The sequence below is a fragment of the Quercus suber genome, unplaced genomic scaffold (genome assembly GCF_002906115.3).
Source record: "Quercus suber isolate HL8 unplaced genomic scaffold, Cork oak 2.0 scaffold_556, whole genome shotgun sequence".
Lineage (NCBI taxonomy): Eukaryota > Viridiplantae > Streptophyta > Magnoliopsida > Fagales > Fagaceae > Quercus > Quercus suber.
The window spans coordinates 8,326-80,414 of NW_027070004.1; the positions used below are offsets into that span (position 1 = coordinate 8,326).

The window sequence follows — 72,089 nt, forward strand, 5'->3', positions numbered from 1 at the left end:
AAATAATTTTTTTTACATCCCAAAAAGCAGTGCATACACTTTAAGTCTTCAACTCACATTCAAAATAATATATTTCAACAAAAATATAACATTCATCTAGAAATAAGTTCTTTACACTCCAAAAGAAGTGCATACACTTAAACCCAAATTCAAAATAACAAAGTGTCAAAAAAATAAAATAACATAGTTCAACAAATATATAATATTCTTGGAACTCGCCAAATGCTAAGTATCAATATTGAAAGAATTTGAGCAAACAGTAGACTAATCCTGACTATGACCACGATTATCATTTAGGATCTGTAAAGTTTCAATTTCCAATTATATTTCTTGTAAATTTTTATAATTGCTCACTTTTCTTTTTTAATTTAAAATATATGTTGGATATAAAAGATATTTGACAAATCTAAAATAAAATAGATATTTTTTTTTATATGAGTTAAACGGGTTGTGTTAAGTGGGTCATTTCGGGTTGACACAAATAAATTGGCGTGTCAAACGTGTCTATTGCGGGTTACACGGGTTGACCCGTTTATGACCTGTTTCTTATTGTGTTGCTTTCGAGTTGACCCGTTTATGACCCAAACCCATTAAGGCCCAACCCTAACCCGAAAAAACCCATGTCGGGTTCGTGTCGTGTTCGTGGGTTGGGTCGAACATTGACACCCCTACGTGTGTGTGTGTGTATTTCATAAAAAGATTTAAATTACATAATTATAATATTGTTTTATATAAATGAAGAAGATGTTATTAAAATAGATACATACATATATATATATATATATGTATGTATGTATGTATGTATGTATACCATAATCAGTTAATTGATTTGAACATATACAAGAATATGGGAAAAAAAAATGTAACAATAAGTTTAAATTATTATATAAGTTTAGAATTGTAGATTTTTTTTTCTTTCCAAATATAAGTATATAATGTCTATATTATTGAAACTTGAATTTCAAGGTAATCTTTTGGATACTTATCGTATTTATTGTTTTTTTAGGCTCTACATCTCTAATTTCTAATGTCTATCTTGTTTGTATTTTTAGCAAAAAACTAAAGAGTTTTACATAAATTGAATAAAATTTCATACTTTTTAACCCAAAAATTAAGGAAAAAAAAAGAAAGAATAAATTTTGAGCTCAAAATTGAAAAGACAATCTACAAAAAAGAATTAATATAAGGCTTAATTAGGCCAAAATGGACTGAAACGGACTGAGTGGACCGAAATGGACTGAATTGAACCAAATTGAATTGAAATATTGAAGTGGACCAAATGGACCTAATTGAATTGAATGGACCGAATTGGAACGAAATACTATATTGATGTGGCTAAAGAAGATCTTTTAAATAATGCATCTTAAGAATGTTTTCATTTAAATTTTTAATAGTAAAAAAGAACATTTATACGATATCGTTTACTAACTAAAAAAATTTACAAAGTGACATGATTGGTTAGTGTCACATCAACAACACAATAAACAAATTCCTAATTATTTTTTAGTGATACTACATATTGTTAGTACAAATTTTACTACACACATTTAAGATTTACAAATTTATATAATATCTAACAGTTAAAATGTAGCAGTTATAGTAATCTAACATTTTCCTTATAGTTGTCAAACTTAGAAGGGAAAAAGAACAAGATGAAATATCAATAATTGAGAAGACCTTGATACCAAATATGATGGAACCTCCATGCGTGGGAAGGGGAAATGGATAACTACTTCCATTCTTGAGATATATGAATATAGCACCTGTTAGGGTCATAATTTTATGTAATTGGCTAATCTTGTAATAAAATGCACTTTACTTGTAATTGGTAGATCTAAGCTGGGTTTAATACATTAAGAAATATGTTGTTCAAGCATATCTAATGTTCATTAAATCTCGACAGATACTGCTATCAAGACTAAATGAGAAGCTCCATTTATCGAGAATTATGATTTTCAATTTTCTAGATCTAAAATTCGGCCCAAGTTTGTTTAGGGTTTCTTTTCTAACAACCCTAGATATATATAAGGCTTATTTTAAGAGCCGTCACATGTGGATATATAGACAAAAATAGATTATTTTTCTCTGGGAGAAGCTATTGCATTTGTATGTTATAGGGTTTTGCAACCAAGTACTTCCTGATCTTCATTATTGATGGAGTGAAGAACTTTGTAACGAACAACATTTGTTCAAGTTGCAGGAGTTAGTCATGTATTGGGATTCGTGTAAAGGGTTAGTCACAGATTAAAGATATGTGCATAAAAAAAAAAAAGGCTAGGGTTTTGTAACAAAGTGTTTCTTGATCTTCATTGTTGATGAAGTGAAGAACTTTGCAGCCAATAACATCTGTTCAAGTTGTTGGAATTAGTCACGTATTAGGATCCGTGCAAAGAGCTAGTCACAGATTAAAGATTTGTGTATCAAGGGAAAGAAGGCTTCTACAAGATCAAGTTCAATTGGGTATTAGAGTAAATGTTCAACTGTAGGTTGGTATTTTAGAATAGGCCAAAGTAGTTGTAAGATTCTTTATACTTGTTGTAAGGTTGAAATTTATCAACCATTTTGTTGGCTTTATTCCGTGCCAATTTGCTTGTAATTTAAGCACTTAGTAATCCTGTATTTAGGTGGGATTATTGTAAGGGTAGTGTGTGAGAAGATGTGAAGAAAAGCTCAAGTATGTGCAAGAAGAAGAGTTTCGTGGCTAGGACTCGCGGTTAACTCACGACTGGCAAGCCGCCAAATGCAGGCACATAAGAAGCACATAGGGAAGTTGAAAGGTTGCGCCAGCTATCGCACTATAGGACAAAAGTCCCAGGCTGGGCAGGCCGTTACGTCGCGACTTGAATTCGCGACTTGGACAAGTCGCGAGGCCAAGCCGCCAATCAGCCCTGTTTGGCAAAAACTGACTCTTCGTATTCCAAACACACATCACTATATATAGACCCTTATACCCACTAAATTGTGAGAGCTTCCAGAGAGAATTTTGTGAGAGAAACCTTAGAGAAAAACAAGATTGTCTCATCCCCAATCTTTACCTTAGAGACTCTACAAATTATTCTTCTCTCTATTGTTACATTCTTGAGAGGCCTTTAGCCAAATTCTTATCTCATCACACCCACGTCTGTGAGAAGGTTCATTTGGTGCCAAGAGAAGTAGTTTGAAAGGAACCAATATACATTGGTTGATGCTATGGTATAGTGGCGGAATCCGGGAAGTTAAAGAAGAAATAGGTTTGGTGTAACCTCGTTGGAGCAAGAAACTTAGAGGGCTTAGGTACTTGGGTAGATTAGGCTTGGAGGGTCTTCTGTTGCTCATGTATCCCAACTACATTCTTTAGTGGATTATTTACCGCTTGGAGGGCGGCGGAGATGTTTTACGCCGAGGACTTTGGTTTCCTCTTCGATAACACATCGTGTGTTGTCTGTGTGTTTGCATCTTCCTTCTCTTTATCTTTGCATTATATTTACTGTTGTGGATGTGTTTATATTTGGCTTAGATTGTTTATCAATTCTGTTATAAGCTTGTTATCATGTTCCGCACATTAACTGTATGATATAAAGCTTGAATTGGTATTTTTATAATTTAGAGTCTAAACGTTCAAGGGTGTTTTATACACATATTGAACTTTCAATTGGTATCAGAGCAGATACACTTGTTGTGGTTTTAATACTTGAGTATGATCCTTGACCCCTTGTTGAGATGGATAGGTCTCAATCTCTCAATGTTCCACCATTTTTTTTATCGTAACAATTATGCCTTCTGAAGAGTTAGAATGATGGCATTTCTATGCTCTATTGATGACACCGTGTGGGATGCAGTTGAAATATGTTGGACTAGGCCGGAGGATGCTAAATCTATTTGGGATAAAGCAGCTCTTATGGCAGCCAATGCTAACAGTAAAGCTTTAGATGTTATACTCTGTGGTGTGTCTCCAGATGAATTCCATAGGATATCTCACATGACGGTGGCCAAGGAAGCTTGGGAGATTTTAGAGACAACTTATGAGGGGACTAAGAAGGTGAAGGACACAAAGCTCCAAATGCTTACCACCAAATTCGAAGAGCTTAAGATGGGAGATGATGAGCCATTTGATTCGTTTTATGGAAAGCTCAATGAAATTGTGATTGCAAAGCTTAGTCTTGGTGAGAAGATTAAAGATATTAAAGTGGTAAGAAAAATTTTGAGGTCCTTACCGGAGAGTTTTGGAGCAAAAGTCAAAGTCATAGAGGAAAGCAAGGATTTGGATGAAATTAAAATCCAAGAGCTCATTGGGTCACTTCAAACGTATGAGTTTGGACTGCCTTCCCACAAGACGAGTAAATCGCTTGCTCTTAAAACCATCACTGAAAGAATGGATGATCCTTCCGAAGAAGATGGAGTGGAGAAGGAAGTAGCATATCTTACGAAAAACTTCTACAAATTTCTAAAGATGAAGAGCAGTGGGAAACCATTCAACAGAGGAAAATATTGATCTTCAAGAGGTGATAGGAAAGAGTTTACAAGGAAAAAAGGGAAGGATGTTCAATCTCCTTCGGAAATTGTGTGTTTCGAGTGTAATGGATATGGACACTTCAAAAAGGAATGTCCCAATTATTTGAAGTAAAAAAGAAAGGTCTTTGCTACTACCTTGAGTAATATTGACTCATCAAACTCTGACTCTAAAGATAGCTGTGATGAAAAAGGAAATTACTCCGCATTCATGACGATTGCACATGTGGAGTCATCAGATGATTTGGGTATACTCATGAAGGAGCTTAGGGAACATTCTGATTTGGAGTCTATTGGAATAGTTGAGGAGTCTGAAGATGAGGAAGTTGAAAAAGCAATGGGATTGCAAGAGACTTACAACTCACTCCTTAAGAAGACCGGTGAATATGCTAAAGTGGCTAATGCAGCCATTAAGAAGATGAAGAGGGCTGAGGAAGATTACAAAAGTCTTCTGGCACGATATAAGAAGGCGAAGTGTGAAATTGAGACACTAAATGGTGAGCTGTCGGAAGCTTATACCAAAGTAAGATTTCTTGAGCAAGAGGTGGTGCAAGTTCATGCCAAGATAGAGAGAGTCTCCTCCCAGAAGTTAGAAGATGTTATTTCATCTCAAAAACCTTTNATCTAGTGCTAGTTATGTATGATAGGTCATATTATCTAGTACTAGTTATGTATGCCTTGATTGAATTGATCATTGAAATTTCACATCAGACTAAGGACTATCTCATTTTTGATATCCACACACAATACACAAGTCTATGTTCAATGAATGCCATATTCATTTGTGTGATTGTACTTGATTAAATGTGTTTTTACAAGCTCAATCTTTGTTGATCAAACACAAAAAGATTTTTGAGTGTTTTAGTTTGTTTTTGGAAAGTGTTTTTGTTTCTACAAAAATGTCAAAGATTTCAAAAACACTGTTGCCCTGTTTTGGCGACTTAGTCGCGGGTAAGTCTAGTTGCATGCTCCAGTCGCGAAGCTCACTCCAAGAGTTGTCGCCGGTCATTGGCGAGTCAAGGCTGCAGTCGCGAAAAAGACTTAAAATTTTTTCAAAAATTTGAGTTTTTGTGGTTTTCGCAGCTTAATGTGGCGACTTGTTCGCGGGTGGAAGGTCCAGTCGCGAGGGGCACACAGAGATTTTCGCGGCTCAGCTCGCGACTCTCTCGCGGGTAAATCTTCCAGTCACGAAAAACACTTAGACGATTTTTCAAGAATGTTGGTTTCATAGTGTTTCGCGGCTTACCCTAGCGACTTTCTGGCGACTTGATCTAGTCGCAAAAAACGCGTGTTTTGCATTTTAAAGACAGTTTTTAAAACTGTTTTTCAGTTTTTCCCTCGAACTTTAGTGACTGTTCATTGACTTCCCCAAATCACTATTTCAAACACTCAGTGTTCACTCTTGTGATACCTCCATTTTTGCATTTTTTTTCTTCTCAAATCTTCAAGAAAAAGGTATGGGTTTTCTATCCTTTACTTTAGATTTCCTGTTCTAAGTTTTTTTTTTCTTGAATCTGTGTGTTTTGAAAATGGATTGTGTTTGGGGGTTTCGTTTTGGGTTGTTCATTATAGTGAATGTCATCTGATTGACTGTTATTGTTGTTGTGAACTTTTTGGTCTTTTAGTTGGGTTTGTTGAATGAGTTTTTGTTGCCAATGACTTATTCAGCGTGGCTTCACATGATGTTTTGACTTATCTGAGTGCATATCACTTTCATGATATTGTGTTGAAGTACTTGTTATCTGTGACACTTTGCTACTCATGTTTGACAGAGTGTGCTGTAATGCTTATTACTCTCTGTGTGTTTGGCAATGCTTATTCTGTCACTCTATTGACTTAGTTCTGGTTCTGTGATTCTATGTCTTCTAAATCTGTTTGGTCTTTGTACTATCATCTCTTGACTAGATCTAATAAAATGAGTGTGTTGTGGATTTGGTACTTTGCTGTGTATTTGCTCTTTTACAGATGTCTCGACGATCCTCCAAAGGAAAAGAGGTCATGACAGGATAGGAAACATTACCTGTTGCAAAACGAACATGTTCTTCATCACAGCCATCTACTGAACTCAATAGTGAGTTATTCAGAACTCCTCAGCACCTACAGGCTTACTTAAGCATTTTTGACCGGGTAACTTCTATAGTGGAATGGGAGGTCAGATTTGACACTTTGGAAACCACTTTTGTCCCTTGGATCTTCGAGGCAAAAGATTGGGCAGAATTATTTGGAAACTTTATTGATCCAATGATGGAACTAGTGAAGGAGTGTTTCGCGAACACAGTTGATCTTGAAACTAAACTACACTGTATGGTAAGAGGAACAGAGTTCATCATTAGTTCGGACACCATAGCTGAACTTCTTAGAATCACTAGACCTAAGAATGCCGACCTAACTCCTTATGATGATCGCACTCCAGTGATTCAGGACATTCTCCAAGTTCTTGGTCCTGGCCATGAACTTATCATGTTTACCAACCTCTATCCGTTGACCAACACGGTGTATATCAACCTTGGAAGGGCTCAATTTCTATGTGATCTCATCACAGGCACCATCATTGACATCTGTGCCCATATTTTTTATATCATAAGAAAGATAGCGACTCGAACAGTAGCACGAGGGTGCCTTCCATTTTGCAATCTCATTATGAAATTCATTTTAAGTGAAGGTGTTACTCCTCCATCAGTTGGGAAAGTAATTGCTCGTCCTCGACTAATCTCTATGTCCACTCTACAAGCTAGTAGAAGTCATTCATCCAAAACTCCAAAAAGTGCACATTTCTTTCCTACTACTCCTTCTACTCCTGAGCCAGATTCACATGTACATGCCACCCATGTATCACAGCAACCTAGCACCACATAAGCACAGTCTGCCCCTCAACCTGATAGGTTGGAGATGCTATTTGAGAACCTCCATAAGCGCCTTGAGGAATTGGAAAAGACTCTCAGAAAAGGCCAGAGAGAGCAGTCAGAGAGAATGGTCATCATGCAAGACTAGATCAATGTTTTAGCAGCTCAAGTTGAGTGCATTTTCACTAAGTTACAATAGTGACCCTTTGGCCATTCCGGTCAAAAAGGGAGAGATTTTTGGCCAGCACTTGAGGGGGAGTGCTTATTTGAGGGGGAGATTCATAATCATATGTGCTATTTTAGTTATAATTTTGTTATTTTGGTTTGGATTAAACTCATATCTCTTAAATGTTTTTAACACTTTGGTTTGTTGATGATGTTATTCAGTTAGTTCAACATATGTTTTTTTTTTTTTTGGTTTGTACCCATGTTACTTATGTAAGCTTTAAGGGTTTTGTTTTTATGCACACTTGTAGGCCTTTGTGGTTTGTACCACGCTTTATGCAGCCTTTGTGCTTTGTTAAATCAGTACTTCTAACCTAATGCTATGCATTCCTTTTTAAGTACTATCACTCTTATGCCCGTGTAGCATTTTTCCTAGATGCATATACTTCATGTACTGTGCATTAGTTGAGTGTTGGTTATTCAAGTGATTTGCCTTGTATTTGTCATCTTGAATGTCGGATGTTCATTCCAAGTGTGAATGAACACTGTGATAACTTGTATGAAGTGATTACCTGTTTTTGGTCTTGCCATAGTTTATTGCTTTACTCCATTGTGCTTGATCACATTGTGCTTGTTCTATTTGTTGTACAAGTTTTCTGCATACAATGAACTTATTGTGTTGTTGTGTTTCAGGAGTTACTTGTTCTTATGATTTTAAAGCTTCACAGATTTTAGAGTTAAGTGTGAGTGAGTTTTCCAACTGTTCCCAACTCACGCGTTAAGTCTAGAGTTTGTTTTAGGGTTTTGTCACGGAATAGCTAAAGGGGAGATTGTAAGGTTGAAATTTATCAACCATCTTGTTGGCTTTATTCCGTGCCAATTTGCTTGTAATTTAAGCACTTAGTAACCCTGTATTTAGGTGGGATTATTGTAAGGGTAGTGTGTGAGAAGATGTGAAGAAAAGCTCAAGTATGTGCAAGAAGCAGAGTTTTGCGGCTAAGACTCGCGACTGGCAAGCTGCCAAATGTAGGCACGTAGGAAGCACACAGGGAAGTTGAAGGGTCGCGCTAGCTGTCGCACTAAGGACAAAAGTCCCAGGCTGGCAGGCCGTTACGTCGCGACTTGAACTCGCGACTTGGACAAGCCGCGAGGCCAAGCCGCTAATCTAGCCCTGTTTGGCAAAAACTGACTCTTTGTATTCCAAATACACACCACTATATACAGACCTTATACCCACTAAATTGTAAGAGCTTCTAGAGAGAATTTTGTGAGAGAAACCCTAGAAAAAAACAAGATTGCCTTATCCCCAATCTTTACCTTAGAGACTCTACAAATTCCTCTTCTCTCTTCCTCTCCATTGTTACATTCTTGAGAGGCCTTTAACCAAATCCTTATCTCACCACACCACGTCTGTGAGAAGGTTCATTTGGTGCTAAGGGAAGCAGTTTGGAAGGAACCAATATACATTGGTTGATGCTATGGTATAGTAGCGGAATCCGGGAAGCTAAAGAAGAAATAGGTTCGGCGTAACCTCGTTGGAGCAAGAAGCTTAGAGGGCTTAGGTACCTGGGTAGATTAGGCTTGGAGGGTCTTCTGCTGTTCATGTATCCCAACTACATTCTTTAGTGGATTATTTACCGCTTGGAGGGCGGCGGAGAGATTTTACGCCGAGGACTTCGGTTTCCTCTTCGATAACACATTGTGTGTTGTCCATATGTTTGCATCTTCCTTCTCTTTATCTTTGCCTTCTATTTACTGCTGTGGATGTGTTTATATTTGACTTAGATTGTTTATCAATTCTGTTATAAGCTTGTTATCATGTTCCGCACATTAACTGTTTGATATAAAGCTTGAATTGGTATTTTTATAATTTGGGGTCTAAATGTTTAAGGGTGTTTTATACACATATTGAACTTTCACTTGTAACCACTTAATTGTTGATTAGTAGAATTTTGGGAGTGATGACCTTAAAATTACCCGATAGGGTTTTTGCTTTACGAGAGGTTTTCCCCATTTGTCATTAAATCACCGTGTCAATTTATTTTGCGTTGCATTTAGTTTAATTGGTGATTTGTTGATGTCTTCACGATTAGCATGTTATTGAACTTAATCAATCAACTTAGGTAATTGAATTAATTAACCGAAGTCAAGCTATTTTAACTCAACAGTACCATAAATGGTTGCTCGCCATCATTCATTATGAGCATGCTGCGGCAAGGTTCCTTTTTCTGTATAAAATATATTCTTTTAGCTAAAACTATCATCCTATTGTATTGGAAACTGTATGATATATTCAGAACTATCCAACTATGGATTTCTTACCTGTTTTACACCATGCCTTCAAAATTATAAGAAATGTCATACATGATATATGGAATAGTAACAGTTATTTCTTTCATCATTTTGTCTCTCTCACACACACAAACATAGCTGGCTAGGCATGTACGTAGTAGGCACACACATTAGTACACATACAGAACAAAAATGCACAGAGAGTCGTTAATTACAAGTGAATACTGAATAGTTATGTTAGTTATAATGGCCCTTGTTATGAACATCAACAATGAATCAATGATAGTGTCTCCTTTGTGAACATATAGTGTTGGTCCAACAAACTTGCCATTAACTGATGTTCTTTTGTGCTGCAACGTCTCGTACATGGAGCTTCTTATACCTACGTACAATCAAAAGTTTACACATATATTTTCGACAACTCATAAGTCATTACCAAGCATGCATGTTTTTATACTAATAGGTGCACAACTACATGCATGCAAGCGTGCGTACGTACATGTAACTTTATTCATGACATAAAGAATTAATCAATAAATTAATGAATAACATGATCCTCATAGATGCTTGGTAATGACTCATATATATATATATATGTATGTATGTATGTATGTATGGTTATAGGCCCATCATTGGTAACCCTTGGGCTATAGGTCTGATACCAATTCCCTAATGGGCCTAATCCATGGCGCTCGGGAGATTGGGCCATGAACTGGTTAGTTCTCGGGGTTTGACCTTGCTCGTGGTTTGCTCCGGGTGTATCTCGGTAATGCTTTGGGGGATATCGCCGCCAAGCAACATTCGGTGTCTGTAGTGAGTCCCGAAGGCTAAAATCTCCGTTTCCAAAGTGGGGTCCATGTCTGTTAGGAATAATCTTGAAGGGCCCAACTTGCACAAAAAATAATAAAAGCAATCATTGATGATCCACTAAGGAAGGATATAAATAGGGCAAGAGAGGGAGGAAGAGGGGGTTAGACACGAGAGGGTAAGGAACAAGAAAGCTACAGACCGAGAGAGAGAGAAATCAAGAACAAACAACCCTAGGTAGAAGGAAGATATCTGAATCACAAATACTAACTTTGGTCCGAAGGACCTTCCCATTTTAGGATATTCATACACCCACTACAACGAATAAATTGTGAGCCCAATAAAGGAGTTGGCACATTAACCAAAATTTTGGCACGCACAATTATATATATATTTATATAGAAGATAGTGTGGAAGATTGCTCAAACTGATTAATAAAATTACAAAGCAATATCAATAATATATCAGTAAAACAAGATATGATTAATTTATAAATAAAATAGATAAGTGCAAAAGCGTATAAAATTAAGGATTAAGTAAAACTTATCGTTGAGGCATGAAACTAAATCTGCTGTTCTTAAGAAGCGATTTCGCTGCCATTGGAATGAATTCGTTGGTGCAAATGGCTCAGACGATTGCTCTCCAAAATGCAATGGCAACTCTGTTAATGTGTACTCACAAATAGAGTTTCGAACTTATCACGAATGCCCTTGAGAAATTTTTTGATATAGAAACAAATAAGAAAAATATCAGTGTCATTTCTCTCTCTCTCTTTTTTTTTTGGGAATCAATTATATATATAAACTAGAACATGCACTTGGAATAAATGAGCTTACGGTGGAGAAAGACGAAATTGGAGGAATTTGTTTTTCAATCGGTGCCGCAGGTCAAAGTGTATTTTCTTAAAACTAAGGAAAGATGCGGCATACCTGTTGCTAAGGAAAGAAGAGATAATTGTGGGATTTGTTTGCTGGCAATAGTACCCATGCAACCTAAGGAAGATTCTAGTTGTAGATTGTTTGGGCTTTTTCCAACTAAAAGAATTAATGGGCTTAATTTTTAAAACATACCCAACAATACACAAATACACAAAATTTGTTTTGGAGAAAAAAATTGCAAATTCCATTAAAGAAAAGTTAAATTGGCTTGAGTTGTAGCATTGAAATTTGAAGGAACGTGTTTCATCTATATCAAAATGTTTGTGACATGCTTATTATATTGATTAGGGATAGTAGTGAATTTTCTATTGGGGCCAATATATTGGACAATGAATAGGGTTTGCATTTTCAAAATCTGTTAAATAATTATACACAATATATATATATATATGAGAGAGAGAGAGAGAGAGAGAGAGAGAGAGAGAGAGTCCAATCTTGATGAATCATACAAATATCTAGCCAATAATAAATTTGATTTATTTCTACGTACTGCATAATCACATAGCTTTATTTAATTCCATATACAATGTATACCATATACTATGAGAACAAATAAATTACTTCTTCCACAACAATTTCATTATTTTCCTCCACATATTGTTGTGGAAGCAATAGTGATTGTCATGGTAACAATTCCACAAATTATAATTATAAACAATAATACTATAGACATACTGAACAAGTTAAGAACATGGTGAAAACAAACAAACAGTAAATGAATGGATTGGCCCAATTCATAAATGCTTATGTCTTCCCTATCATTTGATGTAACTACTCATGGGGAATGAACCAACATGATATTTGAAGTTTGCAGCTAACTTCAACAGGGTGGCATGTCTAGTGGTGGTGGTAAAATATGCGCTTTTCGACCTTTCCCATTTTTCACTACAAATGCCATGTCCATGCCCCATGTCATATGCCGATCAAAATGGCAGTGCAAAAACCAAACTCCTATCATCACAAAACATAAACAACAACATCATCACCATTGTAGTATTAAGTGTGAGGGGCAAAGGTTGCATTCGGAGCATTGGATAGAATACAAGATTGACACATGGTCAGATATATATTATATCTAATACTCTAATGTACTGGACACAAGTTAAATCTTAATATCTTGAATACTTAACGAAATCCAAAACAAGTGTTCAATTTTGAACACGTTCACATTTAGTGTTCCAATGCATTGGACACAAATTAAACCTTAAATGGGGGTTATTAAAAAAAATTTTTTTTTTTAGTAGTTTGACAAACCAGGATTGTTGGCCATGAATCTAATGGCAGTCTAGCCATCTAGGGGAACATCAATGGTGTTCATAGGAGGAGGCTCAACAAGATTATATCTCAGTGGGTCCTTATCCTTGTCAAAGTTTCCAAGACCCATTCCAACCACATAGAAACTGTATCCATGGAGATGCATTGGATGATCATTCCCGCACACCAAAGTCGTGCCTTGAAAAACAAGTTCCATAGTCGTGTTATACTTTAGTATCTTAACCTTGGTCCCATGTCTAGGTGTCTCTAGGTACAATGGCAAGTCCTCAGCAGTGAAATTAAATAAATATGGTGGGAAATCTGGAAAATTTGTCCCAAATACTCCAATGACATGACCATAATAAGCTTGTAATATATAGATGTATGGGTCCACAAAGCTTATGTTATTAACACTAGTGGCTAGTCGCATCCCATTAGGCCATGCACGTGAATTGTTAGGACATGGGAATGTGTTGACTGAGATTACAAAAAATAAATGTTTGGTTATCATTATTGGGACATTGACTGGATGATTTTTATAGGCGCGCTAAGCTTTTGAGTCTACTTGTGAAACTAACTGAGGCATTGGTATTATTAAAGTAAGGAAGATTATTAGGTAGGGAAGGAGGTGAAGATGGGGTATAGTTTCCATTGTATTCGAGAATAGCAGTGGTGGTTGTGTTATCATAAGCAACACCAGGTGCAACAGAGTATGCTTTAGTAGCCATGTAATAGTGGTAAGATTTTTGGTTTGCTTTTAGCAAAACATCGATGGTTTGGCTAGGGGATATTGTGACATAACTTGATTCCAATGGCTTGGTGTAACTACCATAAGTTCCCACAACAGTGACATTGTGTTTGGCAATGGCAAAAAAGAGAATATCCATCACAGCAGAGTTGATAAGGCGGAGGAGGTCTTGCCATGATCAACCTTTAGCTTGAATGTGTCTACAAGTAGTAAATCACATTAGTAGACTAACACTTTAGCCAAAAAGAGAAAACAGAAGAAGAGAGTTTATGGACACAACTTTTATATCGTAATCTTTTTTACTACTTAAAAACAGTAATTGTGATCATGATATATGGAATAATATTAAGGTATATGTGAAAGTAATTGTTCACTATTCACAATTGACCATTTGTAACAAAAATTGTGATAAATAGTATAGTTCTAAAAAAAATTGATAAAAAAAGAGAGAGTATCATTTGATAAAAACTTAGTAACTTGACAATTGATTATTGCCTTTCTAAGAAGGATTGTTTTTTTCTTTCTTTCTTAGGGCTAAGACGATGACTTTATTATTCTGACCATCTTTAAGTATTACCGCCACTTGCATCTTATTGGGTTAAAGTTCACCGAGTCTTGGTACTACTGTTTGAACTATGACATTTACCAATTGCAAGTAATTTCCTCAATAAGTCTAAGTATAGTATCAAATGTTATTATTTATCAATTTAAAATATATGGATCATAAATCAATGAGACTTAATCCTTGAAAAAATTTAATCATTTTTCATAAAAAAGTTACTTACATTTAAATTAACTAAGTGGCACTAATACTAAGACGCCTTACTTTTGAGTCAAAAAAACTACTCAATGTAATAAACCCCTCACACATTACAAACATATATTAAATCAAATCCGTGCTAATTTTTGTTGTTGTTTTTTTTACTGAATGATCAACTACTCCATGCTTTAGGTGCTAAAAAAATTTACTAAGAAAAAACCATACTGGGGTTCAAACAATAATGGATAAGAAATATGATGATAAGTATTAGAAAATTTTTAAATAATTAAATTCATATTCTTCCTAACCATTTAAGTTTTTAAGTCAATTTATAATTTATCATTAGCATTCAAAACATGATTAAGGTTTTGTTTGGGAGTACTTTAGGCCAAGGCCAACATAACTTGAATATTCTATTTTATAGATTTATAACTTTGAAATTAATTAAGCCATCTACTTAACCTCAGTGGTGGAGCCAGGATTTTAGTTTAGGGAGGGCAAAGTTACAATATAAGATTGGAAAAAAAATTATTCTAAAAAATATTAGTTTTCATCAATAAAAATAAATGAATAAAGATATCAATTCATATTAAATAAAAATTAATTGAAGACATTAATCAATATATTTATTTACAATTCAAGAAATTAATTAATGTACTCAAAATAAACCGTGAGATTAACTCAATGAAAAAGTGTAATAAATATAACAATATATTTTAAAAGTTGTATAATGACTCATTGGGCCATTGGCTATGGACCTACTGCTTTGAGCAGAAGTGGTGAGAAATTTAAACTTTGTTTGGTAGAAGATTATTTTAATAATAAAAAAGACTTAAGAAATATAGTGAAATAAGAAAAATTAATTTCAATTATTGTGAAAGATAAGTGTAGTGAGTCAATTTTTATGTATCTATTATCTTATATACATAAAACATTTTTAATTTTTTAATAGATAATAGATAATAGTGTTTCTTTTATATGAAAATTTTCACTTCATTGTTAAATTAAAAATAATGGTACAATAAGTATATGAATTAGCAAGAATCATTTCAACATGGCCACATTCATCCCATTGCATGTTAATTTTGGAATGACGCGTGGTGTACTCCTTGATTACTAGCATTGCGAGTGTTGGACATATATTAGCTTAAATTAATTAATTTATTAACCTGAGAGGAATATCATCTAACAAAACCCTCTCTCTAGTCCTAACCCTCACCTAATGAAAATTTGGCTGACTTAAAAAAAAACACTGTTTCTGGGCCAAAAAAATGAGCATATCTTCTAATATGAAGGCAAATAGCACTACTTGGATAGCCACCAACGAGTGTAAAATTTGTAAATCAACTAAAATCCTTCCTCTCTTACTCACTTAGATGTTATGCTTATATCTTTGTAGGGAGACAAACTAGTCTAACTATCCAATAGTAAAGGAGTTTTGCTGGAGGTCAGGGGGGTAGTTACTCCCTCTCGCCCCCCCTTGGCACCACCCTTGCTTAACCTTAATTATAATTTAGGTGAAGAGGTTTGGACCTAAGGACGAATTGATAGAGGTTCAAAAATCAAAATTCCAGTCATTATGCTTATTAATTCATGTATAAAAGGAAATAAGTTAATCAAGAGCAAGCTTAAGCCTGTTTGAAAAACTAATAAACCAAACCCCATTATATGGTCCAGGTCTAGCTTGCTGGTAATAAGACCATGCCTTAATAAAAACTGATCACCGTGTACATTTTAATGTTCAATCCCACTTGGACTAGGATATATAATGTCAAAAACATCGTTTTCTACTTCATTTTTTTCCCTTGGAAGTTGGGACACTGCTTCTATGGGATTAGCAGTGTGTTTATCTTCTTACCAGTACTCTTCAATCTTCCTCCCTTTTCATTCTAGTTAGTAACGTCAATCTTAGAAGCATTTGGTAGAAAATAAAGGACTATAAACATTCTATACATATAAAACTGTAGGAATCCTTGACCTGGTTTTGAGCACGGATAAAGAACACCAGGTTGTCCATTGATAGTGTAAGCATCAGAAACATCAGGGGCTCCTCCAGTATAAATAGTTTCATCATAAATTGCCAATATTTCTTGCTTCCACCACTCTCCTGTATAATCAAAGATTTCCAGTCATTTCAAAAATATTTTTCTGGTCAAATTGTGTAACATTTTCTTTACTTTTAAGTTGCACATACAGCTTGACTCTTCAAATTTGAAAGACAAAAAAAAAGAAAAAAAAAAGAAAGAAAGAAAAAAAGGTCCCAATTATTGAGAAGGCTAATCTTATAATACCAAATATGATTGGAACCTCTGCGTGAGGAAGAGGGAAAGGATATTTGGTTCCCTTCTTGGGATGAATGATTATAGCACCATGAATCGTTGCTCACCATCACTCACTATGAGAATGCCACCATAGGGTCCCTACTTCTGTGGAAAATATAATCTTTTGCCTAACCCTTTCACCCTGTTGTATGGGGCTGTAGAGAGGAAAAATTCCCGACTTATCATAAGCTGACACGTCACACTATTAAGTCCATAAAATATAGCTAATTACAAAGCTTCATGTATTGCTGCTAGGTTTTGTTATCACTACTCAGAATCCAACAGAAATTTGCCAAGTGTCATGCAAAAACCAATCACGCATCAGCGCATGTAAGTGATGACATAATCAATCCAGCACGTGTAAGCGATGACATAAGCGGACCAATCAGGCTGTGACATGTGTTACCAATCAGACTCCGCCACTTGTCGCTCATCCACCCCCAAATTCTGATAAATAGAAGCCTTCCTAAGACATTGAGGAGGACACTAAGCCATTTGAAGCACAAATAGCATCATAGAAGATTCAGAAGTACAGAAGCTCTTCAGGAATCAAGCCTTAAAGCCTTCAAGAACTTTAAGAACTTCAAACTCAAAATTGAAGAACATTCGAAGCAGAATCATCCAAACTATCTGCCTAGATCTCAAAGTTCATCGGAATCAAGCTCAAAAGCCTCCAGAAACCTCAATGAACCATAAATCAATGAAACTCTACGGATTCAAGCCTCTAAAGCACCGAAGAACTTCCACCACAAACCTTCGAAGACGAAGAACGCACCAAGAACACGAAGAACATATGAAGAACACGTAGAACAAAGAATTTCTAACAAGCTTACAGCCAGAGATTCATTGTGATTCTATTTCAAGAGTCTTCAATCCATCCTTCAGCCAAATTGAAGAATATCAAAATTACATTATTACAATTCCAATCAACAAGTCTTTTAAGGAGATCGAATCAGAGGATCATTCTTTTTTTAATTTCAGAGAATTGTACCACACATTCATCAATACAAATTCGCACTTGTGAAACTATTTTACTTGTTTGATTTATTTCAAACTAGAAATTTAGTTGTCTACAGGGGTATTGTGTAATGTATTTAGGGCCATCTAACCAAGGATATCTCGGTTGTTTTACTCCATGTCTATAAAATTGTAAATTAATATTATCATATACAATGCATAGTTAATTAGCAGTTCCTTATATATTTCGATTTCTTCTGTCAAAACAAAAGTGCACGGATCAGAGTGATACAATGAATAGTTATGTCAAAACTTCCCTGGTTATGGACATCAACAAAGATAGTATCTCCTTGGTGAACATGTAGTGCTGGTCCTGGAAACTGGCCATTTACTGTCAAGATGTTCTTTGTGCTGCACAGTCTCGTGTATGGAGTTGCTTTTACCTACAATCCAAAGTTTACACACATAGATGCTATAACTCATAACAAAGCATGTGTACATATTAATAGGTATACAACTACGTACATGCATGCAGTGTGTACGTACAGATATCTCTATTCAAGTTGTAGAAAATCAAACAATTGCATTTCAAGAAATGAAAAGTGAAATTTTATCGTATTAGTTACTTACCGCAAAAGTATGATGAACATAAGCTTGGCAATGAATGGCACCGACAATTAAGACTAGCCAACTCAAAAAATTTAGGTTCAACCACATTTTTTTTTAGGAGCGGGTGATGGAAACCCTTTTTTTTTTCCTTTCATTCTTGTAGTTTTTTAGTGAATTCCTTAGGTACCGTTTATATAGACACGAGGCTAACAGGAAACGTGATTTACTTTACTGGTGAAGGTGTCATGGGACCATTTAGATGCTTAACTAATTGTACTCTTTAACTTCAAAAATTTTAGGAGTAGAACTAATTCTATATCAGTTTTCACAGCTATATTTGATATGACTTATTGTGAATGATGGGAAAAAAAATGGTTGATCAATGTGAAAGTAATAAATAACCCGTTACAGTTTGCCATATGTAAAGATAGTTGTGAAAATAAGTATGAAATTTATTGTAGTTTTAGAATAATGTTCAGAGAAGCAAACATTATCTTTTCAGTTTTAATTTATCAAATAGGATATGACTTATAGCCGTCTTTTCTTCTCAATTGTTTATTTATTTTTATTTTTTTAGTTTAACTTGAGATAAGTGCTACATTTAAAACATTTTAACAACAAATTATGAGTGATTAGTTGTTATTGTCACCAGGAAAAAAAAAAAAGGGAGAGAGTGAGGGTAAGCATGTTTGGCCTGGTTTATAAGTCGGTCTATTTGATTATTTGACTTATGTATAGATTTTTAAATTTTCTTTTAATTATATAAATAATTTTTAAAGTATTATAAACTAATAAACCTAATAACTTCATTCAAACACAAAATCATATTTTAAAAATTCAGTATTCATTTGCACGTATATACAATATGGAATATGCTTGAATTATTTTTAAAAAATGAGTTGATGAAGAAATAATTATGAGTATGTACTATAACAATGTGAGGTAAGAATTTTAGTTAAATTTCCTAAGGACTGAAATGCTAAACACAAAGGAAGCAATTTTGTTTTTGTTCAAAATGAAAATTAATGAATATATTCTTGTTTATCTAGAAAACAGATAGAACATACCAAATGATTCACTTCTGATTTTTGAGTAACAAAACTTTTCCACGTTCCAAATGACTTCTAACTTTTGAGCAACATTTCATGAAGAGCATGACAATGTCAATCCATAAGCTAGAAGCAAAGTTATAATATTAATTAGTTTGCCAATTCTAAAATCAACTTGAAATTAAAGCAAGATATTTCTATTAAAAAAATTTCTTCTAGAAGAGGCGATAACATTAAAAAAAAAAAAAAAAAAATACTCGTTGTGTTGTTGTCAACAGTATTGTATATCTTTAACTTGATCTTGAAGAAAATGAAAATCTCATGGGAAAATACAAGTCATCATCAACCTGAACCGTTACCCTATATATCATTGTTCAATTATTTTTGGGGCTAAGGACCTAGATAAATTGAAAACTAGAAAAGTTTAAGTTATACAATAAATTAAAAGAAATGCTTAATCCACAACATTTTTATAATATTTTCACAATAAATTCTAAGTGACAGGCTGTTACTGGTTGTTATTATTGAGATAAAAAAGTAATCTCAGTAGTATGTTCAAATATAAATCGAATAGTGTTACCTTTAATTTATAGATATTATAATGGGCTATAAAACTAGGATGGGAAACTTTTTTTTTTTTTTTTTTGAGAAGCAAGTTACTGAATATTATTAAGGTAGGCTACTAAGGTTAGCCTGAACAACAAATGATAGATCTGGTGGTACATTTTCCATCCAGATTTGCATATGATTGAGGGATTTTGAGTTCCTTGCTAGAGAGTGAGCTAACTTATTATCCGAACGGCGTACAAGAGAAGTTTTAAAAGCTGAAAAGAAACTACTAAGGTACACAATGTCTTGCACTAAATGTCCATAGGGTGTGAAGTTCTTGCCTTTTGCAAGCAAAGCTCAGTGTAAAATTTCAGAATCCCTTTCTAGTATGAGATGGTCAAAACTCAGCTCCACAGCAAGTTGAAGGGCTCTCCGTGCTGCAAGAACCTCAACCTTGATGATTGTCATTGGCAGGGGGATTTTTTTGAGACAACGATGCCATAACGTGTCCTTCTTTGTTTCGTATGACAACACCTAGTCCTGCGCTTCCATCTTCGACAAATGTGGCTCCGTCGAAATTGATTTTGTACCAATTATCTTGGGGCGGAGTCCATGCTGTTGACTGTTTTTTTTTTTTTTTTTTTGAGAAGCAAGTTACTGAATATTATTAAGGTAGGCTACTAAGGTTAGCCTGAACAACAAATGATAGATCTGGTGGTACATTTTCCATCCAGATTTGCATATGATTGAGGGATTTTGAGTTCCTTGCTAGAGAGTGAGCTAACTTATTATCCGAACGGCGTACAAGAGAAGTTTTAAAAGCTGAAAAGAAACTACTAAGGTACACAATGTCTTGCATTAAATGTCCATAGGGTGTGAAGTTCTTGCCTTTTGCAAGCAAAGCTCAGTGTAAAATTTCAGAATCCCTTTCTAGTATGAGATGGTCAAAACTCAGCTCCACAGCAAGTTGAAGGGCTCTCCGTGCTGCAAGAACCTCAACCTTGATGATTGTCATTGGCAGGGGGATTTTTTTGAGACAATGATGCCATAACGTGTCCTTCTTTGTTTCGTATGACAACACCTAGTCCTGCGCTTCCATCTTCGACAAATGTGGCTCCGTCGAAATTGATTTTGTACCAATTATCTTGGGGCGGAGTCCATGCTGTTGACTGCGTTTTCCTCTGTTTTGCTGATATTATGGGGCTGGAATGGGACTCAAGTTGTTGCTCCCGAGAGTGTTCCAGTATCTTGTCTAGTGGGAGTGTTGGTTTCCCGAGTCGGAGATTGTTTCTTCGATTCCACAAGTTCCATAATACCAAGGAAAAGAGCGCCAGATCTGCTATACCTGCAAATATAAAATCAATAAAGTCAGTGAAGCATGTGCTCTGTTTGAGAGAGCTTTGGTTCCACGCTGGTATGGAGTTTCCAAGAGATTGCAAGGCTGGACAGCAGTAAAGTGCGTGCAGAACATCCTCATCTTCTTGTTTGCATATCTCACATCGTCCATTAGGTGTGATCTTGCGCCGAAACAAGTTTGCTTTGGTGGGTAGGGAGTTTTTGCATGCTCTCCATATCAGTGTCTTCACTTTGTTTGGAACATCAAGAGCCTAGATTTTGTTCCACAACGGTGACGAAGCTTGGGTTGATGACTGACCTGGTTGTTGCACTCTAGAGGCTTCCTGTAAAAAGCGGTAACCGGACTTGACAGTGTAAATTCCGTCCGGTGTGAATGGCCATATAAGAACATCATCTTGAATGGAACGACATAGGGGAATGTTTTTTATAATTGATGCTTCAAAATCATAAAAAACTGCCTTAACTAAATCAGCCTTCCAAATTTTTTGCCTCTGATCAATAAAATCTCCCACCTTTGCACCTTCCCATCCAACCACCACAGGTGTGATGGTTCTAGGATTATGTTTAGTAGGCAGCCAGTTCTCCCCCCATAAATTGACCGATAGGCCCGACCCTATTCTCCATGTTGCACCTCTCTTAATGACATCCCTCCCCTTCAATATACTCTTCCAAGCATATGAGGCATTTGCCGGATTTTTTGCTTCCCTGATTGTAGAACTTGGAAAAAACTTCGCCTTAAAAACCCGGTAGAATAGGGAATTCATGTCATGGAGTAGACGCCAAGTTTGTTTGGCTAGGAGGGCATCATTAAACAAAGCAAGGTCTTTGAAGCCCATACCCCCTTGGCTTTTGGGTTTACACAAATCTTGCCATTTCACCCAATGAATTTTCCTATTATCACCCTTTTGACCCCAAAAAAATCTACATATCATTGATTCGATCTCATGGCATAAGGAAAGTGCTATTTTGAAGCATGTCATAGTGTAAGTGGGTAGAGCTTGGGCCACGGATTTGATTAAGATCTCTCTTCCCGCTTGAGATAGGAGTTTTGCTTCCCAATCGGCTAGTTTTATCCAAACTTGTTGCTTGATATGGGTGAAACTCTCCTTCTTTTTTCGACCCACAAGTGATGGAAGGCCTAGATATTTTTCATATTGTTGAATGACCGAAACTCCAAGCATATTTTTGATTGAAGATTGCACCTCTTCGGATGTGGATTTGCTAAAGAAAAGAGTAGTCTTGGTGCGATTAATTTGTTGCCCCGAAGCACTCTCATATTTAGCCAAAATATCAAGTAGGCATTGGCATTCACTTTCCTTGGCCCTGCAAAAAATCACACTATCGTCTACAAAGAGTAGATGAGTTATCTTAGGTCCATTTTGACAAATAGATACGCCTCTTATGTCGCCATTATGGGCTGCCTTTTTTATTAGACCGTGAAGGCCTTTAGTGCACATGAGAAGGAGGTAGGGGAATAGGGGATCCCCTTGTCTAAGTCCTCTTGTAGGAGTAATATTGCCATGGGGTTCACCATTAACTAAAATAGAATAGGATGCATTTGTAATACAGAGCATCATAAGATGCACCCATCTACTATGAAAACTCATCTTCACCAAAACACGCTCCATGTATGGCCATTCCACTCTATCATAGGCCTTACTCATATCAAGTTTCAAGGCCATAAAACCTGTCTTTCCTTTGTTGTGATTTCTCATATGATGCAAGGTTTCGAAAGCCACTAAAATATTATCAGAAATTAGGCGCTCAGACAAAAAAGCACTTTGATGTTCAGATATAAGCTGAGGCATAATCTTTTTCAGTCTATTTGCCAAAACTTTAGCAAAAATACGATAAAGCACATTACTCAAACTTATAGGCCTAAATTGGGACACATATTCCGGATTCTTAACTTTAGGAATTAAAGTTATAAAAGAATGACCAAGAGATTGTGGCAATGTACCTGTGTTCAGATAGTGTAGAATGGATTGAGAGACATCTAAACCAATCAGGGACCAGTAGCTTTGATAGAACAAAGGGGGCATGTCGTCAGGGCCGGGAGCTTTCAAGGGTGTCATTTCTTTCATTGCTGTTTCAACTTCTTCAATGGTGAATGCCCTTGTAAGTGTGTCATTCATAGATCCAGTGACCACCTGAGGAATAACTTCTAATACATCTTCCAAGTTGTTCGGGTTTGCCGATGTAAAGAGTTCCCTATAGAATCCGAGAATGGTGTCATTTATTTGGCTTTGTCTTGTGCACCACCTACTCGTGGAGTCATACAATTTAGTGATGTAATTGCGTCGGCGACGTTGAGATGCTTTATTGTGAAAGAATTTTGTGTTCTGGTCACCGTCTTTCAGCCACAAAATCCTAGACCGTTGTCTCCACATTTGTGCCTCCTTGTCAAGAAGCAAGTTTATTTCCGATTCCAATATTCTCAATTAATTATTATTATCAATTTTAGAATATCAATACTGCGTTTCAAAAGATGAAAAGATAAAGAGAAAATGAGAGAAAGATGAAAAAAAGAAAATTGATTTTCTCCATTAGGTTGATAAGAATGAAAAGAAAAACGTAGAAAGCAAATCCTCAAAGATTCAATTTTTGCAATCCACCCAATTTGAATGGAAACCACCCCAAAAAAGAGAAGGGAAAAGTGAAGACTAAAATTTAACCTTTCATGACTCAAAATTTAGATTTTTACCCATGACTTTAAATTCATCCCTGTTTCAAATTCATCTGAACATAAAAGTATAATAATAATAACAATAATAACATTTTGGTTAAATTACAAATTGAACGCTTTAACTTTAATCAAAAATCAATTTCGTCCTTAAACTTTTTTTTTTAATTAAGTCCTTTAATTTTCAAGTTTATTCAATTCAAACCTTTGTAGTCTTCTTTAAAAAACTCTATTAAGAACCCATTAAAGCATGAGTAGGTATCTTATGCGCATGACGCATACTCTTTTTGCCTAAAACATAAATTAGGCAGTATAGAACATCATTTTTTATTGAGTCACTAATAGAGCTTTTTTTTTTTTTTAAAATGAAAATTAAGAAAAACTTAAATTGAATAAACTTAATAATTAAAATACTTAATTGAACGAATACAAAGGATTAAATTTCAATAAAAAATAGAAGTTGTACTTTATAATTTAGCGTAACATTTTTATTTCCTTTTGCCAACAAAAGGAAAGAAAAATAATATTTCTTCTTTCTTCCTATCTCTAAACATACTGTTATCTTCATCACCTGCAACCAGCCAAAGTGTAAATGTCTATTTCTGATTATCAAAAAGAAAAAGAAAAAGAAGAAGGTATATTTCAAGGTTGAAACCCTGTTATCTTCCAATTTTTGTTTAAACCCTATATTAGAATTTCGGTAAATTATATTTTCTATGAATATATAGTAGAACATATAACTCTATTTATCAACACAATTAAAATAAATGCTTAATACCACATACATACATACATAAGAACATATATATATATATACACACATTCCTAATGATAAATCATCAAACTCGAATGTGTGTTGAAGATCCGCTACACTATCTGAGAAGACGAAAAGTTTTTGACCACAAATTTCAAAGAGATAAGAAGAAAAACGCAGACCAAAGAAGTCAAACTAATTGAAGCCACATTTTGGCTACTCAGGTTGAATATTACTTATTTCTTTTCAAAAAAAAAAAAGGTTAAATATTACTTACTATGAAATTAAAAGGAAAATATTTTTATAACAAAATGCAAAACCAAAAACAAAACTAAGAAAGTAGCATACAGACATTTTCTTGTTGGGTAAGACAAGTCATCCTGGAATGTCTTGGTAGTTGGTAGCCAAAGTGCAAATAGATTATGATTGACAAGACAATGCTAAAATTTTCACATTGTACTTCTCATAATGTTGATTAATGCTAGGTCTACAATATTTTTTAATATTTTCACAATAAATTATAAGTGGTAAGTTGTTATTAGTTTTCATTTGAACTTACCACTTATATAACTTTTTTATTTACCAGTAATAACTTGTTACTTAAAATTTGTTATGAAAATATTATGATGCTGCATTACTTATACTAGAATAGACTTTATAATCCCAGCCAAATAAATAAAATATATGGATGTTGATAATATTAAAATCATTTCTCTCTTCTAACTTAAATATAATTAATTTTAAAATGTGGCCCCCAAAATAAAAATTCTGGTCCTGCCGGTAAACCTTAAATAAGTCAGCACCTAACAAATTTGTGAAATGTAGATGTGAGATGTAGGCGAAAATTTTACTCAAGAATCCAGTTATGGTTGCAGGGAGACTTGCAGTTGCCTACATGTGGTATTCATAGATAGACGAGAGAGGGAAATATTGGCTGGAACAGTACTTGCATCTTCTTAATTAATTTCTTTTATATTATATGTAAAGGGAGAAGAAATTATTGGCTAAAGCTATGTGATCATGAAAGCATATATGTGTACTACTTTTTTTTTTTTTTTTTTCATTATCAAAACCCAAAATTTATAACAAATTATTATAATGATTGAAAATAAATATGCGATTTCTTTTAAAATTCTTCAAATCTTTATTAATAAAATTTTATTCGGAAAAATATTTTAAAATTTAAAAAAATAGTAATATAGTTTCATATATTATAAATTATGTTAGTGATTTTAATGCATTTACAATGAGGCACATAGTAGAAGCACATTATACAATTTCTAATACTTATATTGAGAAAACACAACATGCATGCCATGTGTATTGATTAAAAAAAATCACATAACGTGAACATAAATTCAGGAATAATAAATATTTAATTTATTAGGTGTAATGCGTATTATTTTAATAGAATATCATATTTATAGACAATTCATTTATTTGCACATGTAAATTGATTATAATTATGTGTATTTTCTTGATATTTATGAACCATTTGACTTTATTTTTTCAAAAAATAATATTTTTAGTTAGTTTTTACACCCCTTAACACAATATGTTTATCCTAATATTAAGCCAAGTTGATTAACAAGTTTGCTAATTAAAACTAGGTTAAACAAATATGTGTAAAATAAATATAATGCGGAAAGTAAAGAACACATAGATCTGATGACCCAAGAAAACCAAACTGGTAAAAAACTTGGGGAGGATTTAACCTAGCTATCCTCAAGGTAAAAACAGATCCACTGTGAAAGAATTGGAGTTTGTACAATAAGACTTAAACTACTAACATCCTATTACTATCTCGTGTAAAAAACTTACTACTACAATCACGTGATAGCTCCGAATCTACGGACTACTTCTTTCCTTGATCTGCAGTAACCATAAGTTCTCCTACTTGTGACTTTGAAACCCCTCTCAAAGGTTTCGGATCTTCTTGAAAGTTCTTTATGCAATAACTGAAGCAATCATTAAGTTCTTAATGTGAATCTTAATCTTGATAACTCTATGTGTGTGTATGAAGGTAAACACCTCTCAGATTTCACAAAAGATTCAACACACAACTCAACAAAGACCTTTAAAACGTAGTTAGGGTTTTTCGTTTATACTTGGAGTGAAACACTTAACACTACGCGACATATGGGCTTGGGCTGGTTTGAGAATTTTGCAGAAAATTACTAATGCACGACTTTCAATCGATTGAGTCTAACTTTCGATCGATCGAGCCTTGCAGATTTTGAATAGTAATTCCTGCAATTATTCGATTCTAACTTTACATCAATCCAAACTTTGAGCAAGCCTAAACCTAGACTAAATTTTTTTATTATGGTTTGCCAACATATACAAAAATTGAAGTTCTAATACATTAGTTCCTTAAGTCTTAGAACCTAACATTTTTATTTAATGTAATATTGAATGCAAGAGTGAAATTCTATCATAGATAAAACAAAAAACAAAAGTACCCATTCATGACATGATTGTAGCGTGTGTGGTTATTTGTTGGCAAAAACATTTTCATTAAATGATGTTTTTATATATTTTGAAAAAAAAAGGTCAAACAATGCATAAATATCACAAGGACACGTAAAATGAATTTGTGCATGTGAACTAATGAATTATTGACAAACACACACACACACACACACACAAACGCATACATGGACGAAACTATAGGTAGGGGCCCAAGGGAGCCCGTTCCCCCTAGTCTTAAGAAAAAAAAAAAAGTATATATATATATTATTATGGTTTGCCAACATATACAAAAATTGAAGTTCTAATACATTAGTTCCTTAAGTCTTAGAACCTAACATTTTTATTTAATGTAATATTGAATGCAAGAGTGAAATTCTATCATAGATAAAACAAAAAACAAAAGTACCCATTCATGACATGATTGTAGCGTGTGTGGTTATTTGTTGGCAAAAACATTTTCATTAAATGATGTTTTTATATATTTTGAAAAAAAAAGGTCAAACAATGCATAAATATCACAAGGACACGTAAAATGAATTTGTGCATGTGAACTAATGAATTATTGACAAACACACACACACACACACACACAAACGCATACATGGACGAAACTATAGGTAGGGGCCCAAGGGAGCCCGTTCCCCCTAGTCTTAAGAAAAAAAAAAAAGTATATATATATATATAGGTATATTTTTTACAATTTTATATTTGAACCCTCTTTTTCAAAAAATATGGGCTCCCTCCCTTAAAATTTACATTGATTTTATTGTAATAGTATTTGCATTAGTTGTAAAATAGCATAAAGCCCTAAATTTATCCAATCAACCTTAAAATACACCTACATTAGTTTATATATAATTGTGCAAAAATACATTGTGCTACAGTAAATTTGTAAATTTGTACAATTACTATAGCACAAATGTATTTTTGCGAATTTACACAATTATTATAGTACAAATGTATTTTTGTACAATGATACATAGACTAATGTAGGTATTTTGGAGTTGATTGAGAAAATTTACACTATTATTGTAGCTACGCAAATAAATATTTTAGAAATTATTTAGATTGAGAGCAGTGGTTTTCGGTTGGAGAAGAGATAGATGATTTGAGATAAGAAGAAAAAATTGATAAGGAAATAGTATTCTGATGAAATGTGGTGTAAAATAAATAATCTAATGTGAGGTATTTTGAAAATTTAGTGTATAAAAAAAAGTAGGTTATTATACTAAAATAGACAGAAATTTTGCATAAATTGATGCAATTGCTCTAATGTAGTAAGAAATAATGATGTTTTGTGTCTTTGTTTTTGTTAGTAGATGATTGCATAATAATGTATTACGAGACAATGATTTTGTGTACTTGTTTTTGTTGATAGTTTGTTAATACTAAATAGATGCTTATTTGAAATTTCATAATTTTTTTTATTATTTATACTTTGGCCCCCCAAACTTGAAATCCTGGTTCTCTCTTTCTCTCTCTCTATATATAACTCATAATTATGTTCTTTTAAAACTTGCTCTTTTTTTTTTGTTTGTTTGTTTGTTTAATGTTTTTAACCTGTACTTTTTTTTTGGGTAATAAGGAAAATTTAAAATTAAACCAAACAAACAGACAAGATACAACTAGCAACACAAGTTGAAATATGTGCTACCTAGTGATTAGCCCCCCACCCCTTTTGTTAGCTGAATACGTGGAGCCTTTTTGATCAAGAAGACATCTCATGAGACTGGTTTTTACGAAATATATCTTTCACAACATATGAAAGTTACATATAAAACTCATTAAGAGAAATGTCTTACAAAACTGTCTTATAAGATAACTCTTTCTTGTTGATCAACTTTTGTCCTTTACGAATTGTGTATTATGAACATAAAGCACCGACTAAGAAAGCTAGAGGGGTTGAAATTATTATTGGCCCACAAATATGCCAAATTAGACCATTAATCATCACTACAAAAAACTAGGGCTATCCCAGCTTTTTAAACCGTCGCTATTGCCCAAAAACCGCCAGTATAGACCCAAGTGGCCTATCTCGACACTTTTTTTCCTGGTGCTTCATAGCATTGCCCTACAGGTGTAACAATAGGTCCTGCGGTAATAGGTTAACCTAGGGGTAGTTTCTAAAAGTGCTGTTGTAGCTCTCCTATAGTGGCGGTTTTTAAAACTGCTGAAAAAAAAAAAACGCTAGTATAGAACGAGTTTTTTGTAGTGTAGGGATAGTCAATGTTTTGTCTTGATACGGCAGGGCTAAATTCAGTGATTCCAATAGTGAATGACTAATGATAGATGTGTTTTTGTTAAGTTCTTTTTGCTAGACGTTATATTTATTTATTTATTTATTTGAGAAAAGGTTTTTTTTTTTTCCTTCAACTTTCTTTGTTTCACAAGACATTCTTGTAAGAGATGCGTATTACAATTTGTCACTACATTGCGTTGTAATAGATCTTACTAAGAGAGATGTAGTGAATACGAATGAAACAATTTCATGTTCATCCACGGACTGGGAGTTGTCGTATGATTTGGAATATTTGAGGGATCCCACACCTCAATGACTATAAAACAAATCTTTATTTCATTTTATTTATTTCAACTTCTGTTCTGTAATAGATATTGATGAGTCCAATTTTCAATGGTATCATTAGTTGTTATGGACGAACCTAAGATATGTTATGCATTTATGGCAAAAATTTATATCAGAGAGTAACAGACGAAGCAACGGGAAAAAAGACGTTACACAAATCAAAGCATCCACTTGTAACATATTAACCATTACAAATAAAAATGAATGCTGAGATCCGTTACTCATTAAAGACAAGATGGCTATAAAGCCAGAGAAAGAGCAGAACCAAAAGGTACACATAATTTTGATCCCAAAAACTACTCCAAAGCTGAATTCCATTGAGATATCCCAATTGAATTCCATCAGACTTTATTATCAGAGGGTTTTTGGCACACACCAAGCCATTGTATTTCTTCTCTTTGTTTTAGATCTTATTGCAGGTATGTCTCTGGACGAATACATTGCCATCGTCCATCCATGGAGACAAGGAACTCAATTGTTGATTTTTTGCATCATCAGACATCAAGGTCAAATCCTAATAAAAAGTTGAAATCTTATGTCAAATCCTAATCAAAGGTTGAAATCTAATTAAGGTAATCATAATCCTATTTGTAGTGTAATCAAAGTTGATAGGCCACAAACTGAATGACCCATTGTGATTATACCAATTAATTAATTAGCCAAGTTATTAATTAATCACTTAATCATGCAATTGCATGGAAGCACAAACAAATCACCAAAAACTAAATATGCAGCGGAAATTAAATAACTCGGTGATTTGTTTACGAATGGGGAAAAACCTCGCGGCAAAAACCCCACTGGGTGATTTTCAGGTCACCACTCCTGAAACTCCACTATAATCAAATCAAGCGGTTACAAGTAAAGGAATCCCAAGTACCTTATCAACCTACAGTTGAACCCTTACCCCAATACCCAATTGGACTTGATCTGTAGTGACAATTTCCACCTTTGATGCACGGCTCCCAAGTACGTGACTGACCAATGCACGGATCCCAGTACGCGACTTCAAAACACCAACTTAAGGAAGAGAGGTTGGCTGCAAAGTTCTTTAGTTCATCCTACACGATGAAGATCAGGAAGATGCTTGGTCACAAAACCCTTTGGTGCAAATACACAGCAACTTCTTCAGAGAAGATGAACTAGGTCAAGAACTTCGTCTTTGATCACAATTTGCTTGAACAGAGATTGCTCAATGCTTTTGCAACTTGTGTCCCACTTGGCAGCTCTTAAAACAATCCTTTTATATGTTTAGGGTTTGGAGAAAAGAAGGCCCAAAAGGATATTCACGGATCCTAAGAAAATCAAATCAGAAAATCTGAAATTATAAATCTCAACAGATAGCAGGTGTCGAGGTAGCTATCGAGCAGGTGTCGAGCTTTAATGAATTTGCAATTCAGCTTGCTTTTTCTTGGACAGACTTGATGACTTCAACACTTAACCTTGAAACTTTGTTTCTTGAAGTATTAAAAACACCTAGAATTACCCAATTACAAGTAGAGTGCGTTTTGTCAAAGGATTTAGCCAATTTACATAAATAAGTGACATATGTTCTTAGCAAGTAAAAACACATATGTCCTAACAAAAGTATTGTAACCTTGGTTTGGTTTGGTTTGGTTTACAATTTTTACTACTTAAAGTTAGTGTAAAAGAATAAAAACTTTGTAATTCATGGACATATCCTGATTTCTTAAATAGGAGAATTAGTATTCAGGTACTCTCCCCCTATTGTTTTAATCATAGTATTGTACAAAAAAAGGTTCATTGTAATACTTTTTTCTGGCGAATTAGTTTAACATGGTTTTATTCAATAACTAGTAAATCAACCGCAACAAAATTATTTATATCGCTTTAATCCTAAAATGGCCTGAGTTACATTTTTCAAATTATGCCTATGATCAATAGCCTCCACACATAGAATATGTATTGTTCTCAACACTCAAATCTAAATCATCACAATTAGGATTTGAGATATCCTTTAAGGTCAAGCTTCAATCATAATTTCTTTCTCTCTTTCCGAATTCAAATTGTCTTCAAGTGTCCACCTTAAGCTTGAGAGGGGTGTTAAAGATACCAAGGCCCAAGTTTGTTACATGATTCTATCCTAAGTTTATTGTATCTAATCATATTTGGAATACAAGCAAAGTAATCATAATCTACTAGTAGTGCACGTATTTTAACAATGAGTGAGTTTAGGATTTGGTCTCCACAAATATTTTTCAATGGATGCATTACAAAACATAGAGTTTGATAGTAAGAGTGTAATAAACAAAAGCTCTCCACTGTGAATGCATTCCTCTAAAGTTGAACTGCATTTACTCTCTCTCTCTCTCTCTCTCTCATATTTTATAGAATTACATATAATGAGATCATCTTTTTTTAATGTTTTTGAGATTTGAAAGTAAAATTTTATTCTTGATATGAATGATGTCATTTTGCACTTATTTTATTTTATTTTTTATAATACATTACGGTCAAGAACCTTATAACTCAATATTATTATTTGTCTCATGGATGGAGCTACCCGAATTTTTTTTTAATAAAAATTTTAGTATATGAATAGGTACTAATCATGGGTATTGAAACACAATTCAATACCCATGATTGCTTTACCATAATTCTCCCCCACCAGGGCCACCCCCACCAAATAAATAATATAAAAAAACATAAAAAAAAAATTTGCTGTAATGGGAGGGCCAGTCAACTATGCTTGTAACAAAATGTAATAGAGTGGTAACTTAGTTGGCAGACTAGGCTCGTAGAGTAAATGAGTTTCATGTCTGGCTAGGAGAAGGCTCTAACTTCTTCAAACATTTGTACAACAAGAACTAGTAGTCTAGTTCCTTAGTACAACTACTGCTATTTTAATTAAATTAAAATAAAAAGGTTAAGAGATTGTTATAGCATTATGTCCCCATAAGTCCTCTCTTAGCTAAGTTCTACCTATCCATGGCATTCTTTAACATGATTTTAGACATTTACTTGACCAGCTAAGAGAAGACATGTCACATAGGGATCACAATACATAAATGCTTTGAATTCCACAAATTGCAAATCAAATATCTGAGAGTTTACCATTTGTCACAAATTGCTAAATTGTATGATACAATACCAGGGCCTTAACGAGTGTAAAAATAGCTTGCAAATCATTGTTGGAAAGCAAAATATTTTTGAACTCACAAGGTTCCGGGTACTAAGGGACTAAGCCACCAAGCTGTTACATTGTATGAGCTCCACATGATGATGACACAAAATAAAGTGCTATGACATTAATAGCTTTACTCATTGTTCACAGATGACAATAACACAAAAAATAATCCAAATGTATGGATTACGTATGAATGTTCAATAAGTGTATAAAATGTAAGGTTGAATTTAATCAACCATCTAATTGGCTTTATTCCGTGACCAATTTGCTTGTAATTTAGCATTTAGTAACCCTGTATTTAGGTGGGAAAATTGTAAGGGTAGTGTGTGAGAAGATGTGAAGAAATGCTCAAGAGTGTGCAAGAAAAACAGAGTCTCGCGACTAGGACTCGCGGGTGGTTCGCGACTGGCAAGCCGCGAAAGGCAGTCACGTGAGAGGCACACTGGGAAGCTGAAGGGTCGCGCCAGCTTTTGTTAAGAAATAACCAGCTTTTCATTTTTTTTTTTTTTTTTTTTTTTTGAGAGCAGCAATAGCGAGCAGATGTACATGTACCACGAGGTTGTATATTCTATTTCTGTTGCATGTATCCTTTCCCTCACATGAGGGTGAACCCCACAACCCTCATATGAGAAAAATGATGCATGGAAGGGAAATATAATAAATATTTTTGTGTACCACACAACGACGTGGTATATTTTAAAACATTTTATAAGAAATATTTTATGATCCAAGTATAATACTTATTAAGTTATTATAAGTTAAAATATCTGGGAAATAATTTCAATTATATTACATCTCATTAGAAATGAAAAAAGAAATGCAAATTGTTAATATTTATATAACTGAGAATATAAATATATTGCTTGACTGAATTGACGGACTTTAATTATTTTCATTACTTTAGCACACAACTTTTTATTTTAAGATTCTTGATTGTATGTTATTAAATTTGCTTGTCTTTTGTTGGATTTTGTTTCAATAATTATTGAAACAACTAGATTCGAGCTTGAATTCCATATTTCAAAATATATTTTTTTTCCTATATAAAAATGTAACTATAAAAATTCATTTTACATGAATAGCTTTTTTCAGAACCGTATATAAATAACAAAATATATGAAAATAAATGCAATTACCTTATTAACACTCTTTTTAGTTACATAGCACAAAGTAATCTATTACATGCCATTGAAAGGAGTTATGAATTACCATCACCTACCCTTGGCGTGATGGTCAATTCATAAGTAGTATAAGTGTTTGTGGAGTGTTGCGGGTAAGGGTTAAGATTCAAATTTCCAAGAGAGAGTTTCTTATACATACACATAGATTTGGTTAGAGTAAAATTCTATCTCAGATAAAAAAAAGAAAAAGAAAAAAGAATTGAGTATCATTAGCTCAATTGGTTAAGCCTTTTATTACTGAATAAGGGTTAGTTCGAATTTTTCCTTCTAAAGAAAAGGAAAACACATGGGTGCTTAGGCCTAATTGTAAGGAGCAATTATCATATAAGGAACACCATAGATTTCTACTATTATCATATCTATTTTATGGATAAAAAAAATTGAGTTGGAAAATATAAATTGTTAAAATTAATATAATTAAAAATATTTAATTATTTGGACTAACTGGAGTACTCAAATATCTTTATATTGTTGATTGCATGTGTTATTAAAATTGCTTTTGTCATCTAATATTTTTGAAAAAAATATCATTTTGGTTTCTATATTTTGAGGTTACTGTCAATTTGGTTCATATATTTTGGTAATAACCAAATTGGTCATGTTATTTTTAACTTGCACTCAAGTTTTGTTAGTGAGTTGACGATAGAGACCAAATTGGCTGCAAAAAAATAACAATGATCAAAGAAAAATACTACCAAAATATATGAACTATGTACCAAATTGATAGTGATCCCAAAATAGAGAGACCAAAATAGTATTTTCACATTGTTTCAATTGTTGCCAAAACAACTAAATACAAGAAAGAATTTCATATTCCAAGTCTTTATTTTTTAGTAATAAGTATCCAAATAAATTAAATTTCTTATATAAATTTTTTAAAATAACCATGTAAATTTCTTTTGAATAAATACTTAATGCATAATCTATAGATAATTACCACATGGAATAAATGCATCTATCCCATTAGCTTATAATAATCAAATAATACTTTGATATAAATACAAAATTTGGTGACTTGAAAGGTTAAATAAAGAATATCCTCTTTTATTCTCAAAGAAAGCACTATTCGGCAGAACTTTAATTAAACTATGATACTTGAAAAATACTGATTCCATTTTCAGAAATAATTTTCTTTGTATAAGACATTAGCAAATCGCAATAGTTATTTTTGCCTTAATTACATTAAAAGGTTAAGGGATATTGGAGGAGTCTTTCCTATACAGCTATACTCAAGTAGTTTGAATTTGATTATGTTTTGGGACTTGGGACGGTGATTTGTTTAAAACATTTGCATGTGTTGGCAAGTTAGGGACAATAGTTAGGTGAAGAGGAGTTCAAGATGAAGATGTTTCCTTTCTTGACTTTTCTTTTGCCGTGGTTTTCAATATTTTCAAGAAAGTTGTCTAGCTCCTTCGTATATTATAACGGGTAATGTTAACTAGTGCTCTAAAGTATATTATAATGGGTAATGTTAACTAGTGTCTTTAGGGCAATGATTAGGGTTGTTCATGGGTCGAGCTGGGTCAGTTTTGGACCCAACCCAGACTCAACCCGTCGGGGTTGGGTGGAGGGGTGGAGGAACCCAAAACTGACTGCTGGAAAAATTGGTCGAGTCGGTTTCGGGTGAGGGTGAGCGTTGGTCGGGCTAGGTCGTTTTCCGAAATAAAAAACGGCGTTGAAATCTGAAAAAAAGTGTCGCCAGAATCTACAAAATCTCGCCGGTAACTGGAAAAATATGCGGAAAACTGGAAAAACTCGCCGGAAACTGGGAAAACCCTCAGGAATTTCGCCGGAATCTGGATTTTTTTGTTAAAAATTGCTTGGATTTTTCTGTAAATAGCTAAATCCTACAAGATCTAGCCGGATTTGGTCGAGATCTCGCCATATCTGGCTTTTTTTTGAAGGATTTGACCGGATTTTTTTACAGCTCCAGTCAGGTTCAAGTTGCTCGGGTTTTGGAGATGCAAACTAGCCACTCAACCCGTCGGCGTCAGTTTTTGAGAACGGAAACCCGCCGCTAACTGACTAGACCTTTGGTTTGGGCTGGAATCAGGTCGGCGTCGGGCAGTTTGGCCAGGTTGATGAGCTTCAGTCAGGTCTAGACAGCCCTAGCAATGATTAACAATTCATTTTGGAAAAGTTTTAATACTTTTTTTATGAGAAATGAAAAAATCTGTCAAAACATTAATTTTTTTTTCATAAAAATTTTCTTTAAATAAATTATTAACCATTATCCTAAGGGCATCTGTTAGTATTTCCCTATTATAATATATAGTTTTCTACAGTATTGCATGAAAGTGGAAGGAAATAAAAATGAAGCAAGTGCATGTGTAAGAAAATATGATAGCAAGAGTGAAATAATGATAAGTGATGTGTGTAGCAAAGTCTGTATGACGTTTTAAATATTAATCAAATTATTCTTTTTATTATTATTATTATTTTCTGTATGCTACCTAAATATTGTGAGATTTATATATTATAAAATGTTTGATAAGTTATTTGTTCATAAGTATTATTTATTATTCTGACAAAATTTGTTTATATATATATATATATATAACCATAGATTTTCAAGCTTACACAAATTTTTGCAAAATCTCCAATGGACTAGGCTTCAATTTTTTATTTCCCTTAGCTATGGGCAGATGCATACTATTCTCCACCTTGCATTTTGAGCCCAAAAGATTCCTCGCCATGTCCAATAATTCTTAGAGTTTCTGTTTTAGAGCTTCTGCTTGTTGATTGAATTCAGGGTTAAAAGCCTCGTTTTGAACATCAACCAATTCATTAGTGGCTAATTTCCTTGATTTTGTAGTGGAGGTTACCAAACACAATTATATTCATTCCAGAAAATCATTTTGGAGCACTTTCAGTTTGGAGGAAAGGAATCCTTTCAACGGATACGTGCAGCAGAACAAGATATACTGATATTCCAAGAGTCAGTTAACCATTCCTCATTAAAAAAAGCTTGATCAATGCGTTCCAAGTACAAGATCATTATTGCCTTGTCTATTATTTGTTCTAGTTGTAATGGGCGCCTTTAGCTTCATGGAGTTGAACCATTGCCACTGGATAGTCTAAAGTCTGGACACTGTTTAGGGAGAATTTATCATCGCCTTTAGCTTGAACAAACCCTCTTGCCTTTTATGAAGACATGGCTGCCCATAAATTTGTATATGGGGTTTTAGGAAAATAATATCATTTTATTAATTATTATTAAAAGAAGGTTTTGGAAAAACTATTTCAAAGAAGGCCCTTATCTTAAAATTGTGTTTTCAAAACACAGTTTTATTTAAAATTTTACTGCTGGTAGGGTAACTCTTTGCATGGAACTCGTGTTTCCAAAACAAGATTTAGTATAAAATTTTAAATTCTATAATCCATGCAAGGTAAATTGTGTTTTTATATTGAAATTGTACGTTTTTAGACCCTTTAAAACACAAGTTGATTAACCTAGTTATTTAGCTAAGTGATTATTTAGGTAAATTATTCAAATTTAGGTTAACACAAGTAAATCTTATCATGTAAACAATGTGGAAAATAAAAAACACAACGATATGATAATCTAGGAAAACCAACAGGTAAAAAACCTGGGGAGGATTTAACATAGTTATTCTCAATGTAAAACAGATCCACTATGAAAGAATTGAAGTTTTACAATAGCGACTTAGACTACTAACATCCTATTGCTACCTCGAGTAAAAAACTTACTACTACAACCACGTGACAATTTTGAGTCCATAGACTACTTTTTTCTTGGATTCATAGCAACCACAAGTACTCCCACTTGTATTTTCTTTAAGCTCTTTATGTAGCAACTAAAGCGATTACCAAGTTCTCGACATCAATCTTGATCTTGATAACCCTAAGTATGTATGAAGGAAAACACTTCTAGACCTCACAAGAGATTTATACACATAGCATAAACAATAACTTAAAAACGTGGCTAGGGTTTTTTCTTTTATACTTAAGGCAGAACATAAAAACTTACACGTTATATGGGTTTGGACTGAGTTGGAAATTTTGCAAAAAATACATTATGCATGAGCTTCGATTGATCGAGTCTAATTTTCGATAGATCGAGCCTTGTAGAAATTGAACAGTAATTTTTTGCAATTATTCGATTCCAACTTTACACACACATCATTTTGAGCAGTCTAAATCTAGATTCTAAGTTTTGATTATGGTTTGCCAACATTACATATTGAAGTTCTAAAATATTTAGATCCTAAATCCTTAAAACCTAACAAAAATCATGTTTAAATTGTAAAATTGTGTTTCAATATAAATTTTGAAAATTTGATTTTTACTCTGAATTTGGGTGAAGGTAGGTGAAATCTAACAAGTCAGCATGTAGAAAATTTTGCACTATTAACTGAAGTGTTTTAGAAACACAATTTCTAGGTAGACATTTGCCCTATCCGCTCCTGCTACATCAGTAGAATTTTAGGTGAAATCGTATTTTTTAAACATGATTTCAATGCTTAAAATCATGAAGATGCTACTCTCCCAAAAAATAAACAAATTAGCTATGTTTTTAATAATTATTAATAAAATTATATTATTTTTCTAAAAAACAAAACCCTATTTGCACCTGCTACATGGATTACATTTTTTGTTGCTTCTAGGAGCATCCATATCAGTGAAGCTAAAAATTTTAGTATTTAACACCTTAAAAAGCTACTTCATCTATTTTAACACACAATTTTACAACACCCTGCATCAATTCTCTTATTTTTTCCATCAACTAAGCACTATTCATTTTTTTATTAAATTTTTTCCCACTTCCTCTTTGCCACAAAACCTATAAGTGATAAAATTAACCTAACTAAGTGAGCTACTAGTCTTGGTAGTTCACAATAGCAAGAAGGCAAAAAAATTTGCCTTGGGCATCATTGAAGCTAGGCACTAAATTGGAGTTTGAGGATGAAGCTATTTTACCACCATGGTCTAGTTCTAACACCTAAAGTGGGGTAGAGGATTGTATTCTTAAAGCGACCCACACAACAAAAGGCCCTAGGCATAGCCCTCCCGTGCTACTTCCACAAATTCCTCAAGCTTCCATTTGTGAACCTAGTATTTCCCTTTCTTTACTTATTTCTTGGTTTCCATAAGAAATAAGATGGATGGCTTCTATATATGACATTTTTTTTGAGCTGGAACTAACTGTAAAGGAATTACCTAAGCCTCTAAACTTCCTAGATATGATCCTCGATCAAGGCTCCATTGGAGGCTCATTAGGGCCAGCCTCCAAAAGCCCCATATATAATATCAGTTTGCACAACAGGCATGTCTAACACTGCTTTATCGACAAACACTCATTGGGCTTGATTAATTCTTCATTTGAAACACCTTTGTGTACCACTTGCTCGGTATTATCTCGCCTAGTAAAGAGGGTAGACATTAAAGTAAAAACGGGTCTAGGAAAATAAAGTTGCTTTCATTGTTTTGGGTAAAAGGATTAGGAATATAGAGTTTCAATAAAGGATTAATCAATATAACTTTTAAAATTCTTTTAATCACCAAAATCTTTTTAGAATTCCTATTTATGTTAAATAAAAATGACATGGTACTTATTTATATGAATCAGGTTGATTGTGGGTTAAGCCAGTCAACCCACAATTGACCCATTTATTAATTGTGTTATGTCTACATGCTTTGATATGAATCTATTTACACTAAACACTAATCTGCAAAAAAATTGTATCATGTTCACAGTTCAGTGCCAGACTTTACCATCCTTGGTTTTTCTTTATAGATTCTTCAAATTCCACTTCGTTACCAAATCCTTATATTCTTTTTATTGTTATTTGTTGTGGATTTTGGTGCTACCTATCGAATTTGTGCAATATATCAAATTGTTAGCGTTGGACTTCATCATTGAAAATCATTTAATTAATTCGCTATTCCGTTGCATAGGTTGGAGGGGTCTAAATAAGATTTTTTAGCAACATCTGATAAAGAGACTTCACTTAAAAATGGAAATTCTTTTTGCAATTGGAGATGTATGCACAATGCATAAATAATAATAATAATAATAATTGTATCAAATGTCCTTGTGCTCAAGAAAGCTCTAAAACAGAGTAGCATCCAAGAAATGGATGTAACTACAATACACCAAAGATTTTTTTGGTTAAAAATTAACTTGCATGTTCTGATCCTTTCTGTAGGTAATCAGAACTTCAATATGCAAACTTGATCTGTGACCTCACAATTCTAACCATTCTCATGTAATTTAAACCAGGAGAGTTTGAACTATGAACTAGATATGTATATAATTATGAACAACAACATCTCGGATCTGCAACGTTGGTTCAAACTTACATAAAGAATGCATATTATGTTAGGGTTTATGCCATAAAATCCAATTTATTGGCATGTTGTAAATAATTAAATTATTTAATTATATAAGACTATTTGTAAATGAACTAATTGGACATTATCATAGTCCTTGAGATGCATTATATGTGATTTAGTTACAAAAAATATAAATCACAAGTTTCTTGTAAACTCCTAATGTAGTTCATAGTTGGTGATGAAATTGGGCATTTCATCTGTGAAGGCTATAATATATCAACTAAAATGGTTTGTCTTGATCATAGAAGTGGAGACTTCAAGTTGATGTGTTGATATGTCTTAACTGTGTAAGACATATTGAACTGGATCGCTGTAAAATTAATTATTCAATTAACAACTGTCACCTGAATAATTTATCTCACGACTTCTAATTTTATAGACTCTCAATCTGAGAGAATAGTGAACTTGATCATGAAATGTAGGTTACTTTAATATATTAGAAGTGAGATCTAATTTAACGGTCAAAATATTTGTATGTTGGATAACCGCACATAGTATTGAAGAAACACATATTCTTAAGATGGAATCCATAGTCTCTTTCTATAAAGATACAAAATATTCCCTTGAGATAAGTTTAATAATGAGAACTGGTTATTCAGGGCTAACCACTTTAGCAAAGAATTACAAAAGTTTATATTTATTAAAATTAAATTTCATAGATATGAATAACTAAAAGATTAAACCGGGTACTCAAGGAATAAAATAATTGTTTACAAAGTAATAGTTTATTATGACTTTGTTCACCATAGATATTTCATGAAGGGGTCAAATGATATCATATTAGAGTTTTGAGAAATAATTTATTAATAAGACCTAGAGTGTAATTATATTTCTATAGTAGTACTTGTTATATAATTAATCGTAACTTTGGGATTGTCAAGAGTTGACAGATAAGTCCGAGACCCATTGGAGCTAGAGCCTTATTTGTCCCTTTGGTCCCATCCCAAGCCACACATTTAAACCTAATTGGGCTGGCCTAAAAAGCTAAACTAATTAAATAATCAGTTATTTATTTAATATGAGTTATTAAATAAAGTAACTGCCTAGGGTAGTTAAAAATGTATGTATGATTAAAAGAAGATAAAATAGTTTTTCTCTGAAGTATCTTTTGAATACACCTTCCTTATGGAGAATCAACGTACTTAAGAACTGATTGAGAGACCACTCATCTTGGGCACCATGTGGAATTGGAATGAAGATTGAAGATATTCTCAAGTCTTATTTTCAATTTTACTGCATTAAGGTACGCTATCTCTTCTTTGTTCTAGAATTCAAGGTTATATATTATCTCTCTTGAATGAAGTAGATCCTTGTATTGCTTCCACCGTGGGTTTTGTGTGAGATGCAAAACCAATTTTCCAACATATTACACACTGATATTTAGGATCGAAACACACCAACGCAACAAATAATCTCCAACTCAAAGTTAAATTTTAGTGTCACTGACAGAATGAACGCTTATACATCACTGCAACAATTTCAAATAAAAGTCAACAGAGAAGCCATGCTATTGCCAATCAATGAACACATGAATGACTCATGTTGAGAGCTCCCGTTAAATTTAAACAATTAATATTAATTACTGGGAGAGAGAATTTAATAAAAGTATGGAAATTACCTATTGGAGAAGCATCCATTGTACAGTTAAAGTCACCGTGGTCCTGCTAGAATTGAAGGCAATAAAGGAGTAGCAACAACAACATGCACTTTTTGATCATCAACTCCAGCTCTCATGTTTGGCAAAGGAGGATTCAAGAAGAAATAATCTAAGTCATATTCAATATTCATAGCACCCTCCAAGACTTTAACCACCATGGACATGGAAGGCCTCTTAGTGTAATCATTTTGCAAACACCATGCTGCAAGCCTCATCATTTTTACAACTTCAGCTCCATGTAATTGCATATTTTCACTAAACTTATCAACCAAATCCAACAATCAATCTTCCTCAATATTTTTCCTAAAAAGATCAAGTCAATGCATTGTTTCCTCTGGCTGAGAGTGATCCAAATTTCTCCTTCCACACAGTATCTCCAAGAGCACTACTCCAAAACTATAGACATCAACTTTTTTTGTAATTACTGAACTTAACCATTCTGGAGCCATATAACCAGGAGTTTCTCTCATAATTGTCACAACTTGGCTCTGGTCACAGTCAACTAGTTTGGACAACCCAAAATCAGAGATTTTTGCATTAAAATTCTCATCTAAGAGGATGTTATGGGATTTTATATCCAAGTGAACTATCGTTTGCCTGCATTCGTCATGTAAATAAGTTAGCCCCCTTGCTACATCAATGATGATCTTCTTTCTTTGTTGCCAATTAAGAAACATCTCACAATTTTTTTGAAATACCCATCTATCTAAAGATCCATTAGGCATGTACTCATAAACAAGAAATCTATGAGATTTCTTAGCACAAAATCCAATCAATCTCACCAAGTTGAAATGATGAATGCTGCCAATTGTCTCAACTTCAGCTAAAAATGATTTCTTGATTTGATTCAACCCATCTAGACGCTTTACTGCAACTTTAGTGTTATCGATTAGAGTACCTTCAAAAACTATACCAAATCCTCCCCTACCGAGCTCTTTATTGAAGTTTTCTGTCATGGATTGCATATCATTAGAAGAATATCTTGTGAGCATTCCTGTTACATGATCTAAATAATATTCCTCAACTTCAGCATTTTCTTTTTTTCGAAATAGAAAAATAAAGATTCCAATCAAAAGAAACAAAATAAAGAAGGATGTGAGGCTTGATCCCAATATTATTTCAATTAAGCTGATGTTTTCGCTTTCTAGGAGGAACATTTTGGACCTTGATGTATACTTTAAAGTAAAGTTCTGGTCTTTCATCAGCGGACATCACGGAAAAAATTTGGGATTGTAAATAGCAACTCCCCACACGGTTGCTTGAATTAAAAATAGCTGCTCTACATGAACAGTCTTTTAAGCAAGCCTCTTTGTAACTCTCTAAACTTATACTTCGATGGTCTATATTTACATCTGGGGGGTATTTTGCAAGGGGTAAGTATGTGATGTTCTCGAACTCTAAAAGAACCTGATTTTTGGAAGCTTCACAAGATAAGGGAGTAACCAGGGAGCATCCAAGCTCAGGCCGCTTCTCGTTGACTTTCAGAAAATAGCTTGTCCCATTTATGGGTGCAGGACAAGTACACTGGTTGTTTGTACAAACTCCATAATTGCCGCAAAACGTAGGGTAGCCACAGTCAACAATATATGGTGTGAGGACATCGGACACTTGCTTCCATTGTGCATCAAACACTCTCAAGTGTCCGTCAGGCCCAAGTCTCATGTACAGAGACGAACGAAAGAATAATTGACCAATTGCGTAAGGTACTAGATCAGCTTCAAAGAAAGCTAACCTTTTATCCTCAAATTTAAAATAACTGATGTTTAAAAGGTTGTTAGCTTCATAATAAAAATAGGGTTGAGGAGGATTAGAATTGATATAAGCAAGCAAACCTTGACTGGTGAGAGAGAGGGAAAACAATCCCCCTTGACTAGTGAGTTGCTTCATTGGCACCAACTTTTGCCCAAGAACCAGCGTCTGTTGGGTGATCAAAAGACTGCCAAATTATTGCTTGATTGTGATCCAAGAGCATTAGGTTGCACGTGTTGGTGAAGTTTAGGCCAGCCACAGATTTGCCGCTAATGTTTGTGAACCACACTTCAGTTCCATTAGCATCTTGTAACACCAAACCTCTTTCTGAAGTGAACTTCAAAGTCACATTAATGCTAACCGGATTCTTTGGGTAAGCAGACCAGAGTATTTCTGGACCAATATACTCATGAATACCGTAGCTGTTCTCGTAAAAATAACTGAAAATGGCAAAGAGAGAACTGTTGCACGTTCGATTATAGATGAAGCCACAACCACAATAAACATACTCAGTTTCCGTATAGTAGAAGAATATTGTAGTATATATTATTCTCACAAATGATCCATCATCCAATTTCAAAGAATCAGGAGTACTGGAAAGACTGTTAGTCCATGAAGTAGAAGAGTTGGCAATCTGATAAATGTGAGGCCTCGGCAGCTGGGCCGTCACTAAGATGGGAAAAGGTGTTAGAAAAAGAGCAAGGTAAAGAAGAAAACCAGAGCAAACCCAGCAGCTTATACCCATTAATTAATTGTTTGTAACACACAGAGCAGCGACAGAAGAAAGGCGGGGAGTGGACAAGCTAGAAAATTAAGGTTAATGTTATATAGAAGATTGAATATCATAGTTAATGTTATGTGGAATTATCTCTCTCCCTTTCTCTCTCTCTCTGAGATGTATCTTTCTATTCATCATCATCAGTCATCACTATTTAGTATTTGTTGCGGTTTCTTTCCATCGCAACGTTGGCAACACTTCCGCTCTGTTTCTATTTCATCTGTCCCCGCTTCTACGGCTATCTCACTGCTTTTAGTTTTTTATTTTTCCTTTCTTAGCTCAATATTAATTGGGTTAAGTTCTTGTTGCCTTACTTTTGTTTTATATTATATGGGTCAAGCTTTAATCATATTCCTTTAGTAGCACTTTGTTGGAATCTTAGGTTCAGTAAATCATGAACATTGATTCTAGNACAAAAAAACAAAAAAACAAAACAAAACAAAACAATGTTTTTTTTAAATACTAGGTTGGCTAGGATTTTTTTTTTTTTTTTTTTTTTTGAAGTTAGAGCATTCATGGTGGTATTATTACAAATTTTAGCTTTTAACACCTCAAAATTAAAAGCTATTTTATCTATTTTACCACCTCACTCTAAAATACACTCAATATCAAATGCTCTATTTTTTTATCACTTCATTTAAAATAATAAAACAACTCATTAAAATAAAAAAGGAAGAGAGAGAATTTAAATTTTTTAATTGAAGGAAGAGATGTAATCTTAATAAAATATTGTATTTTATTTTTAACAACTTGCTATAGTCAACTGATATTTATATTAGTTTACTGTAGTTGTAAAAAATTTAGCTTTAGCTTCTTCAATAACACATAATTTTTTTGGTTCTTTGGCAGTAAGTAGTTTTTTTTTTTTTTTTTTTTTTTGCTAAGATACAATCTCCATTGTAAATGTTTCTATTGTTTTTTTTTTATTACCAACCACCAAGGAGTCAATAGTCTAATCAATGGAAAATTCATTAGTTGGACAAAAAAAAATGAAGCTTTTCTTTCGTGCACTTGTTAATCAGTTGAGACTAATTACAATTCTTAAAAGGGAAAAATTATAGTACATCAACATCTATTTGATCTTAGAAGTATAATTTTCCCTGGGTTTTGAAAAAACTGCTTCCATAGAATAAAGTCATGAGAAAGCTTTTGAATTCATTTGTGCAGCAAATTTATTTTGCAAACAATGACCATTCCACAATTTATAGGAAGAAAAAATATGAAATGGGAGTTCAGGTAGAAAAATAGAAGATTCATTTAGAAGAATTGAGGCAGGGCCTTACCTTCACCTTGAATGCCAATTTTTTTTTCCAAAACAATGTCTAGATATATAACGTGATCGTACAATGAAACTTCTAGACCCGTGTCCAAGACTCACTGATATAAGGACCAATACCAAGAAAGTGAGCATAACTAGGAAATTAATAAGGGAAACATGAAGAGAAAAGTCTAATTAATAGCAATACTGTATTTGAAATTTTACTTGGGGACCTAAACAGTTGAAAGAATACTCATTTGTTCACTTCTGTTTGATAGCTATTGTTGTTCAGCAATATTCTTTCTATTCTTTTCTTTTCTTTTTTCCTTTTTTTTAAGCGATAAACATTTTATTAGAAAGAAAACAGAGAAACCCTCTAATTTCTAAAGAATGTTTTTGGTAGAAATTACACACACCCAGAAGGGAAGTGGCAGTAATCTAAAGAATTGGAAGCTAAAATGTAAATATTTACCAAATCTACAAAAGAGAATGGATTGTAACTTTGCCAATACCAGTTGTCCACTCATAAAAAGACAACAATCATAAATACTTTAGTTGAAGAGTAAACATTAAACAACTCAATGATATTAAATATGTGATTATTTAGCATTCAATTTAAATTCTTTTAACAACTAATGAGTTTCTGTAATTGAGACTGAAAAGTGCTGGACTCATGTAATGTCGTAGTTTTCATATATGATATATCTAATTCTCCATTACTAGGTTATTAATATGCTTAGCATCCTTAAGAATGTAAGTGACTTCAATTATGAAAGTAATGTCATGCTAATGAAATGAATGCAGTTACCAAGTAAACATTGTTCACAAAAGTTCCATGAGCCATCTCAAGGATTAATGGTTGAAAGGTCCAAGAATCATTCACCATGAATATAAGCTATCCTTGAAATTAGGGAGTACTCTGCGCTAACAAAATCTATGCTCTTCATTCATTAGATCCTATCAAACCTCTATTTGCTAGTAAAATAAAAAGAAAATAAGAGAGGATACTAATAATATGCCAACCATATAGCAAAATATTTTCAAAAAGGTATAAAAAGAATTTTGAACACTTTCATTTCATTTTTTCTGATTATAAAAAATAAAATCCTCATTGCAACTAAGAATTCAATGGAATTTAAATATTCTCTACCAGAAAGATATTTCTCTCTTTCTTCCCCCTCCCAACTTTCTGCCCAACAAAAGACAGACAAAAAACCTGGTTGCCTCTCCCCCTCAATAGGTGAAGCTAAACTGTAAGGGAAAAGTATCTCTGGATCTTTGAAAAAGAAAAAAATTAACATATATAAGGCTAAGAAAAATATATGAATCCAGGAAGTTTAAGTTGCATATAACATAGATGCCAATGAGCTTTAGCTCCAACTTAACTTTAACAACTCAACAAAGGAAAAAAAAAAAATTTGAGGGACTGAACTATTGACACACTCCAAATATACAGATGCGTTTGACAAACTCCATAAATTAGCAAAGCAACTATCACGTGAAGCTTCCTAAGTCATATTTAGCTACCATGGGAGTAAACCCAAGCAACAAAACCAACAAACAAACTAAAAAAGTGTAGATCGGAAAAAAAAAAAAAAAAAAAATTTTGGTCGAAAATATAAAAATAGCAAAAAAAAAAAAAATCAGATAAAATGACTTCAAAAATATATGGAAAAATCACCATCATCCACTTTATTATCCAACTGTAGAGTTAAAAAAAAAAAAAAAAAAAAACCCACACCATTATAATTATTATTACATTTTAATTACTTTTTTTTTTTTTTTTTGATGAGGTGCTCATTTTTTCTGTATTGCAATTGCTAACAAAACATTCTTATTATGAGTTACAATGTCTAATTTTATTATGTTACATAGAATATGTAACAATTCAACTTTAACAAATCAGCAAAGTAAAAAAAAAAAAAAAAATTATAGAATAAAAAATATTTGAAGGATTGAACTGTTGACACACTCCAAATATACAGAATCATTTGACAAACTCCATAAATTAGCAAAGCAACTATCAACTAAGGCTTCCTAAGTCATTTCAGCTGCCATGGGAGCAAACCCAAGCAACAAATCCAACAAACAAACTAAAAACTGTAAATCGAAAAAAAAAATTGTGACTAAAATATAAAAATTTTAAAAAAATATAGAATATCTAATTTGTAGTTGTTACAAAACTTTACAATGACTAGCATTTGGAAGTGCCACAGAAAAATCAGTATTTGAAAGAAATGAACAAGATAAAAATAAAAGATAACATCATTGTTAACATAGAGAAGACAATCAAAAGGTTGGAAAAGGAGAACAGTGCAGCAAAAAGATCAATTGCAGAGCTGTAGCAAGTGCATCAAATGAAGAAAGGGAATATATGTCGTTATGCATGCGCTACATACAAATGTTTGCCATAATTTTATGATTTGTAAGGACATACAATGGTATTATGTGAGTTGTATGTTGTAATGCAGTATTTGTACATCAAAATGCTACAATTTTGTAATGTCTGGAATTTATAATCTAAAGAAATGGAACAGATATTAGTAGAACCATGACATACATCTCTATTTGTCATAAAGTTCCAAGAAACTATTTTTAGTTATACAGTCAATTATAGAGATAAAGGCCACAAGGGGAAAGCACTTAAGGACAAGTTGTGGGCTGCAGCTATAGCATATATAGAGCATGAGTTTCTTGAACAAATGGGCAAGCTTAAGAAATAGTGCCTAAAAGCTTATGAGTATTTGGATAATGTAGATCCATCCATGTGGTCTAGGTCATATTTCATAGACTATTCAAAGAGTGACCTGCTTATGAATAATCTGTCAGAGAGTTCCATCTCATATATTTTAGATGCTAGGGACAAGCCTATAGTAACCATGATTGAAAAGATTAGGAAAAAGTTGATGAGGAGGTTCCAATTAAAGAGGGAAGGGATGTCTAAATTGACAGGGAAAATATGTCCCCAAATTCAAACAAAGTTAGACAATGAAGGTTTGAAGTCTTTTGATTTTGTGTCAATATATGCTGGAAATGGTTTATTTAATGTTGAGTGAAACATCAAAGGTTTGTTGTGAACCTAAGCAAGAGGACATGTGGTTGTAGGAAGTGGGATCTTACTGGCATCCCACATCAGAATGCCATATCTGCCATACTATTTGATGGAAGTGTACCTGAAGATTATGAGCATCCTTATTACAACATTGAGACATACATGACAGCATTTTTTTTTGTTTTTTTGTTTGTTTGTTTGTTTGTTTTTGTCTTTTTTGGTAAATGGTTCCATCTTAATGTATTTAGAAATAATGATTTGTATATTTATAATTTTGTAATACTATATGGATGCCTATTTAGAGTGTTTTTATATTTATATTTATTTTTATGTTTTATTTATTTATTTATTTTTAAGACTCCAGTCCCTGCTAGCTTAAAATCATGGGTTCATCTCCACATTTGAACATAGATTTCTCCGCTATTTTACACCATACCTTCAAAATTATAAGTAATGTCATATATGATATATATTATATGGTTAGTACAGTTATTTCTTTCATCATTCTGCCTCTCTCACACATAAGCATAGTTGGCTAGGCATGTACGTAGTAGGCACACATATCAGTACACATACAGAACAAAAATGCACATGTCATTACCAATGAATACTGAATAGTTATGTTAATTATAATGGCCCATGTTATGAACATAAAAAATGAATCAAATATGATGTAATAGTCTTTTCTTCCCTAATAGTGTCTACTAGTCGCTAACACGTGCGATGCACGGGAAAGCTATTAATAACTTCCCTAATATGAAAAAAAAAAAATCAATATCTTGGTACAAATTATATACCAAACCAATAAAATCTATCACTTACAAAGTAATAAAATCTATCACATACAATGAGATATCATGATAACCAAGAGCTTGAGATCATATTTAGAAAATATATAACTGATATAAGTACACTCCAATACAATTAATTACACAAATATAGTTAATTCCATACTCATTTTGAAACCTCGAAAATGTTTTGAAAACACAAGAGCTGTTTAGACCCCCAAATTAAAAGTTACAGCTTGATTGATTTTACACTAACTTAATACTAAGTGCAGAATAATGTAAATGCGAACGGATAAACAAACAAGCTACTCTAATCCATATTCACAACAACACAACAGTAAAATGATATGTAAAAGAGTAGGGAAGAAGGATGCAAACACAATATAACACGCCGATGTGTTATCGAAGAGGAAATCGAAGAATTCGGTGAAAAACCTCTCTGCTGCCCTCCAAGCGGTAATCGATCCACTAGACAATTAGTTGGGATACATGAGTTAGCAAGAGACCATCCAAGCCTAATCTAACCGATGTACCTAAGCCCTCTAAGCTCCTACTCAAACAAGAATTCTCGGAACCGTGTCTTATCTAGCTTTCTGGATCTCGCAATACACTCGATTGCATCCACCAAGCCTCACCGGCTTCTCTTGGCAAATCCCTAAAGCTTCCCAAGCTCCAAAACACTCTCTACACTCTGAATAGGTGTGGGGTATGTTTGGGTATAAATCTCCTCTCAAGGTATGACAATGGGAGAGGGAAGGAGAAGAGGCTACAATGATTTCTCACTAAGGATGAGTAGCTCTCTTTCTAAAAGATGGGTGTGTGTGTTGTAGAAAACCTATCTAGAGTTTTTCTCTTTGAATGGCCTCCTCTACATTTGTGGGTAATGATGGTATATATAGTATGGGTGAAGGGTAAGAAAGTCACTCTAAAAAATTTTCTAGGCAAAATGTTTTGCGACTACCTCGCGGGAAGGCCTTACCCGTAAGACACTTGCGAAAATGACAGTCTGGCACAACTCTTCAGCTTCTAGTCATGAGCTCCTCACATGCCCTTTTCGCGGGAAACCTTCTCACGAACTTCTCGCGAGCTAGTTGCGAAATGCATTGATCTTCAATTAAGCTTGAGTCTTCACCAACTTAATACTAAACCCAATACAATAAAATCTCACAAAATACAAGGAAATAAATTAAAGCAATTACAACACTTTTGTCATGGAATAAAGCCAACATAAAACATAGTTATAAATCACAGCTTTACACATTCAATCAAGTATCTTTCATAAATTACATTAATCGTTCTTGATGTCTAAGATGTATCTGAATTCTAACATTGCCAGTAAACAAAGATGCTAGACCTCAATGGGATTGAAAAGACAATATAATGCCAATTTACACAATTTCTAAAATCATTATTTCCTTTATTGAGAGAGAGAGAGAGAGAGAGAGAGAGAGGGGTGGCTGTTGTTTTGCATTTCTTAAGAAGAATCTACCCTGTACATTTTTTGATAGGTAATCAACAAATAACAAAATAGATGTACCACATTTAGAGTATGCACATTTGGGAGATTAAAAGTAAAGTAAAATGAGAAAATGAACCCACCAAAAGCTTTTTGCTCTCCCTCTGGATGTTGTCTTTTTCCAACATCTTTCAAAATCAAATTTATGTACTCCTCAAAGCCATGTAAGACATAAAAATTAACATTTGACCAAATTTACATGTATTCACTTTAAATTGTGAAAGATGCTAAAAATTAGGGTGATATCAACCTTTTAACCAAAAATCAACATTTTAAAGATTGCACATCAATCAACAATTTTGCCATTGTTACTTGCATAATATATCTTTTTATTTGTGACAAATATGGTGCAATTTTGGCCATCAAATTTTACTCAAAAGCCAAGATTAGACAACCTCCATCCTGCATTACTCTAAGAAACCTATAGAATTACCCTAAAATCAAAAAGAACATGCCACAGCCATGGATAGGACGCAAAAAAAAAGAAAGAAAGTACATGTTCACAAAGATTTCAAAGTAAAAAATACACATGTGGGTCTGTTTGGATTGAACTTATTATTGCTGAAACTGAAAACTGAAAAATGAAAATACTGTAGCAAAATAATTTTTAAATGTGTGAATAGTGTCATGGGACCCATTTTTAATAATTTTAAATGCGTGAACAGTACTGCTACAGTGCATGAACAATGTTGCTACAGTACATGAATAGTGATTTTTGTCTCCTGCATAGTACATTCATGTGATTTTACTGTTCATATGCTGAAGGAAAAAAAAAAAAAACCCAAAACATTGAAACTGAAATGGGCAAAACACGCAATCCAAACGGCCTCATTATGTAAACAAAACTTTTTCCACCACTTCTACACCTTCTAAAACACCAAAATAACCAAACCTCCTAAAATGAAGTCATTGAATGCAATCTTTTTTAAATTAAGTCATTAAAATAACAGCAAATGACTAATAGCAAGATCTGTTTGAAAACCAATTCTAAATAGTTCAAGGCTTCCAAAATTTGAGACTTTCAAGTTTCTTCTAGATTAGATAACTCTAAGTTGGGCTGATTATGCTCTTTTGGTAGTATTGCCTAGCAGATCTACTATTCAAACATTACAATTGTTCCAAATCAACCCTTCAATATTCTATCATCAATGTGGAATTTAGCCAGTTACTTCAAAAAGAATTTGATTTACAAAGTAGGCCACTTACCATTATTCGGGTCTCTTTCAAAGACAAAAATCGGTCAATAGCATTTATAAATATAATAAGTCTAGATGATAATTCAATGATATAACAATAGGGGAAGTGGCAGCATAAATAAAATCTAAATGCATCTTATAGGGAGTAACAATTAGCATAGGAGAAGTGAAATTTGGATCAAACATATCTTTGCAGCTCTCCATACCATTTTAAATCACAATCATATCATTGAAAAAATTATAACACTATAAGAAGAAACTATACAATGTATAAAAAGAATTGAAATGGAACAGAACTGATATTGTACAAAATTACAACAGAAATTGCCATGATAAGCCTAAAGACTGAGCTAACCTACATTTTTTTTATAAGTTACACATACATTGGCTGGATCTTGAACCCAAGACCTCACCATCCACTTTGCTCTTACAAGGAGATGATGTGTGATTAGCTAGAGCTCATTGGTGCACTGAGAACTAACATACAAGCAAGTTTAGAACACAAAGAGCCTCCACAAAGCTGATCAAGCTTGCTCTCTAGAATTCTTCATAGGTTTGATATCCAATAAATTAAATCAAAACCAACCAACCAAAATACAGAAAACTAAATCCTATGAAATGCAAAATTAAAAATATTTTTGTTAGCGTTCATATATTTTGATGAAGATTAAGTCTTTCAAACATGGAAGACTCATAGCTTGTCTACAATTATATGGATAACAACAAATAGAACCCAAAATATATTTAAAACCTTATTCAGAAGCTTTGAATTAAAAAAACAAAAATTAGTAAACCAAAGTGCTAAATTGGACCCAAAAACTACAATTTCACTCCTACTAACAAATAAATAAAGAGAATAGGTTAGGGAGGAAATCCTAAATTAAATTAAAAACATAACTAACCATTCCTCAAAATGCCAAGAGGCAAAGCCTAGGTAGAATTTGATCTTCTATAGTGTTCCCCTGGGAAAAACAAAAAAGAACAAAGAGGAAACATATCAGCAATTGAAATCTATAATTGCAGCAAACCTTAATTAGGAACCCCAAAATCCCAAAACTAATAAAAACCCTAAATCAATCCTTTAGCCTCAAAGTCATCTTGATTTCGTCCTAATTCAAGAAGAAACTATGGAAACAAAAACCACAAATTAATTATAAGCAAATAGATTAGGACAACAGCAACAAAAAGGAAGAAGATAAGGAAGATTGAGGATTCAAGGTGTTCTTACCAAGGAGTTCTTGAGAAATTGAACCGGCAGATTTTGGGGCAACACTCACTTTTTGATATTGAATAAGAGAGAATGTCTTTACACATACTGTGGCCTGGCCTGGGTGTGCAAACTGTAATGGTGAGAGTCGGTGGTGGTCAGTTCTTGAAGAGGTTTAGGGTTTTATCGGGTTTGATTGAAAAACAAATCAAAGGATGCTGAAAGGGTAGAGAAGAGATGAGGGAGAGAAATAGAGAACAAAGAGGAATGGCGTTCAGAGTTAGGTTTTGGGGAAGGAGTACAAAAATTTTGGGTACGGGTTTGATTTTGCCGTGGAAATTAGAAATAGTTTTTTTTAGTTGATTTAAAAAAAAATAATGTTGATAATTTAAAAATAATGATGACGTGGACTGGGAAATAGAAATAGTTTTTTAATTTTTTTTAAAATAATGATGATGTGGAAAATTGTGAGAGTTTCAAAGTCTTCAGTTATACATATACATATACATATATATATATATAGATTAATTGTCTCTATTTTAAGTGTGCGTTTAGTATGGATTATTTTTGCTAATTTATTTTACTATTCGGCTTATTTTTGCTATTATTTATGGGTCTCACTGCACTTTTTTGGTATTATTCATGACACTGTATATTTCAGCTAACTTTTACCTTTATTTATAGTATTTTTAGCAAAAAGTTTTCAATTTTAGCAAAACAAGCAAATCCTAATAACTTTTACCTTTATTTATAGTATTTTTAGTAAAAAGTTTTCAATTTTAGCAAAACAAGCAAATCCTAAAGACAGTCAACAGAGACAAGAAGGACTGAGGGAATTGCCCTCTCCCTGTATAACAATTAACAAAAAACCATGTGCCCCCCATTCCTACCCATGCACGTATGCCTTGTATTTTGGTCCACACTCCACAGATTTTAGAGGACACAACACTATTTTCTGTTTAAGTATATAACTTAAACATATATGAATATATTTTCTTTCCATTTTTGAATTAATTGATTTTCCCTTTTAGTTCTATTGAAAAACCCAACTTCATTTTTAAGGCTTATTATGCTTCCAGAGTAACCGTGGTAGCAAATTTTCCTTTATTTATGGATTATTTAGAAAAGCCATGCTGGAAATTTAAAACCCAATTAGTCATTGAAAGAACATAAATAAAGAGCACATTAATTAATGTTAATGGATATTGGTCTATTGGGCTCTAGGGCCGGTTACTTTCTTATTTTGAACTACGCATATACTTTTACAAAACATATATTTGTAATACAATATATTTGCATGAAATACAGCAATTAAAAAAGAAAAAAGAAATGATGTGAAGTAATTTCGAGTTTATACCTTAACTTTGAAGACATTTGACTAGTTCAAATTAAATGGAAAAAAGTTTGTGAATTGGATCCAAAATGCAGGGTTTAATTAAGGAGTACGAATTTGGTAAAGATAGGGTGTAAAACTCATGTTTTATACCATCTAGGAAGAGATTTCCAAATTAATATTTTTCTTAAAATTCAATACATCCTAACACACCTACTAACATCTTAATAAACTCTCAATTTGATTGGATTTATATATGGGTATTATAATAACATCTCAATTAGAATTAATTAGGTGTTGTTGTGCTTATTCTTAAATATGTGATAAGATGATGTGGCATGTTGAGATTTGAGGGGTAAAATATGAGTTTTATACTACGTCTTTATAAAATTTAATCCCTTAATTAAGATGTAGTTACCTTTTAATGTATCTAATGCAATTAATTTCTTCTTTCGATAATTAAAGTATTAAGATTCTTTTAATTTATTTCTTGATTGAAATCGTATTGTACTTTTTTTTGAGGGAAATCTTATTGTACTTAGATTTATTAGTTGCGCACACAAGTTATTATTATTATTATTATTATTATTAAATTATTATCAATTAATTGTTGCATGTCAGAATTGTTCAAGTCAATCTATCAATAATTTCAGTTAATTATAATGTCTGTATATTACATGCATGTACATATTTTTTGACTATTGGAATAAACTAGTAAAAAAACATTACATACTTTTATCTCTTACAGAGCAAATCATTATAAATTTATTGATTCTTTTTTGATAAGTAGTATTTCACTCATAGTGATGAAATAGATTGGGAAAAAAAAATATAGACATTAAAAGGTAAATTTTTAGCAATGTCAGTTAAAAAAAGAAAAGAAAATATAAAATCTTAGGAATCTCTAAACCCTGCATTTGGTTCATCGCAAATGAGGAGTTCAATAAAATATATAGTCATTGAGGACTTTTCGCTAGATTTGCAGTTCATAAAAAATTGAAAAAAAAAAAAAAAAAATCAAGAGCTTTTCACTTTAAATGTAAACAACTTAACACTTAAATTAACCTTTCATATTTGCATCACGAAAACCACAAAATTGCAGTCACAATACATCAATTTCAAGCCTGACATCTCTGTTAACCCAACGTGGTTCACGCCAGCTGAAAAGATTCCATGCCATAAATGGAGAGAAAGTCTTAACTGACTGTTGGTGCAAATACAATTTTGATACCTCCACTCTTTTTGGACACTATCCTCAAATGCTCACAGCTAGGGTAATTAGGATGTGCTACCCTAGGGATGTGTAGTACCTTGGATACAATACCCGGAGTAACTACCATGCGTATACCCCAAACACTAGTGACAAACTGGGGTATAGAGTAATCAAATTTGTGCATATTGGAGTAGAACTCCTGTATGATCATGGAAGGGCTCGTGACCGGGGTGCCACATAGTGACTCCCAACCCCTACTGTAGATGACAGTGGGTAGGTCAGTGTCAGAAAAATCTGATAGAATGACTTGGCATTTTGAATGAATGCCACATTGTGAGAAGTTCTCAAAGAAGTTCGATTTGGCCTTCTCATCACGGAACTGAACATGAGAGGGAGTGGGGTCAGATGGAGTGGAAGAAGAAGATGCCCCGGAACGAAGAGGGTTCCGGGACCAAGTAGACTTACGCTTAGGTGCCTTAACGCAAATAATGTAAGAGGGAGAGAAGGAGAGAAAGAGAGGGAGACAATAAAAAAAGTACCAAACAACAAATATATCAAAATATATAGAATTGAAGGTATGTATGCATGAGAATGAATAAACATGTGACATGCAAATATAAATTCATCATAGGCTCAGCCCAATCCAAACCTATCAGCACACAACATTGCAACAAATATAGCACACATCTATATTGTATGAAAATATTTTTATAATGCAAATGTGATGCAATGCATGAAGTTTTAAACTCAATGAAGCAACACTCAACCCAAAATTTTTACACAAACTCATCAATTTTGAAAAACCCCCAAAAAATTCTTCAAAAATCAAAACTTAGGTAAAAAAAGAGTGAAATGCATGATTAATGAGTGAGAAAGAATCATACTAGATGAAGAACATGATTTAGGCCGAAGATCAAGTGAGGAATATGAGGGGTTTGAGTTTGAGGAGTTTTGGAGTGAGAAAAAAGAGAAACTATTGAAAGAGATCGAAGGAAATGAGTGAGAAATCTTGAGGCACCCTTTTTATAGAAAAATCATAAAGTTCGATCGATTGAGAGCTATCATGCTTTAAAAAGGCATGATTTAGCTATCGAACCTTGTATCAAGGATCTGACAAGAGGTTTTCTCAACAGAGAAGCTTGATGGATCGAGGTAGCTATTGAGAAGCTATCAAGGAGACAGAAAGTTTCTTGATTGATCGAACTAGCTATCGAAAGCTGTCGAGAATGCGATAAAAAGAAGCTGAAGTGTCTCAATAGATATCTTATCTATCGAGAGCTATCGAGAAGCTATCGAGATTGCTTAAAATAGTTTTTCAAGAAGAGAAAAACACAGATATGAATGCAATCAAACATGCTGAATGGTTTTAGACCCCTTAAACACACAGATTGCGTAGCCTAGATTAATTAGCCAAGTTGTTACTTAGTCAAATTAAGCAATACTAGGTTAAAACAATCCAAACAATCATATCAAGCATATAAAGCAGCGGAAAATAAATAACACAAGATATGATCACCCAGGAAACCACACGGTAAAAACCTGGGGAGGATTTGACCCACCGATCCTCAAGGCTAACCTGAATTCACTATGAAAGAATTGAAGTTCGTACAAAAGGACTACAAGCTCCCCGCTCGACTTCCTAATGCTACCCACCAGTAGAACTTCATGACACGACCACGCGCAGGCTCCGAATCCACGGACTACTTCTTTCTTGAATTCCTCAATCAGCTACAAGCTCCCCGCTTGCTTTTCTTTTAAGTTCCAATGGTTGCAACAGTAATGATCTTCAAGATGTTGAAATCATCTCTACCATGAAAACCCTAAGTTTTGTGTAAAGGAAAGCTCCTCAAAGATCTCACAAGAGATTCACACAAAACAGCAATGTATGAGCAACAATACAATATGGACAACCTTCAAAAACGTGGCTAGGGTTTTGTTTATATACCTAGGGTAAAAACATAAAACCCTAAACGTTTAATGAAGTAGGGCTGAGTTGGAAATTTGCAGAAAATTCAACCTGTGCGATTTTCGATCCGATCGAGTCTATTCTTCGATCGATCNCACTTCCCCTTGCGCACGTATCTAGCCCAATATCTGAGTCAATACATTTTAGCCCATTAATCACCACAATTAAAAAGAATAAAATAGTCTCTCTCCTTTTCAATGTGGGATTAAACATTTTCACTAACTCCCCATCTTCCATATTCACTCTCACATCTTTACATTTATGTTATTACATTTATTTATTTTAATCATTTAATATTAAATGATCCAACACTCACTACAAACTCACAGCAGTCTTGTCTGAAATTGGAAATCTAGAATGGAAAGTCAGTTACTTCTCATGAAATGAAAAGAATTTTATTTTGACTCAATTATTTGTTGGTTTCCTTGTGTTAGGGACATATTTTATGTAATTGGATAATCCTTTGACAAAACGACTTTACTTGTAATTGGTAGATTTAGGAGTGTTTACTTTAAGAAACAAGTGTTCAAGTTCAAGTTTAAGCATGCAAATGACCAAGAAACAAGTGAGAAAGTGCTGGATTTTAAGCTCGACAGAAGCTTGCATCTCTATCAAGATTTAATATTGAAGCTCAGCAGAAACTCGACACAAGCTGTATTTGTCGAGTTAGAAATCAGATTTTCAGATATGATTTAAGCATATTCCTATGTATTTGTGTAGGTTTTTTTTTTTTTTTTTTTTCTCACAACCCTAAATATATAAAGATTATTTTGAAGGCTGTTGCGCATGCATTGTGTGGCCGAATGCAAAAAGTGGCCTAGTTCATTATTATCTCTGTAGAAGTTACTGCGTTTTTACGCCAAGGGTTTTGTGACCAAGGAGCTTCCCGATCTTCATTGTTGATGAACTGAAGAACTTTGCAGCCAACAATCTTCTTCAAGTTGGTGAGTTATTCCGTACTGGGATCTGTGCATCATTGGTTAGTCACGTACTAAGATTCGTGCATTAAACGGAAAGATTGCCATTATAATACAAGTCCAATTGGGTATTGGGATAAGGCTCAACTGTAGGTTGATATTTCGGGATAGGCCAAAAGTTTGGTAAAATTCCTTATACTTGTAACTGCTTGTGATTGATAATAGTGAATTTTGAGAGTGGTGATTTTAAAATCACTCGGTGGGGTTTTGCCTCGGTGGTTTTCCCATTCGTAAACAAATCACTCGTGTCAAATTTGTTTTCCGCTACACTTAGTATAATTGGTGATTTGATTATGCCTCCACGCTTTGCATGTTAAATTGACTTAATAAATTAACTTGGGTAATTAATTAATTTGCAAAGGGGTCAATACATTTTTGCCCCTATCACCTTGTAGTGCAGCAATGAGACAACTTAGAAGGAATACTTGTTCTACATGTATGGCTTGGATTGTTAACACCGAATTGCTAAACTTACCGACATCACACAGCCATGCTTTAGCTCTTAGAGGCACAACTATTTTGGTTTTTTCGTAGGCTATACTTCTTGTGGTACATATGCTAATGGAATATGCAAACTATGAGTGGGAGTGTTTTTAGGGTTATTCTTTTTTTTTTTTTTTTTTTTGACAGAAAGGCGGTAGAAGTTTATATATATATATATATATAGTAAAAAAAAAAAAGAAAAAGAAAAAGAAAAGAGAGAGAGAGAGATTGATCTTGTATTACTGTAATCGCTCTAGTTTTTTTTTTTTTTTTTTTTTTTCATTTTTATTTTATTTTATTTTATTTTATTGAATTTTTTTTTCATCACCACTTGTAGATGTAGGCTTAGAATCAAATTACATAAATCTTTGATATTCTTCTCTTTTTTTGTAATTGAGTCTTTTTATTTTTATTTTTTTATTTTAATTTATAAATTTTGTTTTGGTTCATATTATTTGTTTGTGATGTAGGCTTAAGATCAAACTATAAAATCTTCTCAAGAGATCAAACTATAAAAGTCATAGTTGTATTGAGATTTCAAGTAATCTATTAATTAAGATCGAGTCTATTCTTCGATCGATCGAGCCAGGCCGAAAGTCCCAAGTACTTCTGCAGCCACTCGATTCCAACTTTACAATATTAAACCAACTTTGAGCAAGTCTAAATAAGACTAAATACAATGTTTTGATCATGGTTTGCCAACATTACAAATTAGAGTTCTAAATACATAAAATCCTAAGACCTTAGAACCTAACACATGCAACTCAACCAAGGATCCAAACAACATTTTAATCCCTCAAAAACATCTCTCAACAAAAAAATGTTAAACACAAAGATTCCAAAACACACACACACACACAAAACAAGCCTAACCAATTTTATATTTCAAAAACAAGTTAAGATAGTTTAGTGAGCATACATTAACACAAGTATTCCTTGTGATGGCCAAATCATATTATACATGCACATGTATTAAGAGTAGTAAAGAATATTGCGTGTTGTGTGTGAAAAATATCGCAAGATTGCATAAGTGTCTACATGTTATGACGATTTGAGATATGAAAAAATCACTTTAACTCACACACAATCATAACTGTTTGATAAGAACTATCACCTTTGAGGTACATCCTATAACTCCCACATCTCCTAGAATACATGCTTGCAATCATATATAAAGCATTTTGATACTTTTTGCTTTTTATTTTTCTTTGCATATTTTCCTTTTAAGCAAATCATCCATGGGCATATAAGAGAGAGAAAGGAAATACCCAATCATGTTAAGCTTTTAACATTGCACTTTTGCTATGTCAAAGCATACTGATGTCATTTCATGATTGGTGGGCAACAGTGGTGAGATGGTTATTTATGTCTTTCTCTTAGGATTTTCTAGTCCTTTTTATCAAAAAGAGTGATATGAGTGTTTAGGGTTATGAGAAAAGAAAGCCTAAACATACACCCACAGATTGGATTGAAATCAACCCTGAAAAACTAAATTTCATAAACCTCGATAAATAGTCATCTATCGAGCTAGCTGTCGAGACATGGGCTTCAGCAACTTTTAAACCTTGATAGATGCTAGCTGTCGAGCTTTAAAATCCAGCACTTTCTCAGTTGATTCTTGGATAGGCTTGCATGGCTTTAACACTTGAACTTGAAACCTTGTTTCTTGAAGCATTAAACACATCCTAGATCTACCCAATTACAAGTAAAGTGCGTTTTGTCAAACGATTATCCAATTACTTAAAATATTGACATATGTACTAACAATCTCCTCCTTTGGCAATTCGTGACAAAACCACAATAAACAAATGAGATATGAGAGAAGTCATAAATCACTCAACTCATATTCACTTTTTAAATACATTAAAATCTATCCTAACACAAACACTTGAAAAACTTTGCAAAAAGAGAGTTTATTGCAAGTAGACTTTGACAACCTGTATTTCTGAAATACTTTAAACAAAACTCATCACGACATCTTAGTGTGAAATAGAAATAATAGATTGCATACAATTAATAAGAAACATGTGTATTAAGAATGAAAAACAAACAACACATGTGAAGATAGGTGAAAGAATTGTAATAACAACCTCAAATGTATATATATCAACAAGGACAAGGTTTGCTATCACAACATGATCACAAGATCTAAGGTACATGAAAAATGTATCTAAAATAGAAAGAAAAGAACATGTGTCATGCAAAAGGTATGTCAAGATCTAATGTACGTATGCATGAGAATGCACGAACATCTGACATGCAAATATAAATTCATCATGGGCTCAGCCCAATCCAAACCTATCAGCACACAACATTGCAACAAATATAACACACATCTATAATGCATGAAAATATTGTTATAATGCAAATGTGGTGCAATGCATGAAGTTTTAAACTCAATGAAGCAACACTCAACCCAAAATTTTTACACAAACTCATCAATTTTGAAAAACCCCAAAAAATTCTTCAAAAATCAAAACTTATGTCAGAAAAGGGTGAAATGCATGATTAATGAGTGAGAAAGAATCATACCAGATGAAGAACACGATTTAGGCCGAAGATCAAGTGAGGAATGTGAGGGGTTTAAGTTTGAGGAGTTTTAGAGTGAGAAAAAAGAGAAACTATTGAAAGAGATCGAAGGAAATGAGTGAGAAATCACGAGGCACCCTTTTTATAGAAAAATCATAAAGCTCTATCGATCAAGAGCTATCATGCTTTAAATTAATCCTTATATATGTTTAGGGTTGTGAGAAAAGAAAACCCAAACATCTATTCACGGATTGGACAAAAATCAGAACTAAAAATCTGTTTTTCATAAATCTCTATAAATACCTTATCTATCGAGCAGATATCAAGCTTCAGGCTGAAACAACTTTTTAAACCTCGATAGATACTCTAGCTGTTGAGATTTAAAAACCAGCACTTCTTCATTTGAATCTTGGACAAATTTAAATGGGTTTAACACTTGAACTTGAAACCTTGTTCCTTGAAGTATTAAACACATTCTAGATCTACCCAAATACAAGTAAAGTGCATTTTGTCAAATGATTAGTCAACTCTAAATTGACATATGTTCCTAACATGAATCACATATGTCCTAACATTCTCGATCCATCAAGATAGTTTCTGTCTCCATGATAACTGTTTGATAGCTTCTCAATCCATCAAGGTCAACTTGCTATGGAAACCTCTATATAGCTCCATCCATCGAGATTTAAAGCTCGATACCTCTCGATGCCTTTCGTTCCATCGAGCTTCATGTTTTCTATATATAGTTTCTGCACAATTTCTTTCTCATTTCTCTTCGATTTCTCTCAATAGAAACACTTTTTTCTCTCCCCCAAACACTTCTCACTCAACCTCTTCACCTTCCCCACTTGATTTTTGGCCCAAATCCTGTGTTCTTCATCTGGTATGATTTCTTTTCTCTCTTGTATCATGCATTTCATTCATTTTGACCTAAGTTTTTGGGTTTTTGAAAATTTTTGGGGTTTTTCAAAATTGATAAGGTTTTTGCAAAATTTTTGGGTTGGGCTTTGCTTAAATGATCATATATGCTCATGAATTGCATCACATTTGCATTTTAACAATGTTTCATGCATTATAGATGTGTGTTCTATATGTTGAAATCATATGTGCTAGTAGGTTTGGATTGGGCTAAGCCTATGATGTTTTTATTGTTGCATGTTACATGTTCATGCATTTTTCATGCATAGGTACCTTTCTTTCTCTATCTTATTCATATTGATTGTGTTGGCACTCTTTTACTTGTCTCTCTCTCTCTCTTTTGGTTAGTTTGCATCATGGTACCTAAACATAAGTCTACTCCATCCTGGAACCCTCTTCGTTCCAAGGCATCTTCTTCAGATTCTACCCTTCTCATGTTCGGTTCTGTGATGAGAAAGCTCGTAATGACTTCTTGGAGAGCTTTTCTTGACGAGACATTCATTTGGAATGCCAAGTCATTCTATTAGATTTTTTCGATATTGACCTTCCTACTGTGATCTATAGTAGGGGTTAGGAGTGTTAGGATTAGTGTCCTTAAATCCTATTGTATGATGCTATGTATGATATTATGTATGACTTAATATTGTGATTAATATAGTTTTTTTGTTATTATCTAAAATAATGGTAACATGAATATTCAGATATTATCATATAGTCCATGAGATGCATAGTATGTGATTTATGTGAAAAGTCACAGAAGATAGAACTCAAAATTTTAGTTCGTAGTCGGTGATGAAATTGGGCATTTCATCTACGAAGACTATAACATATCAACTAAGATGATTTGTCTTGATCATGGAAGTGGAGACTTCTAGTTGATATGTTGATATGTTTTGAGAGTTAAAACATATTGAACTGGGCCAATTGGAAAGGCCCAAAGGCTAGCCCAATTAGATAATTAGTTATAAAGAGAGAAACATACAAAATTTTGTAAAAGAATGAAATGGTTAAGTATGTGAGTGTTGGACACTCTTTAATTCTCTCTTAAACACATTCATTGAAACTGATTGAGAGACCACACTTCTTAGGCGTTAGTGGAATTGGAGTGAAGATTAAAAGTCTTCCCAAGTACTTCTAATCTTTGGTTTGAAATTCACCACACCAAGGCACACTCTCTTGTTCTTATATTCTAAAATTTACATAGTACATGTTATCAATTGCGAATGAAGTAAATCCTTTAATTTTCCGCTGCGTGTGTTTTGTATACGATACAAATAAGTATTTTTCCAACAATTGGTATCAGAGCACAGTCTTCAATTTCCAATCTATATAACATGTTTTGTGAGTTTTGTGTTGGGTTCTAAGACTTTAGGTTTAAATGTATTAGAACTTCATTTTGTAATGTTGGCAAACCATGATCAAAATGTTTAGTCTTGTTCTAGACTTGCTTAAAGTATATTTATGTGTAAAATTGGAATCGAATGTACTACAGGATTTACTGTGTAAATCTGCCTGGCTCGATCGATTGAGAATTAGACTCGATTGATTGAAGCTCATGCAAAATGTTTTTTTGCAGAATTTTCCAACTTAGCCTTAGCCTGTTTGACGTGTAGGGTTTTATGTTTTGCCTTGAGTATAAAAGGAAAAACCCTAGCCACATTTTATTGTTATTGTTTATGTTGTGTATGTGAATCTCTTATGAGATCTAGAGGTGTTTACCTTCACATATACTTAGGGTTATCAAGAATCAAGAATATGTTAAGAGCTTGATGATCGATTTAGTTGCAGCATAAAGAGCTTAAAGATACACAAGCAGGAGTGCTTGTGCTTGCTATGAATCCAAGAAGAAGTAGTTTATGGACTCGGAGCTGTCACATGGTCATGGTAGTAAGTTTCCTACTCGAGGTAGCAATAGGATCTTAGTGGTCTAAGTTGCTATTGTGTAAGTTTCAATTATTTCATAGTGGATCTGTTTTACCTTAAGGATAGTTAGGTTAAATCCTCCCTAAGTTTTTTGCCGGTTTGGTTTTCCTGGGTTATCATATCATTGTGTTATTTATTTTTCGCACTTTATAGTGATATGATATATTTATGTTAACCTAGATCTGGTAATTTGACTAAGTAATCACTTGGCTAATTAAATAGGTTAATCTGATTGTATTTTAAGGGGTCTAAAAATGTACACGTGGTATCAGAGTAGGTTAGCTCTATTTTTTAGATCCTTTGATCTAAGAGTTGATCCTTGACCCCTGTTGTCATGGAACACGGTCACTTTCTTAGGATCCCACCTCACTTTGATGGGAACAACTATGCTTATTGGAAAGTGGGGATGAAAGCATTGGTGAAATCTATTGATGAGAGAGTTTGGAACTTCGTTGAATACGGATGGGAGAAACCCACTACTTCAGTTTGTGAGTGGCAAACTTCTTAGAAAGAATGGGCCATTTTTAATAACAAAGCTATTAATACTATTTTTAATGCTGTTTCTATGGAGAAATTCAAGAGAATCTCAAATGTTGAGGTTGCTCACACTGCATGAAATATTCTCCAAACTGTGCATGAAGGCACAAAGGCAGTTAAGATCAATAAATTACAGCAGTTAACAACTAGATTTGAAAGCATTAGAATGTTTGATGATGAAAGTTTTGATGAATTCTATGTTAAGCTTAATGATATTGTTTATTCTACTTATAATCTGGGTGAAATCTATGATCAACCTAAAATTGTTAGGAAGATTCTTAGATCCTTGACGGAGGACTTTAAACCCAAAGTGACTGCCATCACTGAAAGCAAGGATGTGGACTCCATCCCTGTTGATGAACTTGTAGGATCTCTTCAGTCTTATAAGTTGGACCTACCTAAGACAAGCAAATCCAAATCAATGGCTCTTAAGTCTATTGATGATGTTGATGTGAATGGATTTGATGATGAGCTCTTTGCTACAAAGATTGCTTACCTTGCCAAGAACTTTAGAAATTTTCTTAGGAACAATAACAGAAAGGCAAGAGATAAAAAAAATGCTAAACCTAGAAATTTTAGGAGGAATGATCCCACTAAGATGAATAATACTGAAAAACCTAGAGAGAAAGTAGGTCAAGCCCCTAATAATTCTATGGGTCAACAATGTTTTGGATGTCAAGCGTATGGTTATGAGAAATCAAAATGTCCTACATTTTTAAGGTCTGAGGGTAAGGCTATGGATGTAACCCTTAGTGATGAGGATGGAAACTTCATTGCTTTTACAATTACTGTTGTAGTTGATGAAAGTGTTGCTGTTGAAGAGAACCCTTTTGATGGGGAACTCTCTGAGGATGTAGATTTTCAAGAAGCCTACAATAAACTTTGCAAAGTTGCTGGCAAAGGATGCTATGAGTGTTGATTTAGGCTTAAAGAAAACTGCATTTCTTGAACTTTACAAGAAAATTTTTCTTTGATAACTTTTTGATGCTAATGAATTGTTAAATAATGTGAAGACTGAGAACATGCTTTTGCTAGATAAAGTTAAGAATTTGAAATTTGAATTTGTTAGGTTCTAAAGACTTAGGATTTTATGTATTTAGAACTCTAATATGTATTGTTGGCAAACCATGATCAAAACAGGTTGTTAGTTTTGTTTAGACATGCTCAAAGTGTGGGCGTTTTATGTAAAGTTGGAATCAAGTGGTTGCAGAAGTATTAGTGACTTTCGGCCTGGCTTGATCGATCGAAAATTAGACTGATCGATTAAATCTCGGCCAGAATGTTTTTCTACAGAATTTTCCAACTCAGCCTAAGCCCATTAAAGATTAGGGTTTCAGATCTACTTCTCCCACTATATAAAGGAAACCCTAGCTACGTTTTTAGAGTAGCTCTAGATGCTATTATTGTTCATACTTTGCGGTTTATGTGAATCTCTTGTGAGATCCTTGAGGAGATTTCCTTTACATAAACTTAGGGTTTTTAAGATAGTGATAATATTAGCATCTTGATGATCAACTCAGTTGTTACCATTGAAGCTTAAAGAAAAACAAGCGTGGGTGCTTGTACCTATTTTGGAAAATCCAAAAAAGAAGGAGTCCGTGGATTTGGAGCTTGCACGTGGTTGTGTCAGTAAGTTCTACTAGTGGGTAGCATTAGGAAGTCAAGCGGGGAGCTTGTAAGTCCTTTTGTATGAACTTCGATTCTTTCAAGATAGTGGATTCAAGTTTACCTCGAGGATAGCTAGATCAAATCCTCTCCAGGTTTTTACCTTGTGATTTCCTAGGTCATCATATCATTGTATTATTTACTTTTCCGCTTCTTTATATAATTGATATGATTTTTTGATTTGTTAACTTAGATTTGAATAATTTGACTCAGTTAATCACTTGGCTAGTTAACTAGGTTAATCTAGTTAAGTTAAAGGGTCTAAAACCTTTCAAGTGGTATCAGAGTAGGTAGCTATTTTGTTTTAGATCTTTTGATCTAAGAGCTGATCCTTAACCCCTGTTATCATGGATAATTTGAAGTGTCTTTCTGCTCATATTTGTGATAATTTGAATAAAAAGGACAATGTTATTTCTATTGATTTTATTGATACCTGTGAAACTCTCCGTAAGGAATTATTGAAATCTATGAAAATTTCTAAGAAATTCAAGGAAGAGTTAAAATTGGCTAATCTTGAAAAAAAGGAATTGATTGTAAGATTGGATGAGTCTAATAAAAAGAATGAATTTTTGAGAAATGAAATTTCCTTTCAAGATGAGAAGATGAAAAGCTTGGAACAAGAGTTGGTTGAATCTAAAGCTAAAATTGAAAATTTGACTAGTACTAAGCCTGCTGATGATAACAGGAGTGTTTCTGTTTCTCTTAAGCCTAAAACTGAGAAAGTTTATATCCTTCCTTTTAAGAGGAATAATAAAGAAAAAGCTTATTTTGCTAGGTTAGACAAAGGTAAAAGTTCTGATATAGACACTGAAGTTTCTAAATCTATGTCTAAACCTATTGTTAGAGAGCATAATAAATTTGTTTTTGTGCCGACCTGTCACCTTTGTGGTGTTGTTGGTCATATTAGACCAAATTGTTCTTTATTGAGACAAAAACCAAAATCTGAGAATAGATTTGCTGTTAGGAATACTGATGTTCCTAAATTTGTTCCTGTTTGTCACTTTTTATACATGGGTTTTTGTTCATGCATCATTTAAACATGATTCCCATGCTTTAATTTCAAAATTTTCATGGTTTATAAAATTTTTGAAGTTAGGGTTCATATATTCTTGAGAGATTTGGGGATTTTGTTAAATTGGGCAAAATTGGCTTGTGTTATTGATAGATTGAGTGATTATAACATGTTTTATACTTGTTGTGTTCAATTGATCAATATATGAATTTTTAAAGATTAGGGTTTTCAAAATTGGGAATTTTGTGAAATTATTAATTTTCTTGGTCGATTTCCAAAATTATGTTGAAGTTGAACTGTTTTGGAGCATTAGATCATGCATCATGTGTATTCTAATGTCATGCATCATATAGTTTTTCAAAAATTCCATGTTATCTTGTCTCTAACCCATTTTAATGCAGTTTTCCCTTGGTTTTTGTTGTGTTGTTTTTGTTTTTGTTTTTGTCTTTAGTCATGGCACCAAAGGTTGGTAGGAAGTTTAAGACTAGAGCTAATAGGAACACTAGGTCTTCCTATTCTGGATCAACTTTAGTTGATAGAGATGGGTTTTTTTTTCTGCCAAATGTGAGGAGACCTATGAGACCTTAACTAAATATAGGTCTATTTGGGATGAAAGGGAGAATGTGTTGAGTGAGTTAGATCCCTCCATCCGTAGGAACTTTGTGTCTAGGAACTGGGTTTCTCTGTGTGAGGTGTCCGATCCTCCTCTTGCAACTATGATTAGAGAGTTTTATTCAAACCTCTTTGTCTATTTAGAGGTTATAGGTGGTCATTACTTGACTTCCTGGGTTCGAGGTCAAGAGTTTACCATCACTAAGCAAACAATTTTGAAGCTTTAGGAGTGCCTTTAGTTCGTAAATCCCCATATCCGTACATTGAGTTTCCTTTTGTTGATGACATCATGTCCTTACTTTGTGGTAGGTCTGTTTCATGTGGAATTGAACCAAGAATCAATTCTTGTGAATTTACTGAGCTTAACTCTTTTTATTATTTAAGGATTTCCTGTTATAACATCTATCCTATTTCTCATGTTCATACAGTTCCTATAGATAGAAGTGCTTTTCTTTATGCTCTTGTTACTTATGGTTCTATGTGTTTTCCCTCTTTGTTTATTTAAACCATTTTTGATATTTCTAGTAGTAAGAGTAAAGGTTGAAAATTGTTCTTTCCTATGTACATATATAGGATTTTGAGGTTTTTAGGGTTGTCTAATTTTCCTCCCTAAGAGTTAGTTCACATCACTGCCCTTATAGAAGCCACATTTCTTAGATAGCAATAGGCACAGATGAAGAGTGTTGAACCAAGCACTGGGACTTCAAAAAGATCACGAGGAGAAGCTTCTACTGTAGCTCCTACCTCTGGTGCTATGCTTGCTACTGAGGAGACTTTTGTGGATCCGACTGCAGTTATGGATCCTTTAGGTGGTGTTGATGATGTAGATCCTACTGTTGCCCCTCCTTTCTCACTATGTGCCATGATGGAGTCTTTCATGACTACTTAAGCAGCTTATGGATAGCTTCTAGATGAGTTGTTGACTGAGGTTGCTTCCTTAAGAGCTGATTTTGCTGAGTATAGGAGTGCATTTCCACCTCCTCCACCCTCTGATGAGTGATGTTGCCTTTGGCAATTTGTAACAAAAAGGGGGAGTAGGTATAGGACTTTTTGTACGTAGGGGGAGTAGAGCTATTATATTTAGGGGGAATTTGATGTATTTTCTTTTGTTTTGATGTTTTTTTTTTTACATTGTTTATATCTGTTTAGTGTTTATGTTCTTGTTTCACAAACATTGATGTGCTTATTGATTATGATAGTTATTTATGATGAGGTTATTCATTATTACTGTCTCTTTACATTTTTTGTGAATTAAAGATTAGATTTTTACTTAGATTATGTTACTGTATTTTACACACATGCATTTATGGTTTGTTTTTAATGTTTTAGGAATCTACATGTTAATTCTTTCAACAGCTACTGCCTATACTAGCAACTAATAGTTAGTAGTTGTGTTAGAATTGATTAGGGCAATATCTTGTATTTGGGCTGGTATTTAAATTTAAGCATTTCATTATGTATGTGTGTTTTGTCACGAATTGCCAAAGGGGGAGATTGTTAGATTCTAAAGATTTAGGTTTAAATGTTTAGAATCATATTTTAAATGTGTTGGCAAACCGAGAACAAAACATGTCTAATCTATGTGCTAGACAATGCTTAAATGTGTTGGTGTCAAGCTTCAAGTTTAGTTGACTGCAGAAAAAGGGAGTCAGTTTCTGCCTTACTCGACCAATTGAGAATTAGGCTTGATCGATTGAAAATTGCTTCTGCAGACATTTAGGGTTGTATTCCAACTTCTCCACATATAAAAGGGAAACCCTAACTATGTTTTGCAGACTTGGAGAAGACTTGTGTGTCACTCGTTGTGAGATCTAAGAGGTTTAGTACCTTCTAACTACACAAGAATCTACCGGAGCAAGATCTACAATCAAACGTTGGTAGAACATCGTTTCTACATCAAGATCATTACTGATGGTGATCTGAAACCTTTGAATGGGATCTCAAAGTCACAAGCAAGGGTGCTTATATTGTAAATCCAAGAAGAGAAGGAGTCTATGGATTCGGAGCTTGCATGTGGTTGTGTCAGTAAGTTATTACATGAGTTAGCATTAGATTTAGGGTTAAATCTTTTTTAAAAACTTTGGTTTTTATATAGTGGATTTACTTTATCTTGAGGATAGCTAAGTTAAATTTTCTCCAGGTTTTCATATTGAAATAGTTCATTTCATTGGTTTTCCTAAGTCATCATATTGTGGTGTTATTTATTTTCCACTGCTTTGTTTGATATGATTTATTATTGTTTAACTTAGATTTGAATAATTAATCTAAGTAATCACTTGTCTAATATATTTTGTTAAATAATTTGCTTTAAGGAATCAAAATGAACAAACAATTTCAATTATTTTGTTTTCAAGTTTGGATGGAGAAGAGAGGATATAATAGGGAAGTGCGAGGAGTGGAGAAAAGGGAAGATATCCCTCCTTTATATTTTGACATTTTAAAAATTGTAATGGATGAGAAGGAAGTAGATACTAGATATCCCTGCCTTTATTAAATTAAGAGTGATTATAGGAACTAATTAGTAGTATACAATTATATATTTAACCTTTACAAACTGACTTGTGACCAATCAGTCAACCACTAGAAAATAACTTTGGGATTCATTTGTTGTATTAGTGAAGTGATATGAATTATATTATTGTCACATTAGTTTCTAAACATAAATTATGTAATAAAATTTGTAATAAATTTAACATTTTCCTTTAATTAGTTATGGGATGGAAATGAAAGAAAATAATAATGTACAAATAAATAGATAAATATGTCATTCCTCTATTAACTTCCATAATTAAAAAATATTGTGGGATAAAATAGAAAGTATGTAAAAATTAATTAAACTAAAATCCCTTCAAATCCAAACCCACTCAAATCCTTTCTTCTCCCTTGTTCGATTTGATTGATGTTCTCCTCGTCTTTTTTATTTTTTAATCTTTATTGTTTACTCCACCTGCCACGTGAAAGCTAGGCCTTTTGTTTTTCTTTAGGTTTTTCCTTTTAAGTGTCAAAATTAGTGTCACATGAGTTGCTTACTTAGAAGTTTACTTCTTTCTACCTCTCTTGTGTGTATATTTATTTATCAAAAAAAAGAAGAAAAAAAATTCTCCATTTTTGCTTCACATGTATGTTTTTTTCCTATTTTCCTCATATATATATATATATGAGATAGGTTCAAGTTACACATGGGATAACTCTTGTAAAGTTACACATTTTTTTTATTAAAGATTTTTAAAAGATTTAACAGTTGAAAAAACATCATTAAATGTTATTCCTTTTCCCCTCATTACCTAATTAATACTATAATTTTTTTTCTCTCTTGCCATTTTTTTTTTTCCTTTTTCTTTTCACCCATAGAGCACAATATCATTTTTTTTTCTAGCCTTTAAAGAGCACTATATAGTTTTGGTGTGG

At 33.4% G+C, this 72,089-nt stretch overlaps 1 protein-coding gene and 2 pseudogenes across 1 annotated transcript; all 3 read right to left on the reverse strand.

The window, feature by feature from the left end:
- Positions 1-12,338: 12,338 nt before the first annotated feature.
- On the reverse strand, positions 12,339-18,290 carry LOC112000385 (laccase-14-like; annotated as a pseudogene).
- A 23,515-nt stretch (positions 18,291-41,805) lies between these two features.
- LOC136063689 (G-type lectin S-receptor-like serine/threonine-protein kinase SD2-5) lies at positions 41,806-43,829 on the reverse strand (annotated as a pseudogene).
- A 10-nt stretch (positions 43,830-43,839) lies between these two features.
- On the reverse strand, positions 43,840-44,463 carry LOC111997385 (EP1-like glycoprotein 4). Its single transcript, XM_024029468.1, has one exon. The coding sequence runs from the start codon at positions 44,461-44,463 to the stop codon at positions 43,840-43,842; it is 624 nt and encodes a 207-aa protein (XP_023885236.1).
- Positions 44,464-72,089: the final 27,626 nt, after the last annotated feature.

Bases quoted from the DNA above. Each gene is read 5' to 3' on its own strand.
- LOC111997385 (XM_024029468.1), bottom strand. From the start codon at position 44,463: ATGGGTATAAGCTGCTGGGTTTGCTCTGGTTTTCTTCTTTACCTTGCT.